This window comes from Drosophila persimilis, unplaced genomic scaffold (genome assembly GCF_003286085.1).
Source record: "Drosophila persimilis strain 14011-0111.01,24,50 unplaced genomic scaffold, DperRS2 tig00001153-arrow-arrow-pilon, whole genome shotgun sequence".
Classification (NCBI taxonomy): Eukaryota; Metazoa; Arthropoda; class Insecta; order Diptera; family Drosophilidae; genus Drosophila; species Drosophila persimilis.
The window spans coordinates 140,730-212,818 of NW_020825429.1; positions in this window are offsets into that span (position 1 = coordinate 140,730).

Sequence of the window (72,089 nt, forward strand, 5' to 3'; positions counted from 1 at the left end):
AGCGGTTTTATCTACGATTCTACGACCCTCTTGGATTGATAAATCCAGTCATTGTCAGGCGCAAAATCTTCCTTCAGCAGCTTTGGAGAGAAAATTTGGATTGGGATGAAAGCCTACCCTCAGCGTTGCATTCAACTTGGATGGACTTGAGAAATAGTTTGGCAAGCATTTTTTAGGATCTCATTTCCTCGCTTGGTTATTCGTTCTAGTGTGGCTACGGATTCTGTGATGCCAGCTTAGAAGCATATGGCGCTTGCGTGTATGTCGTGTCCAGGGAAGCCCAGTCTTCGAGCCACGTTTTGTGCTCAAAGTCGCGAGTGACGCCGCTAAAGACTCCATGCCGGACCTCGCGCCTTGCTATCCAAAATTCAGCTGGAATATTGGCCCATTGGAGGTATTAAAGCAGTGTCAAGGGTCGTCAGCAAGTGTGTGAGATGCTTCAGGACTAGGCCGCGCATGGTCGAACACATCATGGGAGACCTACCTAAGGAACGTTTGGAAGGATCTCGAGCTTTTGAAGTCACTGGAGTAGATTACTGTGGACCTTTTTTCTTCCGATCAGAAATCCGCACGAGGCCTCCGATCAAGTGCTACATTAGCGTATTCATCTGCTTCACTTCTAAGGTTATACACATGGAGCTCGTAAAGGATTTGACCACCGCATCGTTTCTAGGCACACTAAATCGTTTTACTTCCACTCGAGGAAGGCCAAGTCAAATTTGGTCGGACAATGCGACAAACTTCGTTGGGGCCAAGAACGATTTCTGGAGCTAAAGAAGCTTGTCTGAGCGCACCGCATATGAAGGAGGTCCATGTATCCTGCTCGACTGACTCGATCGACTGGCGTTTCATTCCACCTCGCTCTCCGCATTTTGGCGGGTTGTGGGAAGCGGCCGTGAAGACCGCAAAATATCACCTGTACCGCTCAGTTGGACCATCTGTGCTTAGCTTCGACGAGCTGCGCACTCTGATCTGTCAGATCACTGCAATTGTTAACTCTCGCCCTTTGCTCTCGCTTTCAGAAAATCCTGATGATTTAGACGTTTTGACTCCTGCTCATCTGCTTTTAGGCGGCCCCCATGAGCAAATCCTCGAGCCTGACCTAACGAAGCTGAACTACAATCGTCTGGATGGCTGGCAGCGGGTCACCCAACTACAACAAATATTTTGGAGCCGTTGGCGCGAAGAGTATCTCACTCTTTTGCAAGAGCGCGCGAAGTGGCGCACCCCCGCGCAAGAACGACCTCGTTCTGGTGAAGGACGAAAATCTTCCTCCAATGCGTTGGCCACTGGCTAGAGTGGTCGATGTCGTTTTCGGCAAGGACGGAGTGTGTCGCGTCGCTGACCTGAAGACATCCTCAGGAAACATCAGGAGGGCCGTCACTCGGCTATGTTTGCTGCCCCTTAAGGAATCTGTTGAGAGACTAGCTCCCAACGGGGGGAGTATGTTCGGGCCAGCCACTGAGGAATAACCGTAACTTTAACATTATTATTGTATGAGCAGAGAGAGCCGCCTATGTTGTAAGACGTTGACGTTCTGCAGAGCTGCTGCGCTCTTCCGCTAAAGGGGCTCTCTGCCGCCGCCACTTCGGCAATTACTTTGATCTGCTGCCGCCACTTCGGCAGTCACTTTGATCTAACGCCGTCGTCTATAGTTTAGTTCTATGCTAACCCCTCTGCGCATTGGTTGCATATCGATCTCGCATAAAGTTCATCTGGCAATAGCAAGCAATCGGCTTCCGCTAAGCCACCAAGATTAAATACGAATTATAAAGTTTAACCCAAAATCTCTTTTTATTTTGAAATACATAGGTGCCAAAAAAGCTTGGCATCTCAAACAGTGCTTATATCTCCTAAACTAAAACTATCTTGAAAATTCGATTGGAAAATTCTCTATTAGATGCGTACATTAAATTTATCTAAAGCACTCATACAATTTTTTGACTATTTCGGCTGAATCCCCACAGTGCACTGCAGTGCCGAGCCAAAAATACATCAGCGACCACGCTGCCATACGGTTTCGGCACGCAGACACTGACATGCTTTCAGTGCGCTTGTGTGTGAAGCTAAAAGCCGTATATGCTGCGGGCGAAACCGGTTTATGGCCGTGCCGACCTAGGACATACACACATATACACAACTACAAGCATATTTCTAGGTTGGCTCGAGCTCGTGCCAGGCTCGCTTCTTCACTTCTTGTTTAGCAATCAAAGTCAATCAAAGTCCGGCAAGCCATGCATTGTGAAGACATGCCAAAAATCAAGGCGTACCAATCCTGGTATAAAAATATTTAATTATCCGCCTGCAGACAGCATTTTTGGTCAAATTTGGCGCGAAAAATGTTGTGTTGCACTGGAGAATTATAAACAAAAACTGATTATAAGGGATGATCATTTTTCTAGCGCATATATAGGGAAGAAAAAGTTGAAAAGCGAAGCTATTCCAACTTTGAACTTAGAAATTGAACTGGAAAATGATTCTGTTGAATTTATTGAGCCCGAAATTGATGCATAAAAAGAAGTATCTGTTTGCGAAAAATGTAAAAAAAATTCTAAGTCAAATAACTTTTATAAAAAGAAATGCAACAGGATTCTGGCAGAAATAAAAAAGTTAAACGAGGGGGAACGTTGTGAGTTGCTGCGGACACCGCAACTCTACAGTTATACCCGATACTAAGTCAGTATGGCTCTCCTCCGGCAGACGCCGCTAATATTAAACGACACGACAAAGAGTGCGTGCGAGAGAGACAGAAAATCAGTCTGAGCGTGACGTCGGGCGCTGCGTAGCCAGTGCAAATTGATTTGTTTCTTTTGGCTACAAAAATTATCTGATCTGATCCAAATTCAGCAACCGGATAGATATGGTCATTCTCTATGATTCTGCGTTTTTAGTTTTCTCGAATCTACAATATTGTGGATGCAACAGATTTTCGTCCTTTGTAGGGGCGGATGGGGGTGGGGCGAAATTCTGAGATATACGTTTTATAGTGACATCTTAAAGGAGTGTGTGCACCAAATTTGGTTACTCTAGCCTTAATAGTCTCTGAGATTTGTGGTTGCCTCAGATTTTCGTCCTTTGCGGGGGCGCAATTTTGACACAAAACGGTCAAGGTCCGATATCACAGGAGTGCGGATACCAAATTTGGTTGATCTAGCTCTTATAGGTTCTGAGATCCTTGAACTCATATTTTGCAATTGGCAAAACCGACCATGAAACCTGTGTGTTAGAGTGAGACAGAGTGATTCTGGCTATAATAATTATACGATCTGGTTCAGATTTTGCACTCTAGAAGATATAGTCATCTTCTACGATTCTGCGTTGTTAGTTTTCTCGTATCGTCGAAATTGTGGATGCCACAGATTTTCGACCTTTGTGCGGGCGGAAGTGGGCGGGGCAAAGTTTTGAAATATTTTTGGAGCAGTGACATATCACAGAAGTCTGGATCCAAAACATCGTTGCTCTAGCTCTTATAGTCTTTGAGCATTAGGCGCTGAAGGGGACGGACAGACGGACGGACGGACAGACAGACATGGCTCAATCGACTCGGCTATTGATGCTGATCAAGAATATATATACTTTATGGGGTCGGAAACGATTCCTTCTGGACGTTACACACATAAACTTTTACCACAAATCTAATATACCCCAATACTCATTTTGAGTATCGGGTATAAAAATAAAAAGTATGTTGTCAGTCAGTGTTCGGGCCAGCCGCTGAAGAATAACCGTAACTTTAACATTATTATTGTATGAGCATAGAGAGCCGCCTACATATGTTGTAAAGCGTTGACTTTCTGCAGAGCTGCTGCGCTCTCCCGCTAAAGGGGCTCTCTGCCGCCGCCACTTCGGCAACTACTTTGATCTGCTGCCGCCACTTCGGCAGTCACTTTGATCTAACGCCGTCGTCTATAGTTTAGTTCTATGCTAACCCCTCTGCGCATTGGTTGCATATCGATCTCGCATAAAGTTCATCTGGCAATAGCAAGCAATCGGCTTCCGCTAAGCCACCAAGATTAAATACGAATTATAAAGTTTAACCCAAAATCTCTTTTTATTTTGAAATACATAGGTGCCAAAAAAGCTTGGCATCTCAAACAGTCAGAAAATAATAAATAATAAATAAATAGTCAATAAATAATACAACCAACGGCTTTTTGAACCAAAAAACCAAAACAGAACACCAAGATAAACCAAACAATCGGACCAACCTCCGCCACATTTCTTCTCCTCGGAGCGCATTAACCCTCCGCAACATTTCTTTTCCTCGGAGCGCATTAGGTTAGGTTAGGTTAAGGCGGTAGCCGGGAGGGGGGATGTGAGCCTCCCGCCCCCGAGCTCACTTGGACATATAGAAGGTCCGTTGTGTTGCCGCGTGGGCATGTGCCCCTTCTCGTTGCCTGAACCGTGAGAGCAGACTACTGCAGGATTCAGGGCAGTCCCAACCGGTGGCTTGGATGTATTTGGACAAGGTCCCTGGTTTGATTTCGGACAGGTCCGAAATGTCCGTGAGGAAAGCGGCCCCGAGAATACGAAGACGACGATTTCCAAGGGCTGGGCAGTGGCAGAAGAAGTGGGGGACCGATTCCTCCTCTTCCTCGTCGCGAGTAACTGCAGAGCACTGTGCTCTGCTGAGTCTATACAGCTCTGCTGAGCGCTTCTTCGATCGATATGTCCATATCAATCTTGAGACTTTACAGGAGATGGTTTGCTGCCATCTCCTATTGGCATTTTGCTCGAACAATTCGTGCGTTAGGAGCCTGCACTTAGCCAAGGATCGTAGTACCCTGCCTGGCTAGCTCGTCGGCGTCCATATAAGGAAGAGATCTAACTGCTCTGCGACACTAAGTGCGTGTCTAGACGTAGTTTGGAGACGATAGAAATGGCCTCCTTGATGGCTTCAATCTCCGCTTGGAACACACTACAGTGGTCCGGGAGCCTGAAGCAGTGACTGATTTTCAGCTCGCTGCAGTAGACTCCGCCTCCCACGCGGCCGTCTAGCTTTGAGCCATCAGTGTAGAAGTGAACCGCATTTGCTGGTCCTGGTTCGCCCATCTCCCAATCCTCCCTAGGTGGGATTGATACCTGGAAGGGCGTCGAGAGGTGATCACTAGGAATACAGTAATCTGTCCTCTCTGGTAATTGCGGGAGTCTCATCAGGATTCCCGAGTGCCCAACCGCGGACGCCTTCCACAGTCTGGCTTCTCTCATTCTGAGGGCAGAAAGTGTTCCCACCTTCTTTCCCATGAGATCTACAGGGAGAGGTCCAGCACAGTATCCAGGGCTTCCCCTGGAGTAGTGCGTAGCCCGACAGTGATGCATAGCTCTGCCATGCGTTGAACTCTGCTGAGTTTATTAGAGCATGTCCTTCTGTCTAAGGCTTGCCACCATTTACACCACTTCATAGAGCATGATCGGTCGTATGATGGTGGTGTAGAGCCACCGGACTATATAGGGGGTCATTCCCCATGTTCGGGCGAAGCCCGAGTGTAAATTTTATACCATTGTTTTATTGCCTATCAATTCACTTTCTTTTTTATTTTGGTCATTATACTAAACTAACGTAACGTAAGCGTAGCTTTATCTATGCTCGCTCAGCAACATGCTCTCATTTAATCATCTATTCTTATCTATGCTCGCTCTTGTTATCTTTTCTTTCCTATGCCGTCGCTAAGCCGTCAGCAGCTGCGCCTGCTCTAGCAGTTACCGCTTGATATAGTTGGAGAACAGACCCTTTTTGTCCCCAATCTATTACTTTGGCTCGAGATCGGCTCGCTTGCCTCATCCAAGTGTGTCACTCTAATACTATTGTAAAGGGCTCTGGCATCTTCGGCCACCCTCAACACACAAAATACCTATAATAAAATTTATAACGTTTTCGGAAATTAATAATTTGTGAAATTATTGAACAATCATAGTCAGCGAAAAAGCTCGTTGTCTCAACATTTGGTGACCCCGACGTGATCGTCAGTAACAATTTGGAAATAAACAATTATAAACAGTGAAAATTATCCGCTAAACATAACTGTTCGAACGCGAAGCGGTTAGTTCCCATTTCGTCGCGCGCTTGCTTACAAGCACTAATACAGCTACGTGCATTAGCGGCTTCGGGTTCGCTGCACTTGCGCTTGCATACCAAAAAAAATCAAACGGTTGGTTCTTCGATTCTTCTTTGTGCTTTGCTCGCTGCTGCCTGTCGAAAATGGATGAGTCTAATGACGTGCCGGAAAACAGGGTGTCTTTTTACAAACTAAAGGCACTCTCAATATACAACAAAGCCGTTTCACTTCGAGAGACGATATTGAATGATGAAAACAACCCAATCAGTGAAGATGCGCTAAGTGTTCATTTAAAATTCTTGGAAAAAATATCCGACTCATTTAATGTTACTCATTCTAATTTAGAAGAGCTTGATGTAAGCGAAATTGGCAGCGACTTAAGCAACAATTTTGAGGATTTGGCGATGGAAATCGAAGTTCGTATTCGCTCAGCACTCCGCAGGACTACCCAGAACATGCCGCATCACTCAACGATACGACCCGAGCTCAACGTTACTGCCTCCGGAAATGTACGGTCACGATATCATATTCCTGACATTAAACTTCCCACTTTCCGTGGAGGTTATACTGAGTGGGCAGACTTTTACTCGATGTTTAGCACAGTAATAGATCAGGAGCCCTTTCTATCAAAGATTGAGAAGTTCCAGCACCTGCGCTCATGTTTGGATGGACCTGCCCTGGAGGCTGTTCGCTCTTTGGAAGTATCGGAGAGCAATTATGATATTGCATTGGACATTTTAAACAATCGTTTCAATAATAAACGTTTAATCTTTCAGGCACACGTCGCTGAGATTCTGAGGCATGAGAAGGTTGAAGATGGGTCAACTACAAAGCTACGTACTTTATCGGACAAGCTTCATTCTCACATGAGAGCGCTTAGATCGATGGGTACCATGGAGGAAATAGCTGGATGCATCATCGTTCACTCCACATACAAGTATCTCGACTCTGATACCAGGACCAAATGGGAGGAGCTGTCGCCCCCTAACGTCATACCAACATGGGACCATTTTTCGGCTTTTTTGGAGAGGAGATGTCAAGCCATGGAGACCATGGATCAAGCTATGTTGATTCAAATCCATAGCAGTCAGGTTGGAAAACATAAACGAATCACTCATTCAAAACACAGTCTTGTTGCTACAAATACAATCGTATTGGAATGCGTGTTCTGTGATAATAAAGGGCATAACATTTACAGCTGCACTCGCTTTGGAAACCTTTCGCCATCTTTGCGTCTTAGAGAGGCAAGGAAGCTTAGAGTTTGCTTCAACTGTTTGAAGAAGGGACATCGGAATACCTCCTGCAGTTCAGGCTCTTGTCGCACATGCGGTGAAAAGCATCATACCCTTTTACATATCAACAATCCGCTGCCTACGTCAGTTAACACGGAACCTGCAAACGCTACTACGTCTCCTATTCAGACAGACTTATGCCCAGGCCCCAATCTTTCAAGTTCTCTTGTTGCCGCTTCATCACCATGCTCGCCTCCTGCTCAGAATCTTAGCTCAGACGTAGTGCTTCTAGCCACGACAGTCATTATGATAAAGAGTCGAGTTGGTGATCTTCTTCCTTGTCGGGCTCTTCTGGATTCAGGCTCTCAGATTAATTTAATAACCTCTCGCTTTGCTCAGAGGCTTCAGCTGAAACGAGCCAAAGGGTCGGTATCAGTATCGGGTATCGGCGCTGATTCTGCATTTCACACGGAAGGTTCAGTTAATTTGTCATTCAATCCAGGACTTCCGATTACTTCACGAGTCTCACAGCTCTCGTTGCTCCACGTATTACAGGAAACCAGCCTGCTTCTTCATTTGATGTATCCAAATGGGAAATGCCATCCAATATCAGCCTTGCTGACCCACACTTTAACAAATCTCAGCGCATCGATGTACTTATTGGAGCCAGCTTATTTTACGACATTTTATGCGTTGGACAGATCAAATTGGAGAGGGGACTTCCTATAATACAAACGAGGGGGAACGTTGTGAGTTGCTGCGGACACCGCAACTCTACAGTTATACCCGATACTAAGTCAGTATGGCTCTCCTCCGGCAGCGCCGCTAATATTAAACGACACGACAAAGAGTGCGTGCGAGAGAGACAGAAAATCAGTCTGTGCGTGACGTCGGGCGCTGCGTAGCCAATGCAAATTGATTTGTTCCTTTTGGCTACAAAAATTATCTGATCTGATCCAGATTCAGCAATCTGATAGATATGGTCATTATCTATGATTCTGCGTTTTTAGTTTTCTCAAATCTGCAATATTGTGGATGCAACAGATTTTCGTCCTTTGTGGGGGCGGATGGGGGTGGGGCGAAATTCTGAGATATACGTTTTATAGTGACATCTTAAAGGAGTGTGTGTACCAAATTTGGTTACTCTAGCCTTAATAGTCTCTGAGATTTGTGGTTGCCTCAGATTTTCGTCCTTTGCGGGGGCGGAAGGGGGTGTGGCGAAATTTGGACAGGAAACGGTCAAGGTCCGATATCACAGGAGTGTGGATACCAAATTTGGTTGCTCTGGCTTTTATAGGTTCTGAGATCCTTGAACTCATATTTTGCAAATTGCAAAACCGACCATGAAACCTGTGTGTTAGAGTGAGACAGAGCGAGAAAGAGTGATATCGTTTTCGTGATTCTGGCTGTAATAATTATACGATCTGGTTCAGATTTTGCACTCTAGAAGATATAGTCATCTTCTACGATTCTGCGTTTTTAGTTTTCTCGTATCGTCGAAATTGTGGATGCCACAGATTTTCGCCCTTTGTGGGGGCGGAAGTGGGCGGGGCAAAGTTTTGAAATATTTTTGGAGCAGTGACATATCACAGAAGTCTGGATCCAAAACATCGTTGCTCTAGCTCTTATAGTCTTTGAGCATTAGGCGCTGAAGGGGACGGACAGACGGACAGACGGACGGACGGACAGACAGACAGGGCTCAATCGACTCGGCTATTGATGCTGATCAAGAATATATATACTTTATAGGGTCGGAAACGATTCCTTCTGGACTTTACACACATCCACTTTTACCACAAATCTAATATACCCCAATACTCATTTTGAGTATCGGGTATAAAAACCCGTCTCGGCTGGGTTGTCACAGGTGGAGGTCAGTACTCCCGCAGCTCAGTGCTCCTAGCTGCCTCTAGTTCGACGGAATTGAGTCAAACGCCTACCGTTGGTTTGGATGAGCTAGTGCGAAGGTTCTGGGAAGTGGAAAACTGCCACGGTCCCGCTACAGAAGCAACAAAGGAGGAAATTGCTTGCGAGGAACATTTAAAAAAACATTGCGGTCGGCTTCCAAGTGGCGAATATTGCGTTCAATTGCCTTTAAAGCTGAGTGACAGTCTTCTTGGAGATTCTTATCAACAAGCCTATCGCAGATTTCTCAATCTAGAGCGCAAGTTGGTTCGCAAACCGCTTCTCAAGGCCCAATACGCCGCATTTATAAAGGAATACGTCGATTTGAATCACATGTCCCCTGTCAAAAGTGACGCACTTAAACAATGCAAATTTTTTCTTCCTCATCACTGCGTCTTAAGAGAAGACAAAACCACCACAAAACTTCGAGTAGTTTTCGACGGATCCGCTTGTACATCTACAGGATATTCCCTCAACGATATATTGATGTCAGGCCCAACAAATCAGCCAAAGTTAGTTACGACTCTTCTTCGATTTCGTACCTTTCGTATAGCATTGACTGGTGACATTTGTAAAATGTATAGATGCGTCCGTGTCTCGCCCCAAGATAGTTTTCTGCAGTGCATACTGTGGCGTGACTCACCCCTCGAGGAGCTAAGGACATTCAAGCTGGATACCGTGACCTATGGAACGAAACCAGCAGCATTTCTGGCCGTCCGTTCTATGCACCAACTAGCGGCAGACGAGAGTTCGTCATATCCAATTGGCTCTGAAGTTGTGCTGCGGGACTTTTACGTGGATGATTTGCTAACGGGGGGAGATACTACAAATGAGGTGCTGGAAATAATTCGCCAGGTGTCAGGACTATTAGCCAAAGGAAATTTCAAGATCAGAAAATGGTGTTCCAACGATACATATGTACTCGATCAAACACCCCATGAAGATAGGGAAACATTTGTTAAATTTACTGATGGCAGCGATGTAACCAAGACGCTAGGTTTAGCATGGAATCCCACTTCGGATGAGCTATTATTTTCATTCTGTCCCAATCAAGTCCCTTCGAAACCAACTAAGCGAGTTGTATTGTCAACTATTGCACGATTTTATGATCCACTCGGACTTATAGGGCCAGTTATTACTAAAGCAAAAATATTTCTACAGCAGCTGTGGAAAGAAAGGCTTCATTGGGATGAAAGTCTGCCAGTCTCCTTACGCACAACTTGGATCAACTTTATTCAGCAGTTTGACTCTATGCAACAAATTTCTTTCCCGCGCCTATCTTTCCTTCGAAGCAGCAACCTTGAAATGCATGGATTTTGTGATGCCAGCATGAGTGCTTATGGAGCTTGCATCTACGCTGTTTCGCAAGGCGACAATGGAGTCAAGGCAAATCTTCTATCTTCCAGATCTCGTGTAGCGCCACTGAAGACTATCACAATACCCAAGTTGGAATTATGTGGTGCAGCGCTACTCGCTCAGCTTATGCATGAAGTGTCTTTGATGAACTTCAAGTGCTCTTATTATTGCTGGTGTGACTCCACAGTCGTTTTGGCTTGGATCAAGAATCAACCATCCAACTTCAATGTATTTGTCGCTAATAGACTTTCTGTTATTCAGGAACTCACATCTGGAATGTCTTGGCTGCACGTGCCAACTGATCTAAACCCTGCCGATATGCTTTCTCGAGGATCATTACCAGCTGAGCTCATCAATTCTCATCTTTGGAAGTATGGACCTACATACTTGACAGCCAGTAAGGATCAATGGCCAAGTACACCTGCTCTTCCAGAGCCGGTTTTGGAGGCACGAAAAACCATACTAATTACAAACTGCGCGTCAAGATATTTGGTGGAAGAATCAAAGTTTGTAAATTCCTTCCCCAAAATGCAACGAATTTTTGCGTATGTATGCAAATTCATTCATCGACGAAAGTCTGGAATAACTGTGGAGGACTTGCGTTTGGGAACCGAACTGCTTATTCGTCTTACTCAACAATCTCGTCTATCCACTGAAATAAGAGCCCTGGAAACGCGAAAGGACATCAAGGCTTCAAGCTCGATCGCCTCTCTTTCGCCATTTTTAGATGATTGCGGTTTGCTTCGAGTTGGAGGGCGTCTTAAAAACTCTACCTTGGACTTTGAAGCACGGCATCCCATAATATTGCCCAAGAATCATTCCATCACTTCTGCTCTGATACGGCACTTACACGAAAAGCACCTTCACGCTGGACCCCAGTCGCTATTAGCCATCATTCGTCAAACGTACTGGCCAATCGGTGGCCGAAAGACCGTAGCACACGTAATCCAAAAGTGTGTCAGATGCTTTAGAGTGAAGCCTCGAACTCTCGAGCAAATAATGGCAGATTTTCCGGTGGACAGAGTCAGCGAATCTCGTGCATTTTTAGTTACCGGCGTGGACTATTGCGGTCCGTTCCTGTATAAATCAGATGTTCGAAACCGGCCCCCACTAAAGTGCTACATGAGCATTTTTATATACTTCTCCACCAAGGCGGTTCACATCGAGCTTGTGAAGGATCTTACAACATCTGCGTTCCTCTCTGCTCTTCGCCGTTTCATTTGCACCCGTGGAAGACCGATTCGTATTTGGTCAGATAATGCCACAAATTTTGTTGGAGCGCGGAACGAACTGGCGGAACTTAAGTCGCTATTCCTAAGCGACAGTCATCAAGAAGCCGTGCATCAAGCTTTTCTCAACGATTGCATCGATTGGCGTTTCATTCCTCCTAGATCGCCACATTTTGGAGGATTGTGGGAGGCGTCAGTCAAGCTTGCTAAGCATCATCTTCGACGTGCCCTCGGATCCTCGCTTCTTGGATTTGATGAGCTGCGCACTCTCGCGTGCAATATCTGTGCAATCATTAATTCAAGGCCATTGTTTCCTCTTTCAGAGAACCCTGCAGATCTCGATGTACTCACGCCCTGCCATTTTCTAGTTGGCGCCCCTATCACAACCTTCTTGGAGCCTGACTTGGTTCATTTAAACGCCGATCGCTTGGACCGTTGGCAGAAGGTCACACAGCTTCAGCAAATCTTTTGGTCTCGCTGGCGCCAATCGTATTTAACCAGTCTTCAAGAAAGAACGAAGTGGCGCACCCGGAATCCTGAGCTTCACGTCAATGATGTCGTTCTTGTTAAGGACGAGAACTTCCCTCCTCTGAAGTGGCCTCTAGCGAGAATCCTCGAGCTCATCCCAGGAGCTGATGGCGTATCTCGAGTCGCCTTGATCAGGATGGCTACAGGTGTTAGCCGAAGAGCACTTGCAAAACTATGTCTATTGCCTCTACGAGATGAGGTGAAAGGCATGAATCCTTCCACGGGGGGAGTATGTTCGGGCGAAGCCCGAGTGTAAATTTTATACCATTGTTTTATTGCCTATCAATTCACTTTCTTTTTTATTTTGGTCATTATACTAAACTAACGTAACGTAAGCGTAGCTTTATCTATGCTCGCTCAGCAACATGCTCTCATTTAATCATCTATTCTTATCTATGCTCGCTCTTGTTATCTTTTCTTTCCTATGCCGTCGCTAAGCCGTCAGCAGCTGCGCCTGCTCTAGCAGTTACCGCTTGATATAGTTGGAGAACAGACCCTTTTTGTCCCCAATCTATTACTTTGGCTCGAGATCGGCTCGCTTGCCTCATCCAAGTGTGTCACTCTAATACTATTGTAAAGGGCTCTGGCATCTTCGGCCACCCTCAACACACAAAATACCTATAAAAAAATTTATAACGTTTTCGGAAATTAATAATTTGTGAAATTATTGAACAATCATAGTCAGCGAAAAAGCTCGTTGTCTCAACACCCCATTTTAGTCCCATGGCTTTCCTGCAAGTATAGAGGGCCACTGTGGCCTTCTTTACTCTATCCTCTATGCTCAATTTCCAATCGGGCTTTCTATCGAGGATTAGGCCAAGATACTTGGCGTTGTTGCTGAAGACTAGCGTTTCCCCACATAGTCTTGGGGGAATCAGTACCGAAACCTTGTACTTCCTAGTGAAAAGCACCAGTTCCGTTTTAGACGGGTTGACGCCTAACCCGCATTTGTCTGCCCATTTCGACATTTTCGTGAGAGTACTTGTCATGCACTCACACAACGTCTGCGGAAATTTTCCGGAGAGTGCTATAGCAACAACGTCCGCATACGGCAGCACAATGCAGCCGTCCCCCCCTCTATCTCCCGCAGCTGTGTGTTCACTGCCACGTTCCATAGGAGGGTCGAGAGGACTCCGCGCTGCGGTGTGTCTCTGCAGACGAATCTGGTGCATGTTGACGTCCGCAGTGATGCCTCAACCGTCCTGCATTGCAGCATCTGTTCGATCAGACTCACCGTCCTGGAGTCAACCCCCAGATCCGTCAGTGCGCCCGTGATGGCGGTCGGAAGGATGTTGTTAAAAGCGCCTTCTATGTCGAGGAAGGCTACGAGGGTGTACTCCTTAAAGTTAAGGGATGCTTCGATGATCGATGTGATCGAGTGTAGGGCCGTTTCGGTGGATCTTCCCTTCCGATAGGCATGCTGGGAGTCTGAGATCAGACTGGACGGAATACACGCTGTTAGATGCAGCCCCAGGAGCCGTTCCATCGCCCTTAGAAGAAAGACGATAGACTAATGGGCCTGAAATCTTTTGGGGCAGTGTGCGAGGGCTTGCCTGCCTTGGGTATGAATACGACTTTGGTCTGAAGCCAGGTGTCAGGAATGCACCCGTGGGAAAAGATTCCCTCGTAAATTATTTTGAGCCAGTTAATGGCTTTAAGTCCCGCGTGAATCAGTTGGGCAGGGAAAATGCCGTCTGGGCCCGCGGATTTGTAAGGTTTAAAACTTCTGATCGCCCAGGAGACGTTCTCCCGGCTTAGCAGGCTCAGGAGGGCAAGTGAGACGACAGAAGGAGGCGCTAAGTAGTTGGGTCTGTTTTCATCGCAGCCAGGGAAGTGATTATTTAGGAGAAGATTTAGCGATTCATCGCTGAACGTAGTCCACGACTGGTCGGTGTTCTTCAAGTAGCCCAGGGTGGGTGTTGTCTTCGAGAGAACTCTGCGCAAGCGCGAGGCTTCTGAGTTACTCTCGATTTCGCTGCAGAACTTACGCCAGGAGGCGCGTTTAGCTTTTCTAAGTTCTTTGTTGTAGATTGACAGACTGGCCGTGTATTCGGCCCAGTTTTGCTCAACGTTTTCAGCCTTAGCTTTATTGAAGAGTCTCCGGGAGGCTTTCCGGAGTTCACCCAGTTTCGGATTCCACCATTCAGGTTTCTTCCGGACTCTGTTCTTCCCAGAGGGGCATGCTTTGTCGAGCGCCTTATTACAGGCGTCGGTAAAGATCTTAAGAAGACGAGTCGTGGCCTCCGTGGACAACTCCTCCACAGATGGGGGCTCGGGGAGAACACGACAGAGGTAATCAGAGTATCGAGTCCAGTTTGTCCGCCTGATGTTCCGGAAACGAACTGGCTTCGGTACTGAGAAGGAGAAAACAGTTTCCACGTACCTGTGGTCCGAGAAGGAGTGATCATCCAGGACCCTCGAGGATACAATGTTACTCTGTATCTCATGAGAGGCAAGCGTGAGGTCCAGGACCTACCTCCTTGCGGTTTTTAATAATAAAAGTGGGATCACTACCCCGGTTTAATAAGACCATCTGAGTGGTCAGTAAGTAACTGAAAAGGTACTCACCCCTTTCGTTTGTGTCAGTGCTTCCCCACTGACAGTGATGTCAGATGTCCGGGTGCGGCTGGTCTCGGATGGCAGTGGAGTCCGCAAACGTGACAGACCGTGGGCGTGGCTGGGCGGTGCATGATGGTATCGTCCCGGCGGGTTTCTGCTGCAACTTCAGCTGTAGATATGCCCGTCCGCAGTGGATCCTTGCGCGGATGCCACAGAGGAAGTCGAGTCCCAAGATGAAGACGTCTAATACCGTGGGGAGTATAAGGAGAGATACCTGTGTTTCTTTCTGATCCAGGCGCACTGTGACTGCTATCGCTTGGTTGATCTCCTTCCTGGTTCCATCTGCCAGGCGGATCCTGGTCCTCACCTCTCGCCTGTTCTCGGTCGTCCCTATCTCCTTCGCCAGCCGCTCACTGATGAAGGATCGTGTGGCTCCAGTGTCGAGGGTGGCCGCAAATGCTCTCCCATTGATGTCCACCAGGGCAGAGATCCTTCCTCCGGTCATGCTTAATGGGTGGGTTTCTCCTGTTCCTGGGTGCGCGCCTCCGTCCATGTCCCAGTTGGGCGGAGACCCGACCCGTTTCCCGACGCGGGTTTCCGGCAGCAGTTGATGGTCCGGACCCCTCGGTGGCCACATTCCCAACAGAACAGCTTCTGTCGGTTTGTGCACGCACCACTGAAATGGCTGTTTTCCCCGCAGTTCCGGCAGCCTCGTTGTACATCGATCGCCTGCTCTTGGTCCTGGCCGATTCCTCGGTTGGCGATCTCGGTTTTCCCGGGTGTCTCGTGTGTGTTGCCTCGTTGTGGGTTGGTTCCATTGCCGATATAGGCGGCTCGATGGTTCTGCGTGGTCCCGATGCTACGGAGTGCGTCTCGGTCCCGCGCGGTTTCGTAGGCCGAGACGAGCTGGGTCAATTCTGTGAGTGATTGGAAATCTTGTCTGCGCGTGTACATTTGATACTCCGGACGGCGATTTTCGTAGATCCGCTCGAGTTCCTGTTCCCGAGTATACTGGGCTCGCTGACGCAACTCGATAAGGTAATCCCGGAAGGATTCCTTGGGCTTCTGTTCCCGACTTCGTATGGTGTCTTCCAGCCGCTGGAAGTATCTGGGGGCAGGAAGAATTCTAGGAATTCGTTCCGAAAGTCTGTCCAATTCTGTCCCTGCATCTGAAAAGTTCGGAACCATCCTTCGGCCTTACCTGTAAGGAGACCGGAGATGGCTCGCGGCAACTGCTCTGGGCTCCCACCGTACGATTCCACTCGCTCCTCGAGCCTTTCGATGAACGCTAGTGGGTCCGCGTGGCCGTCGAAAGTAAATCCCCATTTCCGGAGTTTGTCCGCCAGTAATGAGTATGAAATCTCACCCCCTCCGGGGCGTGAGACCCGATGTCCCTGAGGAAGACGTGGCTGTTCTCCTTCCGTGGTTGTCTGGTGGCTAGGCGTGGCCAGGGGTCCAGTGGTAGTGGGTCCTGGCTCGTGGTTCTTGCTGGCCGCCTCTGGTCTGATTCCTTGGAGTGGTCCTTGGGCATCTCGTTGTGGTTGCTCGTCCTGAGCGGCCGGCGTCTCGGTTGCTGACCCGCGATATCCGTGGGTGGATCCTTGGCTCGTGCTGGGCAGCTCGGGTACGATTAATCGCAGTTTTGGTCCCTCCCTGCTGTCTTCCATCTTCGTCCGGCTCTCTGGCCCGGATGACGTGGCTGGACTCCGGTGGTCCCTGGGGCTCGGTATGTTCCCAAAGTGCGTGGCCAATTCGTCCAGCCTTGCTTGCACGGCTTCGGGGTGCCCTGGGCGTGCGATGAAGGCGGTGATCCGGCTCCGTAGATCCTCCACCGTCCCGGTTTCTCCTAGTCCAAACTCCTTAGCCAGGCTCTGCAGCTCGTCCTTCCTGCGGGACGCTATCCAGCGGATGTTCATCCTGATCCTGTTCCACTAATCGGGGCACCGGTCTGAGTCGTTATCAGCACGGTACTGGGTCAGGGCTCCTGTACTAGGATACACAGCACTGGGTCCTGTCGAAGAATACGTGGCAAGGTACTGGATCGGTGATCCTATACTAGGATTTACGGCACTGAGGTGGGGGGTCCTGTCGAAGGATACGTGGCAAAGTACTGGATCGGTGATCCTATACTAGGATACACGGCACTGAGGTGGGGGTCCTGTCGAAGGATACGTGGCGCGGTACAGGGAAAGGTTCTGTCTGACTGCTCGGTGGTAACTGTATGACTGCCCGGTAACAACTGCCTCGACCGGTGTTTCTCCTCCGCCTTATATTGGCCGCGGCCATGGCTTTGTGGCCGAGGGCTCCTCTGCCTGCTCCTCGCTGCTCCGTTGTTCTACCGCTGCTTCGCTGCTTGGCTGCTCGGTCACTCTCTCGCTGCTCTGTCCCTGCTTGGCTGCTCTGTCACTGTCTCTCTGCTCTGTCACTGCCTGGCTGCTCGGTCACTGTCTCGCTGCTCTGTCACTGCCTCGCTGCTCTGTCGCTGCTGCTCTTCCGCTCTGCCGCTGCCTCGCTGCTCTGTCGCTGCTGCTTCTCTGCTCTGCCGCTGCCTCGCTGCTCTGTCGCTGCTGCTTCTCTGCTCTGCCGTTGCCTCGTTGCTCTGTCGCTGCTGCTTCTCCGCTCTGCCGCTGCCTCGTTGCTCTGTCGCTGCTGCTTCTCCGCTCTGCCGCTGCCTCGTTGCTCTGTCGCTGCTGCTTTGTTGCTCTGCCGCTGCTCTGTCGCTGCTGCTTTGCTGCTCTGCCGCTACTGCTGCTTGGCTACTCTGTCGCTGGTGCCGCTTTGTCGCTGTCGCGTGCCAAAGTTTTAGGCGCCGTCCGCGGCCATTTTCTCCCGGCACGCGGTGCTGTGTCCTCGGCGTCTCTCCCCGTCTCTTTCTGTCGCGTAGGTGGCTGGCCGCGTGGTTTTTTCGCGTCTCTCCCCGTCTCTTTCTGCCTCGTAGGTGGCTGGCTGCGTGGTTTTTCGCGTGGTTTTCGCCGGCGCGTCTGGGAGACGTGCCGGCGGCTGTTGCTAGTGGGGTATTAGAGAAACCAGCCTCAGCTGTACATAAGTCGAGGGATCAAAGATTGGTGCTGGCTATTCGCCGGGACTCTGATTTTGGGGCTGCTAATCACTGATTTGAAGTTTTCCTTTCCTTTCTCCTGCTGCTTTTCCTGATCCGTGGGTCCTAAGCATCGTTTGCTGTTTTGCTTTTGTGGGTCTTGCCTTTTAATTGTGGGCTGCTGCTTGGTTCCGTTTTCACTTTTCCACTTGTTCCCTATGCTCACCGACTCTCCCCTCGTGAGTCCCTGCTCGGGCGCCATCTGTAAGGAAGTTCTCAGGCCGAGGTACAGCTTCTCAGTCTGTCCAGGGCCCGGTCCTTCCCCACAGCAAAATTTGTTGTGTGAGGACCTAAGGGGATAGCCACTCGTGGCGAAAGCGCGCCCGTGGGGTGGATCGTGGGACGGTCGGGCCTGGCCCGGCCACGAGGCGTGGGTGAAGCCGTGCTTGGGAGCTGCAGAGACGTGCGTTGGGGGTCATGTGTGGCGGGAGAAGAGGTTTGGATCAGGGATCGGAAGGGTATGGGAGAGGGGAGCCCAGCTTAGCAGATGCCGCATGATCCACGACTCACATCTGCGTCGCCAGGTCCCCATGGCGAGGGTGTAGGAGAGGGAACCCAGCTTTGCGAATGCCGCGTGAATCCACGACTCACATCCAGCATCGCCGGGTCCCCAGGGGGAAAAGGTACAGGAGAGGAAAAACCCAGCTTGGTGAATGCCGCATGATCCACGACTCACATCCACTTCGCCGGGCCTCCCGGGAAAAGGGAAGAGAGGGGGAGGGGGAGTGAGTGACTCCTACGGGCGAATGTTCTGAGACAGGTGGGATGAGGTTGGTGTCTTTATTGTTTTCGGATCATTTCCCTACTTAAAATCCCGCGCCTGCAGCGGGGAAATAAACGCCAAAAAAATTATATTAAACAACATGTGGGCATAGATATGTAAAACAACTGCGGGAATGTTCTGTTTATACCTGCCTACTGCACCGATCTGTTCCCCCCCAGAGCTTGTCACAGCTTGTTTCTTTTTCACACGGCGCGGTCGCGGCTTATTTTTCACATTTTTTGCTTCCGCCGCACAACCGGTCTTGCTCAGCCCTCGGAGATCACTCTCGAGCCTGGCCCGCGCTGGACCGTGCCAGGCCTCTGCTTTACCTTTTGCAGCTTCTCTGCCGCTTCGTGGCTGCGCAGCTTTCGGCTGTTGGCCTCGGCTGCGTGGGCGATCGGCTGCGTGTGTGTATTGACTGCTTCGCCGTCGGCTCTTTCCTCGGCTGCGTGGGCGTAAGGCCGATCGGCGGCTTCTCTGCCGCTTCGCTCTCTTTCATCTGCGTATAGCCGTTCTCTTCTTTGCGTTGGCTGCGTGGGCGTAAGAGCGTATCTCTTTCGTGTTGGTTCTCTTAGTAATAATGAAATTAGATAACAAGCCGTCGGGGCGGTCCCTTCAGGGGTTGTTGTGGAGGCTTATGCCTTCACAGGATCCAGACTTCTGTGATATGTCACTGCTACAAAAATATTTCAAAACTTCGCCCCGCCCACTTCCGCTCGCGCGTGATGTCTCGACCGGACCCGGTCTGCGAGACCGGTGCCTACTGAGTCTATCCGGCCGTCGTGTACTAGTAGCGGGTTTCTTAGTTGGTTGTCTGAGGAAGCGTCGTGCCCGGCTGTTCCCGTGTCAGCTGGGGACGCGAGTCGTTTCCCGATGGGTCCTGGCGGCAACAGCCCACGGTGCGTGTTCCGCGCTTGCCGCACTCCCAACAGAAGAGGATCGATGGGTTGGTGCAGTCGCGAGATACATGTCCCGCTTCTCCGCAGCGTCGACAGGCTGCGTGCGGGTTGGCGATAGGGATGGTGATCATTCGATGTGTCACTTCCTGTGCTGAAGCGCCGGCTTGGTGCGGCTTCCTTGCGGGTTCCGAGGTGTTCCAGTGAGGTTTTCGGAATTGGGCCCGATTCGTCCCGCTTTCGTTTTGTTGTGCCGTTGGACGCGTGTACCTGGGTGGTTGTCGAGGGGGGAAGAGGGTCGCCGGTATGCTCCGCTCCTGGATACTCTCGAATTCTGTGGCCAGCATTGTCAGTTGCGTCAGACTTCTCAGTTCGTGTCTTCGCAGCTGATACGCCGGGAGGGTGTTGTCATAGATCCGGCTAAGTTCTTTGGCTTCGTCGTACCCGGCGTGGTGCATGAGCAACCGGAGCTCGATGACGAAGTCCTTGAACGGTTCGCCCGCCGCTTGTTTGCGGTCCCTGATCTGGTCTTCCAATTGCTCGAAGTACCGGGGAGGCAGGAAAAAGGCTAGGAATTCCTGGCGGAAATCGGACCATGAGGCGCTCTGGAGTCGGCTGGTGCGGAACCAACGGTTGGCTCGGTCGGTGAGGAGCTCTGCCATGGCTTGCGGCACGTAGTTCATGTCTAACCCGTACGAGAGGGCAAGCTCTTCCAGTAGTTCCTGGAACTTGTAGGCTGAGTTTGGGGTCCGTCTTCCGCTTCTCTGTTGGTGCTGAGGTGTCGGGCTGGGGCGTCTGGCTCGTCCTGGCGATCTGGCGTACTGCCGCTCGAGCTCCGCCAACCTGACCCAGGCATCGTGTTCGAGGGGCCCGGCGACTAGTTCGGCGAAACTCCTCCGCAAATCTTCCACGTTCCCCTCGCGGCTGAATCCGAATTCCTCCGCGAAGGACTCCAGCTCTTCTCGGCGACGTTTGTGTATCCAGCCGGTACTCACCCCTGGGTTGGCGACGAATTCTCCAGGGTAATACCCACTGGGCTGTTCCTCTGCATGGGATTCCATCGCTTCGATTGTTACTCGAGTTGGCAGTTTCGCTGGGCTTGCGCTTTTCCTTCACTAGGGCACTGTGTCGAGCTTCGCGGCCGAGGCTTCGAATTTCTTCTCGGGGTGACGGCACTGTTCGCGTTTCTCTGTCGCTGTGTCGCGCTTTCGTCTGCTCGTTACGCAACTCTTGCCGTTGATATTGCGCGAGGTCGGGGTTTTCTTTGGGTTGTTCTCTTGTGTTCTTGCTCTAGCGGCCGTGGGGTTTTATTCCACAAACCCTCGATGACGTTCCCTTGGGTCCCTGCTCGGGCGCCACTTGTGATGGACCTATGAAGCGTTATGAAGACGGCGCGTGTCAATCGGTGGCTATGTGTGGATGGGGGGTGTTCGTGTAGTAAATAATGCATGCGTTCAATTTACGTTGGGCGAGGTGCTGCAATTTAGTAGCAGGTTTTATGTTTTATTGGGCGTTGGGAGAGGCGTTGTAGCGAACCCATTTGGGTTCGTTACACCCCGGTAGGATCAGTCAAAGACTCGCCCAACGCACGCGAACCAACAGCCGCACTGAGACACTCCGTCCCATCCGAATATCACCCAACGAAGAAAAACATCCAAATCATGAACACCCTACTGACACTCCTCGCCCTCGCGGCCTCCGCCCAAGCGTCGGTCAAGCTGAACGACTATTCCACGGCGAACTATATCCCGATTGTCGACGGCGACGTCGTCATCTGGGACAGGCCCGGATACTTGAGCCACACCACAAACGTTACATCCTACGAAGAATACGCCGACCGGACCCAGCAAACCATCGAGGAACTCAAGGTGAACAGGATGGCCCAGGTGATACGCGCCGACCTAGGACGCATCAGGGACCTGGTCGCCACCCTACGGATCCACCACCGGGAAACACGAAGCATTAACATACTCGGGACCGCGCTGAAAGTAGTAGCCGGGACTCCCGACTTCGACGACTGGGAGCAGACGAAATTCAAGCAGAACCAACTGGTAGACGCCAACAACAGGCAGATCGAGATCAACTCGAAGATTCAGACCCGACTAAACGAGATGACCGGGCTAATGAACCACATCGCAAAATCGAACGATGCAGAGGACAGCCTGCTGGCAGAGAGCATCGTAGCTAAAAACCGAATCGTTATCACCGACTTAGAGAACCTCATCCTGGGACTGAAACTAGCCAAGATCAAGATGGTGAGCCCAACCCTCCTCGCCGACACCGACATCAAAGAACTGAACGAGCAACACTTCGCCAATATAAGCTTGGTGGAATTCCTGGAAGTTTCCAACGTCAGCGTCTTCCAGAACGCCGACCTACTACGGTTCCTAACAAGGTTCCCCCAGCCCAAGCTCATCTGCAAGAAATTACTCATATTCCCGGTCCAACGAGAGAACAAAATCTTGGACTTCAGCGACGGAGAAGTGGTGGCCGAATGCGAGAATCGAGTACTCAACAACGGAGGTTGTAATGTCTCCCTTGCTCTTGGCTGGCTCTCTGGATATTGTTTCGGACGATGGCGAATACTTCTTTTAGTCTCGTCGCTTTGCTGCTGGCCGTCTCTTGTGTACTCCCTGTCCCGGGCGTGACTTCGTCGTAAAGGGTGCTGGGGAGTCGGGGTTCTCTTCCTTGCAGGAGGAAAGCGGGGCTGAATCCGGTCGTCTCGGAGACGCTGGAGTTGATCGCCAATGTCATCTCGGGTAGGAGCTCGTCCCACGTGTTCTGGTGGTCGTCCACGAACTGTGCGATCATTGTTTTCACTGTCCGATTGGCTCTCTCCGTCGGGTTTTCTTGGGGGCAATACGGGGCTTTGTGTTCGCAGGAATGTTTTAAACGATCGGATGGTGAACTGGGTTCCGTTGTCGCACACGAATAGTTTCGGCACGCCGAAGCTGCTCAGTATTCGTTCTCTGTTCTCGTTCGAGGTTCGCTGTTGTCGCTTTCTTGAGTGGTACCAGTTCGAGCCACTTGGAGAAAGTGTCGAAGAAGACCAATAAGACGGTGTTCCCGTGCTTGGACCGTGGTAATGGTCCGACGAAATCGGCACACAGGGTGGCGAAGGGTTCTTCGGCTTTGCGTGTGAGCATCCTGCCCACGGCCTTGCGCTGTGTGGCCTTGAACTTCTGGCAGCTTACGCAGCCCTGCACGTACCGTCGTACGTCTCGGTTTAGTCCTGGCCAGTAATATCGTTGCGTTGTCCTCAGGATGGTTTTCCGGACGCCCAGGTGTCCTGCTGTTCGGCCGTTTTTGGCTCCGTGTCCTAGATAGCGGTATAGCTGCCCGTGTAGTCCGGGTATTTCTGGGGTTCGTCTTGGACTTGCTGGATCCTTTGTTTAAGCCAGGTGCATGCTGTGTTGTCTTCCTCCTCGATGCGGGAGAGGGTCTCCAATGGTTGTCTCGACAGCGCGTCAGCGACTACGTTCTGGTTGCCGGCCCGATAGTGCACGTCGTATTGATATTGCTGCAGTTCGAGCGCCCATCTTGCTACTCTTCCGTAAGGGCTCTCGAGGGTATTCAGCCATTTTAGTGCGAGGTGATCGGTTATGACAACGCGAACGGTTCCATGTCCGCGCCGATAACGGCGTCTAGGGTCCGTTGAAACGTGGCTCCCGCGGAATGTAAACCGAAGGGCATTACTTTCCATTGGTATAGCCCTCTGCCGGGTATCGTGAATGCCGTGGCTTCCCGGCTGTCCCGGGCCATTGGTATCTGCCAGTACCCGTTTTTCAGGTCCAGGGTCGTGATGAAGTGGGCATTTCGGAGTCGCTCTAGTATGTAGTTGATCCTGGATAGCGGGTACGCGTCCGGGATAGAACGCTCGTTGAGCTGCCGATAATCTACACACATGCGCCATCTCCCGTCCTTTTTGCGGACCAGGACGATTGGCGCGCTGTGGGGGCTCCGGTATGGTTCGATTAGGTCCTCTGCTATCAGTTGGTCGACCTGTTCATCGATGATCCGCCGATGATTATGGGTCGGTTGTCTCTCATGACGATGGTGTGTTCTGTTAGGTCCGTCGTCCCTCGGAGGCCTGCGAGTGTCGGCAGTTCTTCGTCTAGAAATTCCTGTATTCTCGGCGCGATGTCGGGAGGCCATGGGTCGGAGATCCGTTCCGACTCGTCCTCCGGTGGTTCGTCGATTCCTTGGTCGCAAGTGTAGTCGGGGTTCTCGGGGAGGATCGTTTTGTCGAATGCGCTTGGTGGTTCGACTTCGCGAGTGTATTCGCTTATGCTGGCGACGACGGCGGGTGCGTCGCTCAGGTGTGGGGTGCTCGTGTGTGTCCTGGGGGGTGCTGGCGCGACGTTGTACTCAGCGAGATGTATGAACGTGCGGGTCCCGATGCTAGCGCTTGACCAACGGCTAGTTTCGGCGATGAAGGTTACCGACATGGCTCCAGGCGTGGTGCTGGGCCGCATGCCGGCGCTGTACGAGGTGTTGCCCGGGAGGCGTTCCATGATGTCGGTGACGATCGATGGTGTGTCGGCTCCAGGTGCGGCGGGGTTCCGATTGATGCCTCGTGCGGCGGTGATCGCCCCTCCCGGTTCCTGCCTGAGAGGACGCGGGAGTAGCGGGTCGGTCGGTGTCGTAGGGGTCGTTTTCGTGTCGAGGGCGGTGTCGACGCGTTCGTGGGCCAGGGTGGCGGTCGGAGGTGGTACCTCGGCGTGTTTGGGAGGGGGCGTTGGGAGCCTTGAAGATGGAGGCGTGTGGTGCCACATTGTATTGTGGTTTCGATGGCGCACAGGAAGTCCATCCCTATGATGGCTTGCTCTAGCATGTTGGGCAGCACCAAGAGCGGCATCTGTACCTCTTGCTCGTCTAGTTTGACGCGCGCTAGCAAGATCTGAGTTATCTCGCGTGCCGAGCCGTCGGCTAGGCGTATCGGGACGCAAGCGTCGCGCAGGTCGTAGTCGTGGCCGAGTTGGCGGGCGAGGTCGGCGTTGATGAAACTTCGGGACGCCCCGGTGTCGACCGTGGCTTCCGTGCGCCGTCCTCCGATGGTCACTCTCGCCACTATCCGGCCGTCGTGTACTTGTAGAGGGTTTCTTAGTTGGTTGTCTGAGGAAGCGTCGTGCCCGGCTGTTCCCGTGTCAGCTGGGGACGCGAGTCGTTTCCCGACGGGTCCTGGCGGCAACAGCCCACGGTGCGTGTTCCGCGCTTGCCGCCGGTATGCTCCGCTCCTGGATACTCTCGAGTTCTGTGGCCAGCATTGTCAGTTGCGTCAGACTTCTCAGTTCGTGTCTTCGCACGTACAGCTGGTACGCCGGGAGGGTGTTGTCATAGATCCGGCTAAGTTCTTTGGCTTCGTCGTACCCGGCGTGGTGCATGAGCAACCGGAGCTCGATGACGAAGTCCTTGAACGGTTCGCCCGCCGCTTGTTTGCGGTCCCTGATCTGGTCTTCCAATTGCTCGAAGTACCGGGGAGGCAGGAAAAAGGCTAGGAATTCCTGGCGGAAATCGGACCATGAGGCGCTCTGGAGTCGGCTGGTGCGGAACCAACGGTTGGCTCGGTCGGTGAGGAGCTCTGCCATGGCTTGCGGCACGTAGTTCATGTCTAACCCGTACGAGAGGGCAAGCTCTTCCAGTAGTTCCTGGAACTTGTAGGCTGAGTTTGGGGTCCGTCTTCCGCTTCTCTGTTGGTGCTGAGGTGTCGGGCTGGGGCGTCTGGCTCGTCCTGGCGATCTGGCGTACTGCCGCTCGAGCTCCGCCAACCTGACCCAGGCATCGTGTTCGAGGGGCCCGGCGACTAGTTCGGCGAAACTCCTCCGCAAATCTTCCACGTTCCCCTCGCGGCTGAATCCGGTTTGTGTATCCAGCCGGTACTCACCCCTGGGTTGGCGACGAATTCTCCAGGGTAATACCCACTGGGCTGTTCCTCTGTATGGGATTCCATCGCTTCGATTGTTACTCGAGTTGGCAGTTTCGCTGGGCTTGCGCTTTTCCTTCACTAGGGCACTGTGTCGAGCTTCGCGGCCGACGCTTCGAATTTCTTCTCGGGGTGACGGCACTGTTCGCGTTTCTCTGTCGCTGTGTCGCGCTTTCGTCTGCTCGTTGCGCAACTCTTGCCGTCGATATTGCGCAAGGTCGGTGTTTTCTTTGGGTTGTTCTCTTGTGTTCTTGCTCTAGCGGCCGTGGGGTTTTATTCCACAAACCCTCGCTGAAGTTCCCTTGGGTCCCTGCTCGGGCGCCACTTGTGATGGACCTATTTCAGGCTGAGGTAAGCTCAGTCACGTCCAGGGGTCAATCCACAAGAAATTTGTAGAAATGGATGGAACTTCAAAGGAGACGTCGGGGGTGGCTTATCGTGGGCTTCCGCGGTGTCATCGTTTTGTGGTCGATGAACCCGGAAGACTGCTCCTGGCCGGTTGCTTGGTCTGTAGTGGGGGAAGTCCGCGTGACCTGGTGTTTTTGGTCAGCGTTATGAAGACGGCGCGTGTCAATCGGTGGCTATGTGTGGAGGGGGGGTGTTCGTGTAGTAAATAATGCATGCGTTCAATTTACGTTGGGCGAGGTGCTGCAATTTAGTAGCAGGTTTTATGTTTTATTGGGCGTTGGGAGAGGCGTTGTAGCGAACCCTTTTAGGCGAGACACTTGTGATTGACCTATTTCAGGCTGAGGTAAGCTCAGTCACGTCCAGGGGTCAATCCACAAGAAATTTGTAGAAATGGATGGAACTTCAGGGGAGACGTTGGGGGTGGTTTATCGTAGAGCAGATGGATCGGGGCTTGGGCGGGCGTTGCTAGCGTTGTGTATCGAATGGTGTATGTGGACGTGGAGTGGGGTGGAGTCGGTGCCTCGGCTAATTGGACTGAACTTACGCAATCGGGTGTTTTTACGTCGATGTTGGTGTTGTGGTGGTGGTTGGGGTGGTGGTGGTTGGGGTGGTGGTGGTGGCGTGTAGTAAATAATGCATGCGTTCCATTTACGTTGGGCGAGGTGCTGCAATTTAGTAGCAGGGTTTTTTATTGGGGGTTGGGAGAGGCGTTGTAGCAAAGACTATAAAATACCAAGATGTCGCATGAGCTAGTTAGTGAATATGAGTTCAATACATATATGCACACTGAAAAAATGTTAAACTTTGAGTGCTTATATCTTCTAAACTAAAACTATCTTGAAAATTCGATTGGAAAATTCTCTATTAGATGCGTACATTAAATTTATCTAAAGCACTCATACAATTTTTTACTATTTCGGCTGAGTCCCCACTGTGCCGCGCCAAAGACATCAGCGACCACGCGATTTCGATTACGATTTCGGCACGCAGACGATTCATATTTTGTTTTTGTATTCTATCTCTCGAGACACACCGACTCGACGCTGACCGAGGCATTGACGAAGCCGAGTAGCATTTCGGAGGCGAAGGTAGCGTAAAAGAGAATTGAAGTAATAACACCGCGCGCCCGTACCCTGAAGCGTCAAACGAAAATTGAAAAAGAATTTGTTCCTCATGCAACATCTCGGTATTGTATAGTCTTTGGTTGTAGCGAACCCTTTTGGGTTCGTTACAAAATAAACTAAATAATGCGGAAGAGCGCTCACGATTAACTTCAAATGAAATCAAAGAAGATGATTTAAGTTTATATAAGTTCAACAAAGACAAGAAAAACAGAGAAGTTGAATTCATTTTGAATAAAAATGCGGATTACACTTATGTTGGACTAAACAATAGCAAACTTAACATCTTTGGTAAAATACCCAGTTTTGTAATTATGGACAAAAATCGAATCAAAGATTCACAAACAAAATTTTTGCAGACATGGTAAAGGAAGACAAAGTTATAATATACATGGACGATATTATGGTAGCAACAAAAGATAGCAACAAGAAGTGATGAGACGATTGGTAGAGAATAAACTTGAATTAAGGATTGATAAATGCGAATTCTTACAGTCAGAAGTTAAGTACCTGGGCTATTCCATATGGGGTAACGGAATTAAACCAGATACGAAGGGATTACAGGCAGTAAAAGGGTTCCCAGTCCCTACGAAAACGAATGAAGTGCTGAGTTTCTTACGGTTATGCTCTTACTTTAGACGGTTCGTAAAAGATTTTTCCACGAAAGCTAAGCCCCTTTATGATTCGGTAAAAAAAGACAGGAAGCTTGAATTCGATATTGTAGAACTATAATGCTTCGAACAACTAAAAACGTAACTTGTTGGAAGCACCGATCTTGGCACTTTACAATCCCAGAGATACGACAGAATTACATTTCGATGCAAGTTCGTTGGGTTTCGGGTCAATGCAGAAGAGGGGTGATGGCAGAATGCACCCAGTCTTCCATTTCTCCAAGCGAACAACAATTACCGAAGCCAAATACCACAGCTTTGAGCTGGAGACACTAGCGATAATTTATGCACTACAACGGTTTAGAGTATACGTGCAAGGCATACCCTTCAAAATAGTGACAGACTGCAACGCGCTAACTATGACTCTAAACAAAAAAGAACTCAATCCACGCATTGCCCGCTGGGCGTTAGAGTTACAAAATTATGACTACAAATTAGAACACAGGTCAGGAAGCAGAATGCAACACGTAGATGCGCTAAGCAGAGCCATTCAGGTACTCACGGTAGACACAAACACATTTGAAGAAAATTTAATTATATGCCAAAACAGACATAACAAACTGATGGAGCTGAGAGAAACGTTACAGAAATCAGAACACAAGCATTATGAGATGAGAAACGGAATAATATACAGGGAAAAAGATAACAATACTATCCTATTCTGCGTACCCGAGGAAATGGAAGGCCACGTACTCTCTAAGTACCACGATGAACTAGGGCATGTCGGGATAGACAAGATGACCGACGCTATATCGAAAAACTACTATATCGCAAACATTAGGTATAAAGCCAAGCGACACATAGAAAACTGTCTAAAATGCATCGCGTACTCAGCAAAGCACGGAAAAGAGGAAGGGTTTTTACACAACATACCAAAAGGGTCGGAACCATTCGAGGTAGTACATATCGACCATTTCGGGCCAGTCGACAAAGGCAGGGCCAACAAGCATGTTTTAGTAGTAATAGACGCGTTCACCAAATTCGTAAGACTTAATACGACCAAAACCACTAGCACAAAGGAAGCAGTAATTGCAATGAAAGATTATTTCCGAGCGTACAGTAGACCAAGATGCATTGTGTCAGACAGAGGAAGCTGTTTCACGTCAAAAGAGTTTGAAGAATTCTTAGAACAGAGCAATGTTAAACACGTAAAGATAGCAACAGGCTCGCCACAGGCCAACGGGCAGGTAGAAAGGGTGAACAGAAGTTTGGGACCCATGATTGCAAAGCTTGTTGACCCGGAAAAAGGATTACACTGGGATATGGTAGTAGAAACAGTAGAGCACGCGATGAACAACACAATTCAAAGAACAATCAATGAACACCCGAGTAGAATGTTGTTTGGGGTCGTACAAAAAGGAAAGGTTTCAGATTTACTAAAAGATCATCTAGAAGAACTAACCGAGCAACGGACAACAAGGGATCTAGAAAAGATTAGAGCAGTAGCAGGCACTCATCAGGAAAAAATACAGTCTTATAGCAAACAAGCAGCAGATTCAAAGCGAAGGGAGCCACACGCGTACGTAGATAATGATCTAGTTATGGTGAGAAATTTCGACACTCATATAGGGGTGTCTAAAAAGCTTATCCCGAAGTTCAAAGGACCTTATAAGATATCAAAGGTGCTAAAAAATGATAGGTATTTGCTAGAGGATGTAGAGGGGTTTCAACAATCAAGGATCCCGTATAAAGGAGTTTGGGCGGTGGCGAATATGAAGCCGCAGATAGAAAATGGTAATAATGCAAATGTCACAGGAAATCAAAATGAAGAAAATGATTCTAATACTTAAACTTAAAATGTTAAGAGTAAACCACACCAAACTGTAATAATCAATCTATCTAGAAACGAACTTAAATGTAAGGAGTTCCGGAGCACTCCGGTCAGGATGGCCGAATTGTAGTAAGTGTAGCAAGGTAATTATTAGTAAGGCATTCAATTAGTATTTAAAATAGCATACAGCGCGCATTGGTATTTACCGCACCATTCGTACCAGCGTACACCGAACGAGTAAAAGCTCTACAAGACCTATTAAAAAAGGGAGACAAATTTGAGTGGGGCGAAGCAGAAGAAAACAGCTTCAAAGACCTAAAGCTGTGTCTAACGGAAGCACCAATATTGGCATGCCCAGACTTCAGAAAAACATTCATACTCCAAACAGGAAGATGCGGACGGAGAACATGTAATTTCCTACGCAAGCTACAAGCTCAAAATACACAAGATGAGGATGTACCTAGAAGACTATCAATTTATCGTAATTACAGATCATCTAGCCCTCAAATGGTTAAATTCCATCGAAAGCCCATCCGGACGAGTAGCAAGATGGGCATTGGGACTGCAACCATTCTCATTCGAAATACGATATCGAAAAGGCAAGTTGAACGCAGTGGCGGGCGGACCACGCGAAGAAACCCAAATAGCAGAGATCGTAGAATGCGCTTGGTATCACACCAAAAAAAGCTACGGATTATACCATAAAACACGGATGATTATACCGACACATACCAAGCCAAACCGACGAAGACGATCAACCCTGGAAACTGTGCGTTCCAAAACAAGAGAGACAGAGGGTACTAACACACAAACCCAACAGGTCCGCCTGTTCACCTCGGGATCAGACGCACGAATATCAGAATAAGGCAGCGATACTTTTGGCCAGGGCTGAGCAGAGACGTAACACGATTCGTACGAACATGCGAAAGCTGCCAAAAATTTAAGGTATCGCAACAAGCAGCGGCAGGCATGGGAAACAATATGCGTCGATTTCGTGGGCCCACTCCCAAGATCGGCGCACGGCAACACCGAAATTTTCGAAATGGGTGGAGGTCAAACTGGCAAGAAGCGCAACAGCTGACGCATTCCCAAAGCGAGTGATCTCAGACAACGGCGTTCAATTTACAAGCAGAAAGACGAAACAGGTAATGAAAACGTGGGGCATCACCCAACAATTCACGGCACCATACACACCACAAGAAAACCCAACCGAACGAGCGAACCGAACACTAAAGACGATGATCGCACAATTCGCAGGAGGAAAACACAACAAATGGGAAGAACAACTACCAGAACTAACCCTAGATATAAATAGCAGCAAGTCAGAGGCAACTAAACTAAAGACTAAAAAGGGTTTAGTCCAGCATACCTGATATTCGGGAGAGAACTTAGATTACCGGGTAACCTATTCGACGAGGCACCACTAGGGTCAGGGTTCAACAATCAAACAAACCAAGAAAGCACCGACAAACGAAAACAAACAGAAACAATAGCAAGGCAAAACATGGAAGAAGCAGCAGCAAAACATTACAATTTGCGAAAGCGAGCATGGAAGCCAAAAGTGGGGGACCTGGTATGGGAAAAAAATCGACAAAACAACAGCGAAACTAGAACCGAAATACACCGGTCCGTGTAAGTTACTCGAACTAACCTCACCAGTGATTACAACAGTACAAGATACGACAACGAACAAAAAACTACGGGCACACGTCTCACAACTAAAACCAGCAAAAATAGAGGAAGCAAACACAATAACGATGCCATCCCTCTACCTTTTCAGAAAGATGGAAAATAATGAAAATAAATTCAACATTTAGGCCTAGAAATTTAAGGAAAGGATGGCACAGGCCAGCCACAAAAACCGAGCGGCAAAACTACTATTGGCCGCCCCCCCACTCAGCTCACGGATGACAGTATCAGTAACAAAAGTGTCAGCACCCAGGAAAACAGACGCAAACAAGACGATGGAAACCACGGCAGGACAGGGCGAGACACAAGGAGAACCAGTAGCAACATACAAGGAAGTAATCCCAACAAAGAAGAGGATCAGCTGGGCAAACCAGGCCAACCAACAGGAACAAACGGCACGAAGAGTCAGCGGACAACAAGGCACGGAACTTTCCTGGGCCAAACAAGTGGAAGACGAAGAATCAGACAGGGACGTGCTGGACATAAACCGCGAGTGGCCAACGCCGGAACCGGAACCATGCAAGCCCAGCCAGAGGGGTACCATCCCGAGGGAATGGTATAGCTTCGAGCTATCGGACGCATCAATCAATATCATCAAAGCGAAACTCGAAGACCGCCCGAAACACACGCAAAGACGGTTCAAACTATGTAAGGAGGAACAGGAGGCGTGCTGGGTCAAGATCGGCCGAACGGGAGATGTCCGCATCGGCACCTGGTTCCGAGCGACACAAGGAAAGACAACCGGAAACGCCACTCTGGGAAAGGAGAGGGGAGTGTGACGCCCAGCGCCAGGAAGACCATGCGCCGGCGCCACAAACACCACAACAAGACCTTAGAAACACAATATAAGTATTAGTAGGATAAGTAGAACCAAAGACTATACAATACCAAGATGTTGTATGAGCGACCAAAAAGCTGTTCTATGGCGGGTCCTAACATTACGACCCAAAAGGCACGAGGGAGCGCGCGGCATTTCAATTCCCTTTTCGCCTGTACTTCGTCTCTACCGCGACCCCGCTGCCATTCGGTTTCGTTCAATGAGTTCAATAAATATTTGCACACTGAAAAAATTTAAACTTTGAGTGCTTATATCTCCTAAACTGAAACTATCTTGAAAATTCGATTGGAAAATTCTCTATTAGATGCGTACATTAAATTTATCTAAAGCACTCATACAATTTTTTGACTATTTCGGCTGAATCCCCACAGTGCACTGCAGTGCCGCGCCAAAAATACATCAGCGACCACGCTGCCATACGGTTTCGGCACGCAGACACTGACATGCTTTCAGTGCGCTTGTGTGTGAAGCTAAAAGCCGTATATGCTGCGGGCGAAACCGGTTTATGGCCGTGCCGACCTAGGACATACACACATATACACAACTACAAGCATATTTCTGGGTTGGCTCGAGCTCGTGCCAGGCTCGCTTCTTCACTTCTTGTTTAGCAATCAAAGTCAATCAAAGTCCGGCAAGCAATGCATTGTGAAGACATGTCAAAAATCAAGGCGTACCAATCCTGGTATAAAAATATTTAATTATCCGCCTGCAGACAGCATTTTTGGTCAAATTTGGCGCGAAAAATGTTGTGTTGCACTGGAGAATTATGAACAAAAACTGATTATATGGGATGATCATTTTTCTAGCGCATATATAGGGAAGAAAAAGTTGAAAAGCGAAGCTATTCCAACTTTGAACTTAGAAATTGAACTGGAAAATAATTCTGTTGAATTTATTGAGCCCGAAATTGATGCATAAAATAAAGTATCTGTTTGCGAAAAATGTAAAAAAAATTCTAAGTCAAATAACTTTTATAAAAAGAAATGCAACAGGATTCTGGAAGAAATAAAAAATTTAAACGAGGGGGAACGTTGTGAGTTGCTGCGGACACCGCAACTCTACAGTTATACCCGATACTAAGTCAGTATGGCTCTCCTCCGGCAGATGGCGCTAATATTAAGCGACACGACAAAGAGTGTGTGCGAGAGAGACAGAAAATCAGTCTGAGCGTGACGTCGGGCGCTGCGTAGCAACTGAAAATTGATTTGTTCCTTTTGGCTATAAAAATTATCCGATCTGATCCAAATTCAGCAACCGGATAGATATGGTCATTCTCTACGATTGTGCGTTTTTAGTTTTCTATGATTAGTTTTGTCGTATCTGCAATATTGTGGATGCAACAGGTTTTCGTCCTTTGCGGGGGCGGAAGGGGGTGGGGCGAAATTTTGAGATATACGTTTTATAGTGAGATCTAACAGAAGTGCGGATACCAAATTTGGTTACTCTAGTGTTAATAGTCTTTGAGATTTGTGGATGTCCCAGATTTTCGTCCTTTGCGGGTCGGAAGGGGGTGTGGCGAAATTTTGACACAAAATGGTCAAGGTACGATATTACAGGAGTGTGGATACCAAATTTGGTTGCTCTGGCTCTTATAGGTTCTGAGATCCTTGAACTCATATTTTGCAATTGGCAAAACCGACCATAAAACCTGTGTGTTAGAGAGAGACAGAGCGAGAAAAAACGAAATTGTTTTCTTGATTCTGGCTGTAATAATTATACGATCTGGTTGAGATTTTACACTCTAGAAGATATAATGCGCTCCGTGGAGAAGAAATGTTGCGGAGAGTTAATGCGCTCCGAGGAGGGGAAAGGCGGCGGAGGTTTAATGCGCTGCGAGGAGGATGGGAGGATCTCTGGGGCTGCTGGTGGCTGCTACTGATGCTTACCTCTCCACTGGCCGGAGCCGAACTGATGCTGATCGCTCTGGCGGTGCCCCTTTTACTTCCGAAAAGCAGCTGATCCGTACGGCATGTCACTAGCGCGTTGTGCTGATGTGTCTCTAACGCGTTTGTACGGATCGGCTTTTAGTGTGCCCGTTGGTGCTTGGGTTATGGTCACACTTGGGGCGGTCAGCTGTGGGTGTGACCGTGGGTGGCTGTGCTACGGGCCCATTGGTGGTGATCAGCTGTGGTTGGTTTTATGTATCTTTATTGTTTGTTTATTTATACTTATTTCTTTTATCCTTATGTGGCAGGTCTTCATGTATTGTCGCTTATGTTCTACTTATCCTACTAATACTTATATTTTAGTCTTCATGGCTTGTCTTGGTGTTTCTAAGGTCTTGTTGTGGTGTTTGTGGCGCCGGCGCATGGTCTTCCTGGCGCTGCGCGTCACACTCCCCCCTCCTTTCCCAGAGTGGCGTTTTCGGTTGTCTTTCCTTGTGTCGCTCGGAACCAGGTGCCGATGCGGACATCTCCCGTTCGGCCGATCTCGACCCAGCACGCCTTCTGTTCCTCGTTCCATAGTTTGAACCGTCTTTACGTGTGTTTCGGGCGGTCTTCGAGTTTCGCTTTGATGATATTGATTGATGCGTCCGATAGCTCGAAGCTATGCGGAACGTTCCATTCCCTCGGGATGGTACCCCTCTGGCTGGGCTTGCTTAGTTCCGGTTCCGTCGTTGGCCACTCGGGGTTTAGGTCCAGCACGTCCCTGTCTGATTCTTCGTCTTCCACTTGTTTGGCCCAGGAAAGTTCAGTGCCTTGTTGTCCGCTGACTCTTCGTGCCGTTTGTTCCTGTTGGTTGGCCTGGTTTGCCCAGCTGATCCTCTTCTTTGTTGGGATTACTTCCTTGTATGTTGCTACTGGTTCTCCTTGTGTCTCGCGCTGTCCTGACGTGGTTTCCATCGTCTTGTTTGCGTCTGTTTTCCTGGGTGCTGACACTTTTGTTACTGATACTCACATCCGTGAGCTGAGTGGGGGTGCGGCCGATAGTAGTTTTGCCGCTCGGTTTTTTTGGCTGGCCTGTGCCATCCTTTCCTTAAATTTCTGGGCCGAAATGTTGAATTTATTTTCATTATTTTCCATCTTTCTGAAAAGGTAGAGAGATGGCCTCGTTATTGTGTTTGCTTCCTCTATTTTTGCTGGTTTTAGTTGTGAGACATGTGCCCGTAGTTTTTTCTGGTGGGGTTAGCTCGAGTAACTTACACGGACCGGTGTATTTCGGTTCTAGTTTCGCTGTTGTTTTGTCGATTTTTTTCCCCTACTTTTGGCTTCCATGCTCGCTTTCGCAAATTGTAATGTTTTGCTGCTGCTTCTTCCATGTGTTGCCTTGCTATTGTTTCTGGTCTTTCTGCTTGTAAATTGAACGCCGTTGTCTGAGATCAATCGCTTTGGTGCATCTCCCCTCGCCAGTATTTTTTCTCTGAACGCCTTTAGGAATGCGTCAGCTGTTGCGCTTCTTGCCGGTGTGACCTCCACCCATTTCGAAAATTTCGGTGTTGCCGTGCGCCGATCTTGGGAGTGGGCCCACGAAATCGACGCATATTGTTTCCCATGGTGCGTTTGCGATTTTGGTCAGCATTTTGCCTGCCGCTGCTTGTTGCGATACCGTACATTTTTGGCAGCTTTCGCATGTTCGTACGAATCGTGTTACGTCTCTGCTCAGCCCTGGACAAAAGTATCGCTGCCTTATTCTGATCCCGAGGTGTCCGGCTGTTGGGTTTGTGTGATTTTCGGTTAGTACCTCTGTCTCTCTTGTTTTGGAACGCACAGTTTCCAGGGTTGATCGTCTTCGTCGGTTTGGCTTGGTATGTGTCGGTATAATCATACGTGTTTTATGGTATAATCCGTAGCTTCTTTTGGTGTCATCTCTACTTGGTTCCATTTGTTTTGATACCAAGCCCATTCTACGATCTCTGCTATTTGGGTTTCTTCGTGTGGTAAGCGGGAGAGTCCGTCCGCCACTGAGTTCAACTTGCCATTTCGATATCGTATTTCGAATGAGAATGGTTGCAGTCCCAATGCCCATCTTGCTACTCGTCCGGATGGGCTTTCGATGGAATTTAACCATTTGAGGGCTAGATGAGGGCTAACTTCCGTTAGACACAGCTTTAGGTCTTTGAAGCTGTTTTCTTGTGCTTCACCCCACTCAAATTTGTGTCCCCTTTTTAATAGGTCTTGTAGAGCTTTTGCTGGTTCGGTGTACGCTGGTACGAATCTGTGGTACCAAGATGCCAGGCCCAAAAAACTATGCAGCTGTTTCAGTGTAGTTGGTGCGGTGAGTTCTTTAATGGCCGCCACTTTGTCTGGGTCTGTGTGTATTCCTTCCTCGCTCACCATGTGTCCTAGGTATTTAAGTTTCTTTTGGAAAAAGTGGCATTTTGCTGCGTTAATGCGTAGGTTTGCCGTCCGTAGTCGTTCGAATACCGTTTGTAGTTTCTGCATGTGTTCAACTTTCGTCCGCCCAATTACGATTATGTCGTCTAGGTATGCGAAAGCGAATGGTTCCATGTCCGGTCCGATTACCGAGTCTAGGGATCTTTGGAACGTAGCAGGTGCTGTTGTGAGTCCGAATGACATGACCTTCCATTGGTACAATCCTCGCCAGGGAGCTGTAAAGGATGTGTAGTGTCGGCTCTGTTTTTCCATTGCGATTTGCCAATACCCTGACTTTAAGTGGAGCGTGCTAATGTATTCAGCCTCTTTATGCTGATTTAGAATAAAGTCCATCCGTGGTAATGGGTATGCCTCCTTCTCTGTTTTTTCGTTTAACAGTCGGTAGTCCACGCAGACCCTCCAATCCCCAGTTTTCTAATTTATGAGGACAATCGGTGAGCCGTATGGGCTGTGTGATGGTTCTATTAGATCTTGCTTTATGAGTTCGCAGATCTCTTTGTTGATGATTTCCATTTGAGCTGGGTTTCTTGGGTAATAGCTCTGTTTGACTGGTCTCCCATCTTTAAGAAATATCCGATGTTTCGTAACATTGCTCACCCCTTCAAGAGTAGTGGATTTCTGTACCTCAGTTGTAATCCATTTTTCGATTTCCTCGTTCGTTATTGTGGCTTCTCCGCACGTTATTGATGTGCCTCCATCCTTTAAGAATTCCATTCCATACTTGTTTCCATTCGCGGGTTGGTCCTGTGCCCTGTGTGTTTTCCGGTGGTTTTCTGCAGCAGTCTACTGTGCGTACTCCTTGTTTGTTGCAGGTCCAGCAGTACAGTACGGGTTCCCTGCTGCATGTTCGGGCCTCGTGCCCATAGATTCCACATCTTTGACATTTCCTTTGTCGGTATTGCGGCCTTTTCCATGCTGGTTGGTTGTGGGTAATTCCATTGGCGACCTGTAACCTTGGAGAGTCCTGCATCTGTCTCTATTTTTTCGAATTCCTCTGCGCTGATAATGAATTCCGACAGCGTTTGGAATTCTCTTCTCTTCACGTATAGTTTCAGCGGCAGCCGGCAATTCTGGTATATTATTTCCAGTTTTTCCTGCTCTGTGTAGGTTGCGAACCTCATTAACTTCCTTATTTCTTGGATATAGTCTCGAACTGGTTCTGTTTTCGCTTGTTTTCGCCCATGCCACTTGTTTTGCAAGCCCCTCTTGGTATCTGGGGGATATGAAGTTCTCTTTTAGTCCGACCTTTGCTCCTCCCATGATGTGACTGGCGCTGGCTTTGTGTGCCACCAGTCTAGCGCGCTTTCCTCCAGGATTATCGGCATTGCGAATACGAGGTGGTCCGGTTCTATCCCGTAGGTTTCTGCTAATTCCTCCATCCTGCTCAGGAATTCTAGCAGCCCTCCTTTTCCTGTAAAGATCAGGTCCCACTTTCGTATTTTTTCTATTAACGCTACTGCTTCTGGTGCCTGCGATTTCTTCCTGCTTGTCCTGGTCTCCCCTTGGATCTCTTCCATTGTTGGTTTTTGTGGTACTCCTTTTGGTGATTGTTGCCTTGGGCTCTTGGTTCTCGTAGTTGTTCTAGCCTCTCTCGAATATGTATTGGGAGGTCTTTTTTCTCCGAAAATGTAGTAGTTGTTTCTTTTGGGTCTCTACTCCATCTAGTTTCTCCAATCCGAATTCCTCTCAATAGTTTTGTTACTCCAGTTTCGTTGCTTGTTTTATCCATTGTTTTGACATCTTGACCTTTGAGATTATGCTTCTTATGTTACCACAACCTGCTCGGGCGCCACTGTGACGGCGCTTCGGCCGGGGTATGCTCGTCGCGCCGGGTTCCACAGAAATTTGTTTGATCTCTGGGTGTGGTAGCTGAAAGAGAGTGTCGTGGTTCAAGAGATAGAGTTGGTTTTATTGTTCTTAAAAAGTACAAAGTTTGGTAGGTGCGCGGGTTTTTTCTTCGGGGTCGGCTGCCGGGGTCGTCCTTCGGGTTGGCCGCACGTGGCGGATGCTTGCGTGCGGGTCTTGGTAGTCGTCCGGTCGGTGTCGGTTGAGGTCGCGGAGGGTTAATGCGCTCCGAGGAGAAGAAATGTTGCGGAGGTCAAATGCGCTCCGAGGGAAGAAATGAAGCCGAGGGTTAATGCGCTCCGAGGAGAATAAATGTTGCGGAGGGTTAATGCGCTCCGAGGAGGGGAAAGGCGGCGGAGGCTTAATGCGCTCCGAGGAGGATGGGAGGATCGCTGGGGCTGCTGGTGGCTGCTACTGATGGTTACCTCTCCACTGGCCGGAGCCGAACTGATGCTGATCGCTCTGGCGGAGCCCATTTTATTTCCGAAACGCAGCTGATCCGTACGGCATGTCCCTAGCGCGTTGTGCTGATGTGTCCCTAACGCGTTTGTACGGATCGGCTGATAGTGTGCCCGTTGGTGCTTGGGGTTTGGTCACACTTCGGGCGGTCAGCTGTGGGTGTGACCGTGGGTGGCTGTGCTACGGGCCCATTGGTGGTGATCGGCTGTGGTTGGTTTTATGTAACTTTATTGTTTGTTTATTTATACTTATTTCTTTTATCCTTATGTGGCAGGTCTTCATGTATTGTCGCTTATGTTCTACTTATCCTACTAATACCTATATTTTAGTCTTCATGGCTTGTCTTGGTGTTTCTAAGGTCTTGTTGTGGTGTTTGTGGCGCCGGCGCATGGTCTTCCTGGCGCTGCGCGTCACACTCCCCCCTCCTTTCCCAGAGTGGCGTTTTCGGTTGTCTTTCCTTGTGTCGCTCGGAACCAGGTGCCGATGCGGACATCTCCCGTTCGGCCGATCTCGACCCAGCACGCCTCCTGTTCCTCGTTCCATAGTTTGAACCGTCTTTACGTGTGTTTCGGGTGGTCTTCGAGTTTCGCTTTGAAGATTTTGATTGATGCGTCCGATAGCTCGAAGCTATGCGGAACGTTCCATTCCCTCGGGATGGTACCCCTCTGGCTGGGCTTGCATAGTTCCGGTTCCGTCGTTGCCCACTCGGGGTTTAGGTCCAGCACGTCCCTGTCTGATTCTTCGTCTTCCACTTGTTTGGCCCAGGAAAGTTCCGTGCCTTGTTGTCCGCTGACTCTTCGTGCCGTTTGTTCCTGTTGGTTGGCCTGGTTTGCCCAGCTGATCCTCTTCTTTGTTGGGATTACTTCCTTGTATGTTGCTACTGGTTCTCCTTGTGTCTCGCGCTGTCCTGACGTGGTTTCCATCGTCTTGTTTGCGTCTGTTTTCCTGGGTGCTGACACTTTTGTTACTGATACTCACATCCGTGAGCTGAGTGGGGGTGCGGCCGATAGTAGTTTTGCCGCTCGGTTTTTTTGGCTTGCCTGTGCCATCCTTTCCTTAAATTTCTGGGCCGAAATGTTGAATTTATTTTCATTATTTTCCATCTTTCTGAAAAGGTAGAGAGATGGCATCGTTATTGTGTTTGCTTCCTCTATTTTTGCTGGTTTTAGTTGTGAGACGTGTGCCCGTAGTTTTTTGTTCGTTGTCTTATCTTGTACTGTTGTAATCACTGGTGAGGTTAGCTCGAGTAACTTACACGGACCGGTGTATTTCGGTTCTAGTTTCGCTGTTGTTTTGTCGATTTTTTTCCCATACCAGGTCCCCTACTTTTGGCTTCCATGCTCGCTTTCGCAAATTGTAATGTTTTGCTGCTGCTTCTTCCATGTTTTGCCTTGCTATTGTTTCTGTTTGTTTTCGTTTGTCGGTGCTTTCTTGGTTTGTTTGATTGTTGAACCCTGACCCTAGTGGTACCTCGTCGAATAGGTTACCCGGTAATCTAAGTTCTCTCCCGAATATCAGGTATGCTGGACTAAACCCTGTTGCCTCTGACTTGCTGCTATTTATCGCTAGGGTTAGTTCTGGTAGTTGTTCGTCCCATTTGTTGTGTTTTCCTCCTGCGAATTGTGCAATCATCGTCTTTAGTGTTCGGTTCGCTCGTTCGGTTGGGTTTTCTTGTGGTGTGTATGGTGCCGTGAATTGTTGGGTGATGCCCCACGTTTTCATTACCTGTTTCGTCTTTCTGCTTGTAAATTGAACGCCGTTGTCTGAGATCACTCGCTGTGGGAATGCGTCAGCTGTTGCGCTTCTTGCCGGTTTGACCTCCACCCATTTCGAAAATTTCGGTGTTGCCGTGCGCCGATCTTGGGAGTGGGCCCACGAAATCGACGCATATTGTTTCCCATGGTGCGTTTGCGAATTTGGTCAGCATTTTGCCTGCCGCTGCTTGTTGCGATACCTTAAATTTTTGGCAGCTTTCGCATGTTCGTACGAATCGTGTTACGTCTCTGCTCAGCCCTGGCCAAAAGTATCGCTGCCTTATTCTGATATTCGAGGTGTCCGGCTGTTGGGTTTGTGTGATTTTCGGTTAGTACCCTCTGTTTCTCTTGTTTTGGAACGCACAGTTTCCAGGGTTGATCGTCTTCGTCGGTTTGGCTTGGTATGTGTCGGTATAATCATACGTGTTTTATGGTATAATCCGTAGCTTCTTTTGGTGTCATCTCTACTTGGTTCCATTTGTTTTGATACCAAGCCCATTCTACGATCTCTGCTATTTGGGTTTCTTCGTGTGGTAAGCGGGAGAGTCCGTCCGCCACTGCGTTCAACTTACCTTTTCGATATCGTATTTCGAATGAGAATGGTTGCAGTCCCAATGCCCATCTTGCTACTCGTCCGGATGGGCTTTCGATGGAATTTAACCATTTGAGGGCTAGATGATCTGTAATTACGATAAATTGATAGCCTTCTAGGTACATCCTCATCTTGTGTATACCCCAGTAGATGGCTAGGCATTCTTTTTCCGTTGCGGAGTATTTGGTTTCCTCGCTTTTGAGCTTGTGGCTTGCGTAGGAAATTACATGCTCTCCGTCCGCATCTTCCTGTTTGGAGTATGAATGTTTTTCTGAAGTCTGGGCATGCCAATATTGGTGCTTCCGTTAGACACAGCTTTAGGTCTTTGAAGCTGTTTTCTTGTGCTTCACCCCACTCAAATTTGTGTCCCCTTTTTAATAGGTCTTGTAGAGCTTTTGCTGGTTCGGTGTACGCTGGTACGAATCTGTGGTACCAAGATGCCAGGCCCAAAAAACTATGCAGCTGTTTCAGTGTAGTTGGTGCGGTGAGTTCTTTAATGGCCGCCACTTTGTCTGGGTCTGTGTGTATTCCTTCCTCGCTCACCATGTGTCCTAGGTATTTAAGTTTCTTTTGGAAAAAGTGGCATTTTGCTGCGTTAATGCGTAGGTTCGTAGGTTCCGTAGTCGTTCGAATACCGTTTGTAGTTTCTGCATGTGTTCAACTTTCGTCCGCCCAATTACGATTATGTCGTCTAGGTATGCGAAAGCGAATGGTTCCATTACCGAGTCTAGGGCTCTTTGGAACGTAGCAGGTGCTGTTCCGAATGGCATGACCTTCCATTGGTACAATCCTCGCCCGGGAGCTGTAAAGGCTGTGTAGTGTCGGCTCTGTTTTTCCATGGCGATTTGCCAATACCCTGACTTTAAGTGGAGCGTGCTAATGTATATATCCTCTTTATGCTGATTTAGAATAAAGTCCATCCGTGGTAATGGGTATGCATCCTTCTCTGTTTTTTCGTTTAACAGTCGGTAGTCCACGCAGATCCTCCAATCCCCAGTTTTCTAATTTATGAGGACAATCGGTGAGCTGTATGGGCTGTGTGATGGTTCTATTAGATCTTGCTTTATGAGTTCGCAGATCTCTTTGCTGATGATTTCCATTTGCGCTGGGTTTCTTGGGTAATACCTCTGTTTGACTGGTCTGTCATCTTTCAGAAATATCCGATGTTTCGTAACATTGCTCACCCCTTCAAGAGTGTTGTATCTCTGTACCTCCGTTGTCGGTACCTCCATTTTTCGATTTCCTCGTCCGTTGGCTCTGTTACTGAATTTCTTGCGCTTTCCTCCTTTCTCTTTTGGTTTGGTTTCCCGTTGAAGTTTATTGTGGCTTCTCCGCACGTTATTGATGTGCCTGCATCCTTTAAGAATTCCATTCCTAGTATGGGGGTGACTGGTACCCCTGTCATGATGAGCAATGATTTGGTGGTTTCTTTTCCGCCTAGTTCTACTGTTAGTTGGATTCTTCGTGTTGTTCTCCGAGTGCTTCCAGCCGCGAGCCGGATTAATCTGTTTTCCACTCCTTCGATACCTTCTCCTTTTAGTTTTTCGACCGCCCTTTCGTTTATCATACATCTTGTTGCCCCTGTATCGATGATTACTTCCATCAGCTGTGATCCAATCCTGGCTGCCAACCCTACATTTCCTTTGTGGGTATTGCGTCCTTTGCCATGCTGGTTGGTCGTTTTGTGGGTAATTCCATTGGCGACCTGTAACCTTGGAGAGTCCTGCATCTGTCTCTATTTTTTCGAATTCCTCTGCGCTGATAATGAATTCCGACAGCGTTTGGAATTCTCTTCTCTTCACGTATAGTTTCAGCGGCATCCGGCAGTTCTGGTATATTATTTCCAGTTTCTCCTGCTCTGTGTAGGTTCCGAACCTCATTAACTTCCTTATTTCTTGGATATAGTCTCGAACTGTTTGCAAGCTCCTCTTGGTATCTGGGGGATATGAAGTTCTCTTTTAGTCCGACCTTTGCTTCCTCCCATGATGTGACTGGCGCTGGATTTGTGTGCCACCAGTCTAGCGCGCTTTCCTCCAGGATAGCCGCCCGAGAGCCAGAGCATGGGTATCGGCAAAACATGCAGAACCTGAGAAAATCCTCAGGCTACTGCAGGTCTGCAACCCGCACCTTCCCACAGCCGATTGGAAGGTGGACGGTGTAGTGGATTATGGCTACAAGAAGGTGTAAGGAAGTTCTCAGGTCGAGGTACAGCTTCTCAGTCTGTCCAGGGCCCGCTCCTTCCCCACAGCAAAATTTGTTGTGTGAGGACCTAAGGGGAGAGCTGCTCGTGGCGAAAGCGCGCCCGTGGGGTGGATCGTGGGACGGTCGGGCCTGGCCCGGCCACGAGGCGTGGGTGAAGCCGTGCTTGGGAGCTGCAGAGACGTGCGTTGGGGGTCATGTGTGGCGGGAGACGGGGTTTGGGTCAGGGATCGGAAAGGTGTGGGAGAGGGGAGCCCAGCTTAGCAGATGCCGCATGATCCACGACTCACATCTGCGTCGCCGGGTCCCCCGGGCGAGGGTGTAGGAGAGGGAACCCAGCTTTGCGAATGCCGCGTGAATCCACGACTCACATCCAGCATAGCCGGGTCCCCAGGGGAGAAAGGTATAGGAGAGGGAAAACCCAGCTTGGTGAATGCCGCATGATCCACGACTCACATCCACTTCGCCGGGCCTCCCGGGTAAAGGGAAGAGAGGGGGAGGGAGGTGAGTGACTCCTACGGGCGAATGTTCTGAGACAGTTGGGTTGAGGTTGGTGTCTTTATTGTATTCGGATCATTTCCCAACTTAAAATCCCGCGCCTGCAGCGGGGAAATAAACGCCAAAAAAAATATCATAAACAACATGTGGGCATAGATATGTAAAAAAACTGCGGGAATGTTCTGCTTATACTTGCCTACTGGTCCGGCACATCTGAGGGGACCGGATAGACGGAGGGGCATCCTAGGGGTGCGTCGCCGCCCAGCTCAAGGCAACCACGGTCCACGACCAGCCAACCACAAGCAAGACACCACTCTCCGATCCCGCAAGCAGAACCGGGCAACACCACGCAGCATGGACCATCAACAGGAGCCGTACCACGACCACGCAGGCCACCTAGGCCATCCCGACGTCGGGCCCGCCCCGAAGGCCCACCGTCGCCCCGCCGGGCGACAACCATGACCTGGGCATGGCTCAACGACGTCGTCCGTCCGAACACGTCACGAAACAACCTGTCTGGGATCATCACAGTGGAGGCGATGCGGCCATCGGACTCAGACGAGGAGGTCCGAGCAGGCCGGGCCCAGCAGGAGCCACCAAGACGCCCACGCCGCCGCAAGCATCCAGGCCAAGGAACAGGCACCGCCGTCACCCCACGCGCGACTCAAAGACGCGTCGAGCCAGGACACGTCAACCTGGACCCCAACTCCGAGGGGCAGAGCAGCTCCCCAGTCGCGCACAAACTGCGGCTGCGGTCCCCACCACCACCGCCCTATTACCTGTACCGCATGGGAGAACCGCTGACCCCACGGCCGAACTACGACAGCAGCTCCGACGAAGGGTTCACCAGCCCGACGATGGAGGTCGACAAGCACTGGGAGCCGACCTGCCAGGCAAGCACCGATGAAGAGTTCTTGCACGACCGACGCTTCGGAAAAGCGGGTGGCCGCCCATGGGTCAAGCACTCCGTCCGGGAGCTAAACCGCCAACTGGAGGCCGAGCGGGCCACGACGGGCCCATACTCGGACGTGAGCGAGGACGAAGATGGGCCGGCCAACTGCCAGAAGAACACTCCAGCCAACATCGCGGTTGACGTGGCACCTTGGACCACCTGGAAGGACGCCGACAGGACCCTGCAACTGCTGCTCGCCCATCCACGGCCCATCACCCCACCCAGGCCAGGCCACCCAGGGAGATCATCCCCGCGTCGGACAACGACACAACAAGCGACGACAAGGTACAGCTCCTAGGAGAGGACGACACCACTCCGTTACGGATCAGCGACGGCAGTCTGGGCGATGCGCTGCCCCGACGGCTCCGGAACCTCGGCCTTCAGGATGAACACCCACCCGTAACCGGCAATGAGCTGCCCCAACTGCTCCAGGAACTCGGCCTGGGGGACGGACCCGTGTCCCCGATACCCAGGGATGACGGAGACGAGGAGGTAGCCTGGATCCTGGGAGGGCAGGAGAACCCAAACGGGCCGATCCCGGACACTAGCTGGGACGACGGGTGGCACGACAGACTGCAGGAGTGGGACGCGCAGGAGGAGGCGGCAGCCCCGGAAAGAAGGGAGAATCCCGATTGGCAGCCGCTGGACCGCGACCTGTCATTGGGCTTGGAAGAGGCAAAGGCGGGCGGACTGCTCACAGCGTTCGAGGAGATGCCCGAGCTAAACGCGCTGCAAGAGGAGCAGGAATGGCCAATCGCCCCAGTCGCCTGGCGGGTAAGCACGCCTGACCGCCGCATCCCGCAAAGCCTGCTGGAAGGCGCCAGCGCTCAGGCAAACGCGGCGCGTCACGGGCGCAGCGCAAACGACGGCTTGTTATCTAATTTCATTATTATCTCAGTTCATTATCACTATTATCCGATTTTATTACTTCTATTATTATTAGTATTACCAAGACAAACAACAATGAATCCTTATTTTCACCCATTAAAGTAAGAAATAGGCTAAGAAACCCCAAAACAGTAGGCCTTTTTACTTATTAGAACTAAGAGAACCAACACGTAAGAGAGACGCACACTACGGCCACGCAGCGAAGAGAGACGCACACCACGGCTATACGAAGGCGAAGAGAACCAACACGAAAGAGACACGCTCTTACGCCCACGCAGCCAACGCAAGGAAGAGAACGGCTATACGCAGACGAAAAGAGACAACATGAAAGAGAGCGAAGCGGCAGAGAAGCCGCCGATCGGTCTTACGCTCACACAGCCGAGGAAAAGAGCCGACGGCGAAGCAGGCAATACACACACGCAGCCATACACCCACGCAGCCGAGGCCGGCAGCCGAAGGCGGCACAGCAGCGAAGCGGCAGAGAAGCTGCGAAAAAGAAAAGCCGAGGCCTGGCACGGTCCAGCGCGAGCCAAGCTCGGGAGTGATCTCCGAGGGCTGAGCCAGACCGGTTGTGCGACGGAAGCCACAATAGATGTGAAAAGTAAGCCGGGACCGCGCCGTGTAAAAAACTAGCCGTGACCGCGCCATGTACACAATAAGCCGTGTTCGCCCGCACGCGGTGAATAAAACCAGCTGTGACCGCACCCACGCGGTGTGCAAAGGAAGCCACCGAAGTGACGAGGACCCGCCGTGGGAGAACAGGACCCAAAGAAGGGAAACAAGGGTGAGCCACCTCACGTATGTGAGCTCTAGGGGGATAGATCGGTGCAGTAGGCAAGTATAAGCAGAACATTCCCGCAGTTTCTTTACATATCTATGCCCACATGTTGTTTATGATATTTTTATACCCGATACTCAAAATGAGTATTGGGGTATATTAGATTTGTGGTGAAAATGGATGTGTGTAACGTCCAGAAGGAATCGTTTCCGACCCCATAAAGTATATATATTCTTGATCAGCATCAATAGCCGAGTCGATTGAGCCATGTCTGTCTGTCCGTCCGTCCGTCTGTCCGTCTGTCCGTCCCCTTCAGCGCTTAATGCTCAAAGACTATAAGAGCTAGAGCAACGATGTTTTGGATCCAGACTTCTGTGATATGTCACTGCTCCAAAAATATTTCAAAACTTTGCCCTCTTTTCTGTGGCATTAAAAATTTCGACGATACGAGAAAACTAAAAACGCAGAATCGTAGAAAATGACTATATCTTCTAGAGTGCAAAATCTGAACCAGATCGTATAATTATTATAGCCAGAATCACGAAAACAATTTCACTCTTTCTCGCTCTGTCTCACTCTAACACACAGGTTTCATGGTCGGTTTTGCCAATTGCAAAATATGAGTTCAAGGATCTCAGAACCCATAAGAGCTAGAGCAACCAAATTTGGTATCCACACTCCTGTGATATCGGACCTTGTCCGTTTTGTGTCAAAATTTCGCCGCACCCCCTTCCGCCCCCGCAAAGGACGAAAATCTGGGGCAACCACAAATCTCAGAGACTATTAAGGCTAGAGTAACCAAATTTGGTATCCACACTCCTGTGATATCGGACCTTGTCCGTTTTGTGTCAGAATTTCGCCCCACCCCCTTCCGCCCCCACAAAGGACGAGAATCTGTTGCATCCACAATATTGCAGATTCGAGAAAACTAAAAACGCAGAATCATAGATAAATACCATATCTATCAGATTGCTGAATCTGAAAATTTTTATAGCCAAAAGGAACAAATCAATTTGCAGTCGCTACGCAGCGACCGACGTCACGCTCGGACTCATTTTCTGTCTCTCTCGCACGCACTCTTTGTCGTGTCGTTTAATATTAGCGCCGTCTGCCGGAGGAGAGCCATACTGATTTAGTATCGGGTATAACTGTAGAGTTGCGGTGTCCGCAGCAACTCACAACGATCCCCCTCGTTTTTTTTTAAACCCGATACTCAAAATGATTATTGGGGTATATTAGATTTGTGGTAAAAGTGTATGTGTGTAACGTCCAGAAGGAATCGTTTCCGACCCCATAAAGTATATATATTCTTGATCAGCATCAATAGCCGAGTCGATTGAGCCATGTCTGTCTGTCCGTCTGTCCGTCCGTCCGTCTGTCCGTCCCCTTCAGCGCCTAATGCTCAAAGACTATAAGAGCTAGAGCAACGATATTTTGGATCCAGACTTCTGTGATATGTCACTGCTCCAAAAATATTTCAAAACTTTGCCCCGCCCACTTCCGCCCCCACAAAGGGCGAAAATCTGTGGCATCCACAAAACTAAAAACGCATAATCGTAGAAGATGACTATATCTTCTAGAGTGCAAAATCTGAACCAGATCTTATAATTATTACAGAGAGAATCACGAAAACAATTTCACTCTTTCTCGCTCTGTCTCACTCTAACACACAGGTTTCATGGTCGGTTTTGCCAATTGCAAAATATGAGTTCAAGGATCTCAGAACCCATAAGAGCTAGAGCAACCAAATTTGGTATCCACACTCCTGTGATATCGGACCTTGACCGTTTTGTATCAAAATTTCGCCACACCCCCTTCCGCCCCCGCAAAGGACGAAAATCTGAGGCAACCACAAATCTCAGAGACTATTAAGGCTAGAGTAACTAAATTTGGTACACACACTCCTTTAAGATGTCACTATAAAACGTATATCTCAGAATTTCGCCCCACCCCATCCGCCCCCACAGAGGACGAAAATCTGTTGCATCCACAATATTGCAGATTCGAGAAAACTAAAAACGCAGAATCATAGAAAATGACTATATCTATCCGGTTGCTGAATTTGGATCAGATCAGATAATTTTTGTAGCCAAAAGGAACAAATCAATTTGCATTGGCTACGCAGCGCCCGACGTCACGCTCAGACTGATTTTCCGTCTCTTTCGCACGCATTCTTTGTCGTGTCGTTTAATATTAGCGGCGTCTGCCGGAGGAGAGCCATACTGACTTAGTATCGGGTATAACTGTAGAGTTGCGGTGTCCACAGCAACTCACAACGTTCCCCCTCGTTTTTTTTGGGAAATGATCCGAAAACAATAAAGACACCAACCTCAACCCACCTGTCTCAGAACGTTCGCCCGTAGGAGTCACTCACCCCCCTCCCCCTCTCTTCCCTTTTCCCGTGAGGCCCGGCGAAGTGGATGTGAGTCGTGGATCATGCGGCATTCACCAAGCTGGGTTTTCCCTCTCCTATACATTTCTCCCCTGGGGACCCGGCGATGCTGGATATGAGTCGTGGATTCACGCGGCATTCGCAAAGCTGGGTTCCCTCTCCTACACCCTCGCCCGGGGGACCCGGCGACGCAGATGTGAGTCGTGGATCATGCGGCATCTGCTAGGCTGGGCTCCCCTCTCCCACACCTTTCCGATCCCTGACCAAAACCCCGTCTCCCGCCACACATGACCCCCAACGCACGTCTCTGCAGCTCCCAAGCACGGCTTCAACCACGCCTCGTGGCCGGGCCAGGCCCGACCGTCCCACGATCCACCCCACGGGCGCGCTTTCGCCACGAGCGGCTCTCCCCTTAGGTCCTCACACAACAAATTTTGCTGTGGGGAAGGAGCGGGCCCTGGACAGAATGAGAAGCTGTACCTCGGCCTGAGAACTTCCTTACAGATGGCGCCCGAGCAGGGCCTCACGAGGGGAGAGTCGGTGAGCATAGGGAATAAGTGAAAAGCAGTTAAAAGTGAAAAGGGATCCAAGCAGCAGCCAACAATTAAAAGGCAAGACCCACAAAAGCAAAACAGCAAACGATGCTTAGGAGCCACGGATCAGGAAAAGCAGCAGGAGAAAAGGAAGGAAAACTTAAAATCAGTGATTAGCAGCCAAAAATCAGAGTCCCGGCGAATAGCCAGCACCAATCTTTGATCCCTCGACTTATGTACAGCTGAGGCTGGTTTCTCTAAGCAACAGCCGCCGGCACGTGTCCCAGACGCGCCGGCGAAAACCACGCGGAAAAAAAACCGCGCAGCCAGTCACCTACGAGTCAGAAAGAGACGGGGAGAGACGCGAAAAACCACGCGGCCAGCCACCTACGCGTCAGAAAGAGACGGGGAGAGAAGCCGAAGACACAGCACCGCGTGCCGGGAGAAAATGGCCGCGGACGGCGCCTAAAACTTTGGCACGCGACGGCGACAAAGCGGCACCAGCGGCAGAGTAGCAAAGCAGCAGCAGCGGCGCAGCGGCAGAGCAGCAAAGCAGCAGCGACAGAGCAACGAGGCAGCGGCAGAGCGGAGAAGGCGCAGCGACAGAGCAGCGAGGCAGTGACAGAGCAGCGAGGCAGTGACCGAGCAGCCAGGCAGTGACAGAGCAGCGAGATAGTGACAGAGCAGCCAGGCAGTGACAGAGCAGCGAGACAGTGACAGAGCAGCCAAGCAGTGATAGAGCAGCGAGGCAGTGACAGAGCAGCAAGACAGTGACAGAGCAGCCAAGCAGTGACAGAGCAGCCAAGCAGCGAAGCAGTGACAGAGCAGCCAAGCAGCGAGGGACAGCCGGCGATCGCAGAGGAGCAGCTACATGGCAGAGGAGCCCTCGGCCACAAAGGAATGGCCACGGCCAATATAAGGCGGAGCAGGAACACGAGTCGGGGAGTTACCACCGAGCAGTCACACAGTTACCACCGAGCAGTCAGACAGAACCTTTCCCTGTACCGCGCCACGTATCCTTCGACAGGATCATCCAACCCAGTGCTGTGTATGCTAGTACAGGATCACCGATCTAGTACCGTGCCGCGTGTCCTTCGAACAGGATCCCTCACCCCAGTGCCGTGTATCCTAGTATAGGATCACCGATCCAGTACCTCGCCACGTATCCTTCGACAGGATCCCCCCACCCCAGTGCCGTGTATCCTAGTATAGGATCACCGATCCAGTACCGTGCCGCGTGTCCTTCGAACAGGACTCTCCACCCAGTGCCGTGTATCCTAGTACAGAAGCCCCAGACCCAGTACCGTGCTGATAAGGACTCGTACCGGTGCCCCGATTAGTGGAACAGGATCAGGATGAACATCCGCTGGATAGCGTCCCGCAGGAAGGACGAGCTGCAGAGCCTAGCTAAGGAGTTTGGACTAGGAGAAACTGGAACTGTAGAGGACCTACGGAGCCGGATCACCGCATTCATCGCAGGCCCTGGGCACCCCGAAGCCGTGCAGGCAAGGCTGGACGAATTGGCTACGCACTTTGGGAACATACCGAGCCTCAGGGACCACCGGAGTCCAGCCACGTCACCCGGGCCAGAGAGCCGGACGAAGATGGAAGACAAGGAGGGACCAAAACTGCGATTAATTGTACCCGAGCTGCCCAGCACGAGCCAAGGATCCACCCACGGATACCGCGAGTCAGCAACCGAGACACCGTCCGCCCATGACGAGCAACCACAACGAGCTGCCCAAGGACCACTCCAAGGAACCAGACCAGAGGCGTCCAGCAAGAACCACGCGACAGTACCCACTACCGCTGGACCCCTGGCCACGCCTAGCCACCAGACAACCACGGAAGGAGAACAGCCACGTCTTCCTCAGGGACATCGGGTCTCACGTCCGGAGGAGGTGAGATCTCGTACTCGTTACTGGCGGACAAACTCCGGAAATGGGGATTTACTTTCGACGGCCACGCGGACCCACTAGCGTTCATCGAAAAGCTCGAGGAGCGAGTGGAATCATACGGCGGGAGCCCAGAGCAGTTGCCGCGAGCCATCTCCGGTCTCCTTACAGGTAAGGCCGAAGGATGGTTCCGAACTTTTCAGATGCAGGGACAGAATTGGACAGACTTTCGGAAAGAATTCCTAGAATTCTTCCTGCCCCCCAGATACTTCCAGCGGCTGGAAGACACCATACGAAGTCGGGAACAGAAGTCCAAGGAATCCTTCCGGGATTACCTTATCGAGTTGCGTCTGATGATGCAACGAGCCCAGTATACTCGGGAACAGGAATTCGAGCGGATCTACGAAAATCTCCGTCCGGAGTATCAAATGTACACGCGCAGACAAGATTTCCGATCACTCACAGAATTGACCCAGCTCGTCTCGGCCTACGAAACCGCGCGGGACCGAGACGCACTCCGCAGCATCGGGACCACGCAGAACCATCGACCCCGTGCCGCCTATACCGCCAATGGAACCAACCCACAACGAGGCAACACACACGAGACACCCGGGAAAACCGAGATCGCCAACCGAGGAATCGGCCAGGAGCAAGATCAGGCGATCGATGTACAACGAGCCAGCCGGAACTGCGGGGAAAACGGCCATTTCAGTGGTGCGTGCACAAACCGACAGAAGCTGTTCTGTTGGGAATGTGGCCACCGAGGGGTCCGGACATGGACGGAAGCGCGCACCCAGGAACAGGAGAAACCCACCCATTAAGCATCACCGGAGGAAGGATCGCTGCCCTGGTGGACATCAATGGGAGAGCATTTGCGGCCACCCTCGACACTGGAGCCACACGATCCTTCATCAGTGAGCGGCTGGCGAAGGAGATAGGGACGACCGAGAACAGGCGAGAGGTGAGGACCAGGATCCGCCTGGCAGATGGAACCAGGAAGGAGATCAACCAAGCGATAGCAGTCACAGTGCGCCTGGATCAGCAAGAAACACAGGTATCTCTTCTTATACTCCCCACGGTATTAGACGACTTCATCTTGGGACTCGACTTCCTCTGTGGCATCCGCGCAAGGATCCACTGCGGACGGGCATATCTACAGCTGAAGTTGCAGCTGAAACCCGCCGGGACGATACCATCATGCACCGCCCAGCCACGCCCACGGTCTGTCACGTTTGCGGACTCCACTGCCATCCGAGACCAGCCGCAGACCAACACCCCACAGCCAACCACGAACCATCCAACCGCAGTGACAACAAAGCCCTACCAGACAAGATCAAGCAACAACCCCAGGACTACGCCACCACAACAGGACACGAAGAAAGCTGGATCAATCCAGGGCCAGCTCGTCGAACCAGGAGTCACCAACAGGACACAGCAGGAAGCAAGGGACTTGGGCAGAGACAGCTACGGCTCCACTGGATCAATCCAGGGCCAGCTCGTCGAACCGGGAGTCACCAACAGGACACAGCAGGAAGCAAGGGACTTGGGTAGAGACAGCTCCGGCGCCGCTGGACCAACCCAGGGCCAGCTCATCGAACCGGGAGTCAGCAACAGGACCCAGGAATCACCAGAATACTCCAGCAAAGATAGCTGCGGCCCCGCGGGCCACTGCAGGGCCAGCTCATCGAACCGGGAGTCACCACGGAGTAACCCAGCACGACAGACATCACGCCAGCCACGAACCCCGACACCACAGGACGAGATCAGAGAGACCTCGACGACGGACTACCAACTGGAGCCATTAGCCGATGCCGAAATAGCCCGGGAACCAAACCCGTTTCGCCCAGCTAACTCGGATGACTACGAGAACGCGATCTTGGCCGCCATTACCGGTCTGGAACTGGAGGACTTATCGCCGTGGCAGCAAGACCCAGACCCCGAACTGGAAGAAGAACTGGCGAAATTCGACGGACTAGCTGGAGTCTCCCACATCGCCGAACACACGATAACAATGCGAGACGACAGGCCCGTGAAGCAGCGCTATTTCCCGAAGAACCCGGCCATGCAGAAGATCATCAACGCGCAGGTGGACGAGCTGCTACGGGACGGAAGGATCAAGCCATCCCACAGTCCCCACAGCGCCCCAATCGTCTTGGTAGGAAAGAAGACCGGAGAAATGCGAATGTCGCCAACTAAATGCCCGCTCGGTGCCGGACGCATATCCGCTGCCACGGATTAACCACATTCTCGAGAGACTTCGCCACGCTCGCTACATCTCCACGCTGGGTCTCAAAAAGGGATACTGGCAGATCCCGGTGGCCGAGGGCAGCAGAGAGGCAACAGCATTTACCGTCCCCGGCAGAGGACTCTTCCAGTGGAAGGTCATGCCTTTCGGCCTGCACTCAGCCCCAGCGACGTTCCAGCGAGCGTTGGACAGCGTCATCGGACCCACCATGGAGCCACCAGACAAGGTCAGCGCAGTCCAGAAACTAGCACCGCCCACCACACTGAAAGAACTGCGACGCTGCATCGGGATGGCATCCTGGTACCGACGTTTCGTCCCCAACTTCGCCACGGTGGTCCAGCCCATGACCAAAAGTGGGAGTGGACAGACGAACAACATCAGGCGTTCGAGACTCTCAAGTAAAGACTCACGCAAGCACCAGTCCTGGCATGCCCCGACTTCGCCTAGCTATTCGTACTCCAAACGGACGCCAGCTCGTATGGCCTCGGAGCAGTATTGACACAACAGATCGACGGAGCAGAAAGAGTCATCGCCTACGCAAGCCGTCGACTACTCAAGGCAGAGGAAAACTACTCGACCACCGAGAAAGAGTGCCTTGCCATAGTCTGGGCAATCCGGAAGCTCCGATGCTTTCTGGAAGGATACCACTTCGATGTAATTACGGATCACCTCGCCTTGAAGTGGTTGAACTCCATCGATAATCCCACGGGACGCATCGCCCGCTGGGCCTTGGAGCTCCAGCAATATCGGTTTGACATCCACTACCGCCGAGGAAGCCAGAACTTTGTGGCTGACGCCCTCTCACGACAACCAGTAGAAACCCTGCAGCGAGCGGACGAAGACCGGGACCCTTGCCCCTGCCCCTGGCTGCAGAGGCTCCGCAAGCGTGACGACGCTTCGGCCGGGGTATGCTCGTCGCGCCGGGTTCCACAGAAATTTGTTTGATCTCTGGGTGTGGTAGCTGAAAGAGAGTCTCGTGGTTCAAGAATAAGGCAGGCTGGGATCGGTAATAAAAGAGATAGAGTTAGATTTATTGTGCTTGATGGTACAAAGTTTAGTAGTTGCGCGGGTGTTTTTTGCGGCGGGCTCGTCCTTCGGGGTCGTCCTTCGGTTGGGCCGCACGTGGCGGATGGTTGCGTGCGGGGCCGGGGAGTCGTCTGGCCGGATCGACGGAGGTCGTCTGTGCTTCGCGGGGAAGGGTGTTGCGGAGGGTTACTGCGCTCCGAGGATTGATTCTGTGGAGGAGGGTTAATGCGCTCCGAGAAGAATTAAAGGTTGCGGAGGGTTAATGCGCTCCGAGGGGGGGGTAATGTTGCGGAGGACGAATGCGCTCCGAGGCGAATTAAATGTTGCGGAGGGTTAATGCGCTCCGAGGAGAAGTAAATGTTGCGGAGGGTGAATGCGCTCCGAGGAGAATTAATGTTGCGGAGGGTTAATGCGCTCCGAGGAGAAGTAAATGTTGCGGAGGGTGAATGCGCTCCGAGGAGAAGAAATGTTGCGGAGGGTGAATGCGCTCCGAGGAGAATTAATGTTGCGGAGGGTTAATGCGCTCCGAGGAGAAGTAAATGTTGCGGAGGGTGAATGCGCTCCGAGGAGAATTAATGTTGCGGAGGGTTAATGCGCTCCGAGGAGAAGAAATGTTGCGGAGGGTTAATGCGCTCCGAGGAGAAGTAAATGTTGCGGAGGGTGAATGCGCTCCGAGGAGAATTAATGTTGCGGAGGGTTAATGCGCTCCGAGGAGAAGTAAATGTTGCGGAGGGTGAATGCGCTCCGAGGAGAATTAATGTTGCGGAGGGTTAATGCGCTCCGAGGAGAAGAAATGTTGCGGAGGGTTAATGCGCTCCGAGGAGAAGTAAATGTTGCGGAGGGTGAATGCGCTCCGAGGAGAAGAATTGTTGCGGAGGGTTAATGCGCTCCGAGGAGAAGTAAATGTTGCGGAGGGTGAATGCGCTCCGAGGAGAAGAAATGTTGCGGAGGGTTAATGCGCTCCGAGGAGAAGTAAATGTTGCGGAGGGTGAATGCGCTCCGAGGAGAAGAAGGGAGGCGGAGGTTTAATGCACTCCGAGGAGGATGGGAGGATCGCTGGGTCTGCTGGTGGCTGCTGCTGATGCTTACCTCTCCACTGGCCGGAGCCGAACTCATGCTGATCGCTCTGGCGGAGCTCCTTTTATTCCCAAAACGCGGCTGATCTTACGGTCTGTCCCTAGCGCGTTGTGCTGCGGGGCCCTAACGCGTTTGCACGGGCCGGCTGATAGTGTGCCCGTTGGCGCGTGGGTTATGGCCACACTTGGTCCGGTCAGCTGGGGGTGTGCCCGTGGCTGGCTGTGCTACGGGCCCATTGGTGGGGCTCAGCTGTGGTTTGTTTGTTTGTATTGTTTGTTTATTTATATTTCTTTTATTCTGTGGCAGGTCTTCATGTATTGTCGCTTATGTTCTACTTATCCTACTAGTACTTATTTTCTAATCTTCATGGCTTGTCTTGGTGATTCTATTGAGGTTGGTTTGGTGTTTGTGGCGCCGGCGCTTGGTTTTCCTGGCGCTGGGCGTCACACTCCCCCCTCCTTTCCCAGTGGAGCGTTGCCGCCTGACTTTGTTGGGAACCATGCGCTTATGCGGACATCTCCAGCTCGGCCGATCTTCACCCAACACGCCTCTTGTTTCTCGTTCCACATTTTGAATCGTCGTTGAGTGTGTTTTGGGCGGTCGAGGAGTTTGGCTTTGACTAGTTCGATCGCCGTTGTCGCTAGTTCAAATTTTTCTGGGACATTCCATTCGCCCGGGATGGTGCCTCTATGGATGGGCCTCCGGGTTTCCGGTTCTGGTGTTGGCCGCTCAGGGTTTATGTCCAGCACGTCCCGGTCGGACTCTTCGTCTTCCATTTGTTTGGCCCAGGAAAGTTTCGGGCCTTGTTGTTCGCTGGTTTCTCGTGCCGTTTGTTCCTGTAGTTTGGCTTGGTTTGCCCAGCTGATCCTCTTTTTTGTTGGTATTACTTCCTTGTGCGTCGCTGTTTGTTCTCCTTGGGTCTTGCGTTGTCCTGCCGTGGTTTCCATTGTTATGTTCGTTTCTGCTTTCCTGGGCGCTGACACCTTTGTCCCCGATACTTTCATTCGTGAGCTGGGCGGGAGGGCGTCCGGTAGTAGTTTTGTCGCTCGGTTCTTGTGGCTGGCCCGTGCCATCCTCTCTTTGAATTTTCGGGCCGACATGTTGAATTTCTCTTCTTTATTTTCCATTTGTCTGAAAAGGTAGAGAGAGGGCATCGTTATTGTATTTGCTTCCTCTATTTTTGCAGGTTTTAGTTGTGAGACGTGTGCCCTTAGTCTTTTGTTCGTCGTCGTATCTTGTAAGGTTATGATCACTGGGGAGGTTTGTTCGAGTACCTTACACGGGCCGGTGTATTTCGGTTCTAGTTTCGCTGTTGTCTTGTCGATCTTTTTCGATAGTGGGTGCGTTCGTACCCATACTAAGTCCCCTTTTTTTGGTTTCCATGCTCGCTTTCGCAAATTGTAATGTCTTGCTTGTTTTGCTGCTGCTTCTTCCATGTTTTGCCTGGCCATTGTTTCTGTTTGTTTCCGTTTGTCGGTGCTTTCTTGGTTTGTTTGATTGTTGAACCCTGACCCTAGTGTTACCTCGTCAAATAGGTTGCCCGGTAGTCTAAGTTCTCTCCCGAATATCAGGTATGCCGGGCTAAACCCTGTTGATTAAGACTTGCTGCTATTTATCGCTAGGGTTAGTTCGGGTAGTTGTTCGTCGCATTTGTTGTGTTTCCCTCCCGCGAATTGTGCGATCATTGTCTTTAGTGTTCGGTTCGCTCGTTCGGTTGGGTTTTCTTGCGGTGTGTATGGTGCCGTGAATTGTTGGGTGATGCCCCACGTTTTCATTACCTGTTTCGTCTTTCTGCTTGTAAATTGTACGCCGTTGTCTGAGATCACTCGCTTTGGTGCACCTCCCCTCGCCAGTATTTTTTCTCTGAACGCCTTTAGGAATACGTCCGCCGTTGCGCTTCTTGCCGGTGTGACCTCCACCCATTTCGAAAATTTATCGATAAATACGATTAGTGCGGTGTTGCCGCGCGGCGATCTTGGCAGTGGTCCCACGAAATCGACGCATATTGTTTCCCATGGTGCGTTTGCGATTTTGGTGAGCATTTTGCCAGCCGCTGCCTGTTGCGATACCTTAAATTTTTGGCAGCTTTCGCATGTTCGGACGAATCGTGTTACGTCTCTGCTTAGCCCTGGCCAAAAATATCGCAGCCTTATTCGGATTTTCGTGCGTCTGATCCCGAGATGTCCGGCGGTTGGGTTTGTGTGGTTTTCGGTTAGTACCCTCTGTCGCTCTTGTTTTGGAACGCACAGTCCAACCAACCAAGCGCATTCTACGATTTCTGCTATTCGGGTTTCTTCGCGTGGTAAGCGGGAGAGTCCGTCCGCCACTGCGTTCAGCTTGCCTTTCCGATATCGTATTTCGAATGAGAACGGTTGCAGTCCCAATGCCCATCTTGCTACTCGTCCGGATGGGCTTTCGATGGAATTTAACCATTTGAGGGCTAGGTGATCCGTAACTACGATAAATTGGTAGCCTTCTAGGTACATCCTCATCTTGTGTATCCCCCAGTAGATGGCTAGGCATTCTTTTTCTGTTGCGGAGTATTTCGTTTCCTCGCTTTTGAGCTTGCGGCTTGCGTAGGAAATTACATGCTCTCCGTCCGCATCTTCCTGTTTGGAGTATGAATGTTTTTCTGAAGTCTGGGCATGCCAATATTGGTGCTTCCGTTAGACACAGCTTTAGGTCTTTGAAGCTGTTTTCTTGTGCTTCGCCCCACTCAAATTTGTGTCCCTTTTTGAGAAGGTCTTGTAGCGCTTTTGCCCGTTCGGTGTACGCTGGTACGAATCTGCGGTACCAAGACGCCAGGCCCAAAAAACTATGCAGTTGTTTCAGTGTAGTTGGTGCGGTGAGTTCTTTAATGGCCGCTACTTTATCTGGGTCTGTGTGAATTCCTTCCTCGCTTACCATGTGTCCTAGGTATTTCAGTTTCTTTTGAAAGAAATGACATTTTGCTGCGTTAATGCGTAGGTTTGCTGTCCGTAGCCGTTCGAATACCGTTTTTAGTTTTTGCATGTGTTCCACTTTCGTCCGCCCAATTACGATTATGTCGTCTAGGTATGCGAAAGCGAATGGTTCCATGTCCGGTCCGATTACCGAGTCTAGGGCTCTTTGGAACGTAGCCGGTGCTGTTGCGAGTCCGAATGGCATGACCTTCCATTGGTACAATCCTCGCCCTGGAGCTGTAAAGGCTGTGTAGGGTCGGCTCTGTTTTTCCATTGGGATTTGCCAATACCCTGACTTTAAGTCGAGCGTGCTAATGTATTTAGCCTCTTTAAGATGATTTAGAATAAAGTCCATCCGTGGTAGTGGGTATGCGTCCTTCTCTGTTTTTTCGTTTAACAGTCGGTAATCCACGCAGACCCTCCAATCTCCGGTTTTATTTTTTATGAGAACAATCGGCGAGCTGTATGGGCTGTGTGATGGTTCTATTAGATCTTGCTTTATGAGCTCGTTGATCTCTTTGTTGATGATTTCCATTTGTGCTGGGTTTCTTGGGTAATACCTCTGTTTGACTGGTCTGTCATCTTTCAGGAATATCCGATGTTTCGTAACATTGCTCACCCCTTCCAGCGTGTTGGATTTTTGTACCTCTGATTTAATCCATTTTTCGATTTCTTCGTCCGTCGGTTCTGTTACTGAGTTTCTTGCGTTTTCCTCCTTTCTGTTTGGGTTTGGTTCCCCGTTGAAGTTTACCGTGGCTTCTCCACACGTTATTGATGCGCCTGCATCCTTTAAAAATTCCATTCCTAGTATGGGGGTATCTGGGACCCCTGTCATGATTAGGAATGATTGGTTGGTCTCTTTTCCCCCTAGTTCTACCGTTAGTTGGATTCTCCGTGTTGTTCTCCGAGTGCTTCCATCCGCTAGCCGGATTAATCTGTTTTCCACTCCTTCGATACCTTCCTCTTTTAGTTTTTCGGCCGTCTTTTCGTTTATCATGCATCTTGTTGCCCCTGTATCGATGATTACATCCATCAGTTGTGATCCGATCCTGGCCCGTCCTAAAAGCTGGTTCTTGTTAAATATTAGTTGTGTGTTGTCCCGCTCCGCTGGTTTTGGGCCACAGGAGGTTCGCGGGTTGTGCCTGCGCCCTGTGTGTTTTCCGTTTGTTTTCTGCAGCAGTCTATTGTGCGTACTCCTTGTTTGTTGCAGGTCCAGCAGTACAGTACGGGTTCCCTGTTGCATGTTCGGGCCTCGTGCCCATAGTTGCCACATCTTTGGCATTTCCTTTGTCGGTATTGGGTCCTTTGCCAAGCTGGCTGGTCGTTTTGTGGATAGTTCCATTGGCGCCCTGTAATTTTTGAGAGTCCGGCATCTGTCTCAATTTTTTCGAATTCCTCTGTGATGATCATGAATTCTGACAGCGTTTGGAATTCTCTCCTCTTCACGTATAATTTAAGCGGCAGCCGGCAGTTCTGGTATATTATTTCCAGTTTTTCCTGCTCTGTGTAGGTTCCGAACCTCATTAACTTCCTTATTTCTTGGATATAGTCTCGAACTGGTTCTGTTTCCTCTTGTTTTCGCTCTGCCACTTGTTTTGCCAGCTCCTCTTGGTATCTGGGGGATATGAAGTTCTCTTTTAGTCCGACCTTTGCATCCTCCCATGATGTGATTGGCGCTGGTTTTGTGTGCCACCAGTCTAGTGCGCTTTCTTCCAGGATTATCGGCATTGCGAATACGAGGTGGTCCGGTTCTACCCCGTAGGTTTCTGCTAATTCCTCCATCCTGCTCAGGAATTCTAGCAGCCCTCCTTTTCCTGTAAAGATCAGGTCCCACTTGCGTATTTTTTCTATTATCGCTACTGCTTCTGGCGATCCTTTCTTTATTTGTTTTGGAAATAGGGATTTCTTCCTGCCTGTCCTGGTCTCCCCTTGGCTCTCTTCCATTGTTGGTTTTTGTGGTCCTCCTTTTGGTGACTGTTGCCTTGGGCTCTTGGTTCTCGGGCTTTTTCCTCGTGTTTGGGTATTTGCTAGTTGTTCTAGCCTCTCTCGCATATGTATTGGGAGGTCTGTTCTCTCTGAAAATTGTAGTAGTTGTTTCTTTTGGGTTTCTAGTCCCTCCAGTTTCTCCAATCCGAATTCTTCGCAATAGTTTTGCAACTCCAGTTTCGTTGCTTGGTTTATCCATTGTTTTGCCATCTTGACTTTGAGATTATGTTTCTTATGCTACCACAACCTGCTCGGTCGCTAACCCAGGCCAAAACCCACGCGCCAACGGGCACACTATCAGCCGGCCCGTGCAAACGCGTTAGGGCCCCGCAGCACAACGCGCTAGGGACAGACCGTAAGATCAGCCGCGTTTTGGGAATAAAAGGAGCTCCGCCAGAGCGATCAGCATCAGTTCGTCTCCGGCCAGTGGAGAGGTAAGCATCAGCAGCAGCCACCAGCAGACCCAGCGATCCTCCCATCCTCCTCGGAGTGCATTAAACCTCCGCCTCCCTTCTTCTCCTCGGAGCGCATTCACCCTCCGCAACATTATTTCCCCTCGGAGCGCATTAACCCTCCGCAACATTTCTTCTCCTCGGAGCGCATTAACCCTCCGCAACATTAATTCTCCTCGGAGCGCATTAACCCTCCGCAACATTTCTTCTCCTCGGAGCGCATTAACCCTCCGCAACATTAATTCTCCTCGGAGCGCATTCACCCTCCGCAACATTTACTTCTCCTCGGAGCGCATTAACCCTCCGCAACATTAATTCTCCTCGGAGCGCATTCACCCTCCGCAACATTTCTTCTCCTCGGAGCGCATTCACCCTCCGCCACATTTACTTCTCCTCGGAGCGCATTAACCCTCCGCAACATTAATTCTCCTCGGAGCGCATTAACCCTCCGCAACATTTCTTCTCCTCGGAGCGCATTAACCCTCCGCAACATTAATTCTCCTCGGAGCGCATTCACCCTCCGCAACATTAATTCTCCTCGGAGCGCATTAACCCTCCGCATACCATTCCCCGCGAAGCACAGACGACCTCCGTCGATCCGGCCAGACGACTCCCCGGCCCCGCACGCAACCATCCGCCACGTGCGGCCCAACCGAAGGACGACCCCGAAGGACGAGCCCACCGCAAAAAACACCCGCGCAACTACTAAACTTTGTACCATTAAGCACAATAAATCTAACTCTATCTCTTTTATTACCGATCCCAGCCTGCCTTATTCTTGAACCACGAGACTCTCTTTCAGCTACCACACCCAGAGATCAAACAAATTTCTGTGGAACCCGGCGCGACGAGCATACCCCGGCCGAAGCGTCGTCACAGTGATGCAGGAACAGCCGGAAGGACACCCGGAGTTCATCATCGAGAGCGACCAAATATACAAACGAGCCAGCAGCAGAACCAGCGAAGAAGACCCTATCAAATGGAAACTATGTGTCAACAAGGACCACCGCCGACGCGTGCTAGAAGAGTGCCACGACCATCCGACAGCAGGACACCTCGGAATCAGGAAGACAGCGACACGAATAGCCCAGAGGTACTACTGGCCCGGACTGCAACGAGATATCGCCCGATATATCCAGCAGTGCACCAAGTGCCAGCAGTACAAGGTGAGTCAAACCAAACCAGGAGGGAAGATGATATCGTAGAGCCGATGGATCGGGGCTTGGGCGGGCGTTGCTAGCGTTGTGTATCGAATGGTGTATGTGGACGTGGAGAGGGGTGGAGTCGGTGCCTCGGCTAATTGGAGTGAACTTACGCAATCGGGTGTTTTTACTTCGATAATTTGACACTTTATTGTACGTATTAGTAGTTTAAATGCACTTATTTTTACTTCGTCGCCGATGTCTTCTCGTGAGTTCCGGGTACCGCGTCTGTACTCCGGACTGGGTCTCTGCGTAAGTTTGCTTTCTGGTTTCAGTCGGCGTCTATTTATACGCCAATGGGCGCTGTGTCAGCGGGTTCAAAAGTGCACTTCCGCGTCGGGGTGCACTTCGCCGTTCTGGCGATCGTGGGTTGACCTGTTTCTGTCTCTTCGCGTTTTTGGCGAGCTGGCGAGTTTGCCGTTGGGTGCTTGTCGTGGGCTTCCGCGGTGTCATCGTTTTGTAGTCGATGAACCCGGAAGACTGCGCCTGGCCGGTTGCTTGGTCTGGAGTGGGGGAAGTCCGCGTGACCTGGTGTGTTTGGTCAGCGTTATGAAGACTCTTAAACTCTCATACTCCGTACACTTGTGATGGACCTATTTAAGGCTGAGGTAAGCTCAGTCACGTCCAGGGGTCAATCCACAAGAAATTTGTAGAAATGGATGGAACTTCAAGGGAGACGTCGGGGGTGGCTTATCGTAGAGCAGATGGATCGGGGCTTGGGCGGGCGTTGCTAGCGTTGTGTATCGAATGGTGTATGTGGACGTGGAGTGGGGTGGAGTTGGTGCCTCGGCTAATTGGAGTGAACTTACGCAATCGGGTGTTTTTACTTCGATCATTTGACACTTTATTGTACGTATTAGTAGTTTAAATGCACTTATTTTTACTTCGTCGCCGATGTCTTCTCGTGAGTTCCGGGTACCGCGTCTGTACTCCGGACTGGGTCTCTGCGTAAGTTGCTTTCTGGTTTCAGTCGGCGTCTATTTATACGCCAATGGGCGCTGTGTCAGCGGGTTCAAAAGTGCACTTCCGCGTCGGGGTGCACTTCGCCGTTCTGGCGATCGTGGGTTGACCTGTTTCTGTCTCTTCGCGTTTTTGGCGAGCTGGCGAGTTTGCCGTTGGGTGCTTGTCGTGGGCTTCCGCGGTGTCATCGTTTTGTAGTCGATGAACCCGGAAGACTGCGCCTGGCCGGTTGCTTGGTCTGGAGTGGGGGAAGTCCGCGTGACCTGGTGTGTTTGGTCAGCGTTATGAAGACGGCGCGTGTCAATCGGTGGCTATGTGTGGAGGGGGGGTGTTCGTGTAGTAAATAATGCATGCGTTCAATTTACGTTGGGCGAGGTGCTGCAATTTAGTAGCAGGGTTTTTTATTGGGCGTTGGGAGAGGCGTTGTAGCGTTGGGTTCCCCCCTTTCCTCCCCCTCCACTGCGGCTCCAGTCGCCGCAGTATTTCTTGGACCAACGGTGTTGGTAGGGTCCGGTTGTCGGTGTTTGTTACCCAATCTGGTGGGGCCACCGTCCAACGCGTGACGTCCTCGGCAGTAAATAGCTCGGGCACTTCGGGCGTCGGGGTGTGCCGTAGTGTCGTCTCTGCGCCGTCGTCGGTTTCCATTGGTTCGTCGGCGCCAGGCTCTTCGTTAGGAGTGGCGGTTCTGGGGCGGCTGGTGTCCTCGTCGGAACTGTCCCCTTCGTCGGTGGTGATGCCCTCGGGGACGGCGTCGCTGGGCCTAGAATAGTCTTCGAATCTACAGCCCATGGGGGAGTACGAGAGGGCCGGGGTTCACGCGGCGGCTAGTTTTCTTTTGGTGGCCTTAGGATCGGAGGTGGCGCTATTTAACGAGGATTTAAACTGATGGTGCGGAGATGATTAAAGTCATAATGCTCTCGTACAAACTAATATAGCATTCAAAGATCTAAACTAATTGCCATCTCAACCAGTGTCATCGACCACATAAGTTATCCATACATATATACACCGGCCTCCCCTGCATATTCGGTAGTGCACGTAGCTGTTGGCTTGCGCTTCTCTTTTCGGTCATCTTCCCGCAAGAAACGTTTCTTACACCGGTCACCTTTGTATATACAGTTCGTACATAGCTGTTCGCTTGCTGGGCTCGGTTCTCGTCGTCTATTGCTCGTGTTACTCTTTGCGATCATCTTCCCGCTAGAGACGTTGGTCTTTCGGCTAACGCTGCCGCTACCATGGAAATTAATGCTGCTAACGAAATTCCAATGACCAGTGAGCAAAACAGGGTGTCTTTTTTGAAGCTTAAGTCAACGGAATTATGCGAGAAAATGAAAAGGTTAGCTACCGCTTGGCAGAATGAGTCGTTGGACTGTGACTACTACATGCTCGTGGTAAAGCAAGAGCAAGTCGAGAAGTTGATCGGCCAATTTGAGGTGTTTCACGGCGAGCTTGAGGAATTGGATCGAAGCAAAATTAACAGTGGTTTGTGTGACATTTTTGAGTCACTTGCAAGCTCGCTGAAGGCGGCGATTATGAGGGAAATGGCTAAGAGTAGCGGCCGCATGCCGTTTCATTCTACCTTGGCTGGAGGAAACACTACGGTTGATTTTGCCGGCTCGCAATATTTACCTCACCGTAGACAAGTACCATCCCTGCCTCCTATACAATTGCCGACGTTTAGCGGCGTTTGTTTGCCACCATCATCGACAGCCATCCGGACTTAACAAACATAGAAAAGCTCCAGCATTTGCGTTCCTGTCTGCGGGATTCGGCATTGGAGACTGTTCGGTCGCTGGAAATCTCAGATGGCAATTATGCTGTGGCATTAGATTTGTTGGAAAACAGATTCAATAATCGGCGATTGGTTTTTCAGGCACACATCAATGAGATCTTGGCGCTTCAGGCTGTGGAACCTGAGTGGTCATGCTTCGGGAGCTTTCAGACAAATTCAATTCACATATGCGCGCGCTCCAGGGTTTGAGCACCACTGAGCAGATCGCAGGATGCATCATCGTGCAGGAGCTTCTCCGAAAACTGGATCCAGCGAGGCAAGAGAAGTGGGAGGTACGATTCAACGACCCCGCATTCGCCAACTTAATTCCGTCGTGGGAATCTATGGCCTCGTTCTTGGAGCAGCGATGCAGATCATGGGAGACGATGGACTTTTCTATGGCAAGCTATGCGTTGAGCAATCAGGTGGGCAGAAGTAGAAAGCATAATAATTCTAGGTCCACATTGGTTACAACGAACCAAACCGTAGCACGCTGCGCGCCGTGCCCAAGATCTCAGTAATGGTGTTGTTCTACTTGCGACGGCCACGGTCTTAGTCAAAAATCGTTCCGGAGTTTTAGTTCCCTGCCGAGCGTTGCTGGATACCGGCTCCCAGTTGCATCCAATAACTTCTCGTTTCGCGAATCAGCTTCAGCTTCGAAAAATGAAATCATCGACTGCAGTCTCGGGAATAGGCGACTCTAGCTTCGTCACGGATGGATTTTCGATCAACGTTAGTCTGCACTCTCGCTCATCGGATTACTCAACTCTCATCACTGCCTGTTGTGAAATCCTCGATACGAGATTTCAATGTTGAGCAGAAATGCTCTGGGGAATCTTTGCGTTTAATAATGTACTACACGATATAGACAATTCGAGATTTATTCATTTGGACTTCAATCAACTTAAACTTTAAACGTAATTCGCGTATAGAGTACAATGTAATGGGTAATACGGGTGTAAGCACGGCCGGCTGCAACTGCTAATTGTCGTTGTGATTTCGTCGACACGCAGACGAAGACTCTTCTTGGTGATCGGAGACGAGGTTACGCCGCCCTAGCATGAAACGATGCCGTTCTCCGAGTGGGCAATTGCAGTTAGAGCGCTCTCACTCTCTTTGTAGTTTAACCCTTAGAAAACCGTCCATGCCGCCCCCAATACTGAGACCAGTATTAGAAACCAACGGATGTCACATGTGAATGCTCTGTGAATAAAGAAAGTGTTCGTTATGGTACATGTATGGTCGAATGGAGCTAGCAACGGTGGTAGGATTATTCTGAGGTCTGTGGCAACGGTAGCCGACATAGTTTAGAGACCGATCGTTTGTATACGCCTGATGCTGTTTTAACAGTTGCGACTCTGACTAAACTGTCAGCTCCAGGGTGAACTTCTATTATCCTTCCCAGTTTCCACTCGTTGGGTGGCAGTCGGTCATCCTTGACAATTACTAGATCGCTGACTTGTAGATTGTCGGTTTCATGTCGCCACTTTGGACGGGCTTGAAGATGTGATAGCCATTTTCTGTCCTTCCAGAAATTGGACTGTGAGTGGAACATCCCTTGTCGTTACATCCGGCGGAGCTAATAATGAATCTCCAATAAGAAAATGTGCCGGGGTGAGGACAGCTAGGTCCTCCGGCTCCGCGCTTAGTGGACATAAAGGCCTGGAATTTAAACAGGCTTCAATTTGTGTTAGCACGGTAGCAAGTTGTTCGTAGGTCATTTTATATCCTGAAAAGGCTCGATAGAGATGTGTTTTGACAGACTTTACATTTGCCTCCCAAAGGCCTCCGAAATTAGGACTATGCGGTGGATTAAAATGCCATTGGACGTTTCGGGCGGCTAAAGCAGGTATTACAGTTGTGGGTAGCTCTCGTTTCAAATGTATTTGTCAGGTTTGAAGAGCCCGGTGGGCACCAATGAAGTTCGTGCCGCAATCGCTATACATGTGTTGACAGTAACCCCGACGCGCGATGAAACGTTGTAGGGCCATGAGAAAGTGTTCGGTGGTTAAGCCCGTGACCGCTTCAAGATGAATTGCCTTTGTAGCCAAACAGATGAAAACTGCGATATACGCCTTGTAGTTTGTGTGTCCACGGAATCTGGATGCTTGAATTTCGAACGCGCCTGTATAGTCCACTCCGGTGGCGATGAATGCACGAGTTGGCGGATTGACTCTATGTAGGGGAAGATCGGCCATCAATTGTGCTGCTGGTTTCGGTCGGTGACGAAAACATCGGACGCATTGTCGAAGAATGCGTTTGACAGTTTGTTTTCCGTTGACTATCCAGAATTTGTGTCGAATAGTGGCCAGCGTTAATTCGGTGCCGCCGTGGAGTGCGAGACGGTGGGCATTACGCACGACGAGATCGGTAAAATGATGATGATTGGGAATGATCATTGGTTGTCGCTGGCTTATTGGAAGGTGCATTGCATTTCGCAGTCGACCTCTGACTCGTAGAATTTGTTGGTCATCTAGAAATGGGGATAACTGACACAGCTTGTGTGTGCCCGATAGTGTCTTGTTTCCCTTCAACCTCAATATTTCTGTCGCGTAGACCTCCTGTTGAATGCTGCGAACGAGATGAATTAAAGCGTTATCGAGCTCCTGCACACTCAGTGGTCCAGACAGTTTGTCCCCTTTGGCTTGAATGTTATGTATAAACCGTAGAATATATGCCATGACTGATATTAACTTGTCGTATGAGGACGAGTTTTGGATGAAGGCTTCTGGAGCCTCCGAGACTTGCACAGCATTTTGGAACAAAACTGATGGTTTCTCCTCGATTATAGTCCTGTCGATGTCCTGACTGGGAACTCCGTTTGCAGGCCATTGGCTTTCCGGCTGTTGTAGCCATGAAGGTCCAGACCACCATAATGGATGTACTGCTAACTCTTGTGGTGTTAAGCCACGAGTTGCGCAGTCCGCTGGGTTTACCGCAGTAGGTACGTGTCTCCACTGAGTTGATGTACTATGCTCCAAAATCTGTTCAACGCGATTTGCCACAAAGGTTTGCCATCGGTGGGGATCTCCATTTATCCAAAACAAAACGATAGTAGCATCTGACCAATAGAAGGTTGCCATAGGTGGTCCTGCAGTGCGCAGTTGGTCCAGTTTAACTTCCAGCAGCGCACCCGAAAGCTCGACTCGTGGAATTGTGATCGGTTTCGTGGGTGTGACTCGACTGCGTGCAGCTAGCAAATGATTTTGAATCATTCCGTTTGGTAGCTCTGCACGAATATATGCACATGCTGCATACGCCAGTGATGATCCATCGCAGAAAACATGTAGCTGTAATGACGCAAGCTCGTGGATGTTGAAGCGCAGCCATCGTGGTACTTGAATTTGCTCGACATATGGCAAGTTCTGTATGAATCCCTGCCATCTATCAAGCAGTTCGGTTGGCAGCGGTTCATCCCAGTCCAGTTGTGCTAGGCTGCCATCGTTGCGTTTGATGCGGGCCATCCAGGAGTCCTTGAGTATCGCCTTCGCGGTCATGACACAGGGCGTGATGAAACCTAATGGGTCGTACAGTCGGGCGACTGTGGAAAGTAGAGAACGTTTAGTATGTGCGTGACTGATTTCAAAATTTATCTTGAACCCAAAATAGTCTTGATGTGGATGCCAATAGAGGCCTAAGGTTTTAACGGGATCTTGGTATTCAAACTCTAATAGTGTCTTATGAGATAAATGGTCTGGAGGTATGTCTTGTAGCAGAGAAGCGTCATTCGCAGACCACTTTCGAAGTTCCATTCCTGCTGATCGTAAGGCTCCGATCAATTGATTTTGAATTTCTAATGCTCCTTCGCGAGTGGAAGCTCCGCTTTGTACGTCATCAACGTATATTTCGTGTCGAAGGACCCTTTCCGCGAGTGGATATCGGTCGCGTTCATCCTGCGCCAGTTGATGTATGACGCGAATGGCTGTGTAAGGAGCTGAAGCAGTTCCAAACGTAACTGTGTTGAGATAATACTCAGCTACTTGGTTGTGTTCGTCATGCCAAAAGATGCGTTGATATTGCGAATCCTCTGCGTTCATGTCAATGCATCTATACATCTTCTGAATGTCGGCAGCAAAAACAAAACGATGGAAACGCCAATTCAGGACCACGCCGGCTAGATCGTTTTGGATCGCTGGTCCGGTGCATAGGACGTCATTGAGCGATTTTCCGTTTGACGTTTTACAGGAGGCGTCATATACTACTCTAACCTTCGTAGTGACACTTTCCTCTTTGAATACTGCGTGATGAGGCAAGGTGCAACATGTGGACTCGATTCCATTCTCCTTGCTAATGATGCAATGCTGCTGCTCCTTGGTTGTTACTTTGGTCACCTGGCCTAGTTGGAAGTACTCATTCATGACTTCCGAATATTTGGCTTGCAGCTCCGGCTGCCTTTGGAATCTTCGTTGAAGCATTTGGAATCGATTCATCGCGATTTGACGTGATTTGCCTAGCACCTGCGAAGGGTCAAACAAACGCTTAAGTGGTAGCCGTACCAAATACTTGCCGTTTCGTTGACGGATGTGAGTTCGTTTAAAATGTTCCTCGCACCATCGCTCTTCTGGTGTGAGCTGTTTTGCAGAACCGAGATGCTCCATTTCGAAGAATTTCTGGACGAGATTCTCTAGCCTGTTGTGGTGACATCTAATGGTGACAGCGTGTGAGCGTGTGGAAGTGGCTCGACCAAAGACTATCCAGCCAAGCTGGGTGTGCTGTGCAATTGGTTGGTTCCCCTTTCCTCTGCGGATATCTGAAAGCAGGATCTGTGGGATTACGTCCGCTCCCAGCAGAAGATCAATCCGTTGTGGTTTGTAGAACCCGGGATCGGCGAGTTCTATTCCGTTCAAATGAGGACATTGCTGCAATTTGATGGATTTTGAAGGTAATTGCGATGTAAGCGTTTTAAGTATAAACGCAGTATCAATGGTAGTACAAAACTGCGAAGTACAAGAACTTAATGACAATTCTGTAGTGTAGGTACACCTGTTCTTGGAGGTGGTCCCAACTCCAGCGATTTCTGCCGAAATTGGATGCCGCTTGAGGTTGAGAGCCTGCACTGTGTGCTCTGTAATGAGGGTTCCTTCCGAGCCTGAATCCACTAACGCACGTACCACAGCTGATTGGCCAGTGTGGGGGTTGTGGATTGTGACCAGGGCAGTGGCCAGAAGGACAGTGCTGGGTCCGTGATGCGTTGCCGTAGCGGAGACTAGTTGCGCAGAGTGTGTTCTCACAGACGAGTCGGTCGCTGCAGACTGTGGATGACCACCGGAACTAGTGTTGGGAACCCCTGGGAGAGGCTGTGCCGCGCTCTGAGAGGAAGTGGGGTCCTAGCGTAGAGTTGCGTAGGTGTAGCCCTGCCAGATGAGTCGCTCGTTGTATACTGCCAGGAGTTACCGGAACGAGCGCTGTGGGAGGCTGCGTGAGGCTGTGTTGCCACCTGAGCAGGAGTTGGGAAGTGCAGCAGTGTATGGTGTCTTTGGTACTGGTGTCTTTCGAACACATCGATGCTGACGAGACGGTCGTTGAGAAATGATTGTAGCTGAGAAAACGTGGCAAGTTCGGCAGAGCTCCCGAGATGGAGCTCCCAAGCTTGCAGGGTCGGGCTTGGCAGTCTGGAAGTGAGATGATGAGCCATCCAATGCTGAACATCTAGATTCTTGAAAGCATTGAGACAAACCGTCGCAACATTAAGCATATGTTTTATATCAGCAGACTGCTCCTTTGTCAACTGTGGCAAGTCATACAAACCGTTCATATGGTACATAAACTGCAGCCGTTTGTTGTCGTATCGCTTGAGGACGAGACTCCAAGCTGTTGCATAGTTATTTCCCGCAAGCGCCATCTGCTGAATATCCTCGTCGCGATCCGAGGGAAGAGCTTGCTTCAGGAAATGAAACCTTTGGACGTCGGACAGTTTCTGGTTGTTATGGATGAGTTGAACAAATGCATCGTGAAATGCCGGCCAATCCACAAACTTGCCTGTAAATGTCGGTACAGGTAGCTTGGGCAATTGCACTGATGATACCGATGGATTTGCTGGCTCTGGATTCTGCTGTACCGGTGGTGCTCTTGGACATACATTTTCGTAGGCCTCTGATATGATGCTGAATGCCGTTGTATAGTCTTCATCAAAGCGAAAGGCCACTTCGCTGGACACATAACTATGCGTACTTGGACAACGAAGTATTAGCAAACGTTGATGATTTTGCTCAAATTCACCTAAGAACCGTTGCAAAGTTTGTAAGCGCGTTTGAAAATAAGCTTTTGTTTTCCGATCTGCGCCATCCTTTCTGAAATTACGCACCGTTTGATTAACTCTCGCAATGAGATTTGTCTGAATAACACTGAGATTGTCGATCTCCACCTGAGGATCGGCTTCGAGATCATGGGACTCGGCTGTTGACATGTTGCTGTTATATGTGTATGTACCTTTCTCACCCTTAGTTGCCCTCTCTTTGACCTTGTACAAAATACCCACAACGAAACACTTACTCTGGTACTCGGGAGTGCTTCTCTTTGCTTAAAGCGTAGCTTAAGAGAACTTGCGAGTCGTTGTTGTTGGGGTTGTCCGAGCGGAGAGCAGAAACTGTGCTACTGTGAGCGTTGAGTTGAGGCCTTGTGTCTAGAGATGATGTGCAGCAACAGAACGCTCGTTAGTCTCTTGGTTTCTGCTTTGCACGAGAGAGAGGCTGCTGTCTAACCGTCGGCTTGAGGTGTGTTTTGTGTGCTGCAGTGAGGCTACTGTCCAGGCGCAGAGCTATCGTCTGGTCTTCTTTGTCCCTGCTTCGTGCGAGATATAGCGGCTGTTGGATAAACCGTTGGTTTGCGGTGTGTTTGCCGTTTACAGTTGCAGCCGATAAAATATGATTTTATTTGTACATTTAACTGAACGCGGAACGAGGTAGAATCATATGCGGATAGTACGAATTAAACGCGGTCCCCTCATGGGCCACCAAAAATGTTGTGAAATCCTCGATACGAGATTTCAATGTTGAGCAGAAATGCTCTGGGGAATCTTTGCGTTTAATAATGTACTACACGATATAGACAATTCGAGATTTATTCATTTGGACTTCAATCAACTTAAACTTTAAACGTAATTCGCGTATAGAGTACAATGTAATGGGTAATACGGGTGTAAGCACGGCCGGCTGCAACTGCTAATTGTCGTTGTGATTTCGTCGACACGCAAACGAAGACTCTTCTTGGTGATCGGAGACGAGGTTACGCCGCCCTAGCATGAAACGATGCCGTTCTCCGAGTGGGC